General features: G+C 44.6%; 3 protein-coding genes across 4 annotated transcripts in view; 1 reads left to right on the top strand and 2 right to left on the bottom strand.

The window, feature by feature from the left end:
- The window catches only part of MRPL33 (mitochondrial ribosomal protein L33), a 39,302-nt gene extending 15,784 nt beyond the window's left edge, over positions 1–23,518 (bottom strand). The window contains exons 1-4 of one of the 2 annotated variants that reach the window (XM_085896530.1): positions 22,200–23,518; positions 10,568–10,732; positions 2,625–2,643; positions 1,360–1,466 (exon numbers count right to left, since the gene is read on the bottom strand). Coding sequence is in view for 1 of the 2 variants with exons in the window: in XM_085896531.1 (XP_085752657.1) it covers positions 1,360–1,466; positions 2,625–2,643; positions 10,568–10,589 (148 nt within the window). In the remaining variant the exon portion in view is untranslated. Of the gene's footprint in view, positions 1–1,359; positions 1,467–2,624; positions 2,644–10,567; positions 10,733–11,154; positions 11,300–22,199 lie in introns of those variants that run through there. The other variant, XM_085896531.1, reaches the window with a different exon arrangement.
- A 2,178-nt stretch (positions 23,519–25,696) lies between these two features.
- Positions 25,697–33,132, bottom strand: LOC147020849 (uncharacterized). The gene is made up of 3 exons (XM_085896532.1): positions 33,083–33,132; positions 32,806–32,891; positions 25,697–28,892 (listed from the first exon to the last, which is right to left on the bottom strand). Exon 3 carries the CDS (start codon positions 28,496–28,498, stop codon positions 26,645–26,647), a length of 1,854 nt encoding a protein of 617 aa, XP_085752658.1. The 5' UTR covers positions 28,499–28,892; positions 32,806–32,891; positions 33,083–33,132; the 3' UTR covers positions 25,697–26,644.
- Positions 33,133–47,484: 14,352 nt separating this feature from the next.
- Positions 47,485–60,497, top strand: LOC147020848 (antiviral innate immune response effector IFIT1-like). Its single transcript, XM_085896533.1, has 4 exons — positions 47,485–47,505; positions 47,700–47,785; positions 51,585–51,670; positions 57,736–60,497. Exon 4 carries the CDS (start codon positions 57,744–57,746, stop codon positions 59,034–59,036), a length of 1,293 nt encoding a protein of 430 aa, XP_085752659.1. The 5' UTR covers positions 47,485–47,505; positions 47,700–47,785; positions 51,585–51,670; positions 57,736–57,743; the 3' UTR covers positions 59,037–60,497.
- The last annotated feature ends 1,007 nt before the right edge of the window (positions 60,498–61,504 follow it).

Here is a 61,504-nt window from a genome sequence, read left to right as displayed (position 1 = left end):
CAATGGATGGGGCTCTCAATGTCAGACATGAGATCAGGGCAGTCTCTCTGGACATATCTTGAGCTTTTGATACAGTCTGACATCCTGCCTTGCTCTCTGAACTGTCTGCCTATGGAATCCAAAGAGAACTCCACTCTTGGATTGCTGACTTCCTCCACTCTCAGAGACATGTGGCTCTCAACGGAGCCCTTTCATCTCCTCTCCCTGTCAAGGTTGGAGTACCCCATGGGAGTGTTCTCAGCACCATATTATTCCTCATCTTAATCAATGATCTCATCATCTGGAAAATCCTCTTTATCTCTTTGCTGATGACTACTCTCTACTGCGACATCTCTCATCCTTCTGACAGACAGGCAGCAGCCTTTTCCCTCTCCTCAGACCTTGACGAACATCACAAACTGGTCAAACACAAATTTGCTAATGTATCTATATTGTCCACCCTTTACATTCTCTCTTGCCCCTCATCATTGCCTGCATCCCTTGTTTGTACATCTGCATCTACTTTCTTCCTCTGCCCTGCAGTTGGTTTTTCCACTTTCTCCTGCTGTTCCCTAACAGCTCGACTGAGTCCATGGTGGAGGTGGAACTGAGTCCATGGTACAGCCGGCTCCCATTCTGGGGCTTTGCTGCAGATCTACGAGCTTTTCACAGCTTCCCCTTGGGCTGGACTCTGCGTGAAGCAGGTGCTCATTCTCGTTTTGCTGACTTGCGATGCTGCAGTTGCCGTTGTGTGCATTTTTGAAGCCTTCTTGTGACCACTGTTGTGGGTGGCTTTGTGCGGCATTTTCTTGCACTCCTTTGGGTGTGCCCTTGTCGTGCTGGTGCACACCTAGATCTCGGGCATGCAGGCGTCAGGCGCGCTACCGGTCCCTGCGGCTGTGGACCTGCCCTTCACTTGCCTCAACCTCGATATGGAGCGCTCTGGCTCTTATGGTGGTTGAGTGGGGATGGGCATGCAGTTGCTGTTTTCGGTGCTCTGTGGGCTGCCTGTCATCTATACTTGTGATCCCGCTCATTCCTCTACTGGTGTGGAACACCGTGTGCAATTGCCTTGAGGTGGTGGTATTGTTGTGGCAATCACGGACACAGCTCATATTGTTGTGGCAATCAACAAATAGGAAAGGAGGCGGGGAGGAAACAGTAACTTGCAAGTAAGAGGTTTGGGTTGAGTAGGGTGAATCAGGGTAGATAAGAACATGAGTAGCCGACTGAGTAATGAGGTACATGCTGGTGAGGTGAGAAGAAAATTGTGCTGTGGAAGTGTAAAGAGTGCAAAGAATCAGCTGCTGTGGAAGCAAGAGGATTTGGGCAGTTGGGAAGGCAGGGGCAAGGGGGAAGGATTGAGAGAAAGGATCTCACCAAAGGGATCATGTTTACGCATCACCAACTTGTCACGTAAGCGGGGGCGTCTCACATTGAAGGAGTAACCAGTTCCTGCCCCACTTACCATCTGCACCAAAATTGCCCTGAGGAAAATCGATAGCATTACAAACAAAAGGGTGCCTGCTGTACTTGGCAGGAGACATTTCTAATACAGTCCATAAACTTCTAATAGAAGGGAAATAAAGATTTTTTAAAAGCCTTATCCCATCTTGCCTTGAGAGAAACATACTCTGGCATTGAAAATAAAACACAAGATTTGATGGAATAGTTTTGAGAATGAAATACATCAAAGTCTGAACCTTTGGAACTTGGAATATCTTTGGATCTAAAATCCTTAACAGATCCACTTTTAGTAAAAGGCCTCATGAGATCGCACCAGTAATACAGCTGCAAACGAGCAACATGACAAATATGTACTCTAAATCTAATCTAAAGGCTGAAAAATACTGGATGCGATCCAGGGGTGTGACGGGGGGGGGGGAAGGAGGAGAGAGGGGGAGTGGGGTTGGCTCCCACATCACACATCAAGCAGAAGAAAGCATGACATTAAAAGGGGTATGGGGAAAAAGGTTTATGTGCAGACATATAGTGAATCTGTGTTGTAGTGAGGGAGGTTAGCCTGGGCCGAGGCCCCTGGCCACCCCTCCGACCTCCTCCCCCTTCATCTCTCCATCAGTGAGATCTAAACAATGAGTTATTTATCTTCCCTTCGGGTGCCTGGCCTGAAGCTGTGCTTGATTTTTATACCGGACAATCTCCTGAACCCGGACAGTTTAAAAAATATATATATTATATACAGGGGGCTGCAAAAGTAGGTATACAGTAAGGATTATACCAGTATTACCAGTATTATAACTAGTCGAGTGTGTGAATGCCAGGGGCAAACAGTTTGAACATTTGAGGAATTAATATGTTTATTCTTGGTATGTTATTAATGATTTGCTTGTATAATCAATAAAATAAGTTTTGTGCGCACGTTTTGTTTTTCTTTATTGTATACCTACTTTGGCAGCCCCCTGTATATAAATAAAATTCTCCTTGACGATATTTTATGACCTAGGTTGCAATGTTCGAAGTTGCAACAAGCAATGACCATCAAGTATAGCAACTTTGTTGAACCTTATCAAAGCATGGTGAAGGGAGTGGTTGCACGCTGAGTAGGCCGATTCCTTCCCAAGTTACAATCGCAGCACTTAAAAGATGTCAAACAGATAAATAAATATAAATAAAATCATACTTACTTGGATTTACTCTTTGCCACTGGAAAAAGAAAGAGAGAATGACATTTTAGAACACAAACAGAGCTGTCAAAACCTAAAGCACACATGGTGACATAGAAGACAATTCTCACAAATGCAAAGTCACATGTCAACGTCGAGATCATATCGTGCGTTGGATTGAAAACCCGACTTGTAAGATCATTTCCAACGTTTGTAAACTGGTTAATATCTGTGGGTGTGATGAAGCAATTGATGCAATCGGACACCGCCTCCCCTTTCAGGGCTTTGGAAATAATTTTCATTGAAAAAATAGGACCACTGGACCTGTAGCTTATCTGGGCCCTGACCTAATGCTGTAACCCAAATTTAGTAGAATTTTGACAGGTGGGTCTCGAGAAGAAGAATTTGGAAGGAATTTGCGGGACCGCCATTTTGACACACTTCAGGTCATGTGATCGGCATGGCCTCCGCAAATTAACATCTCTTCCCTGGCCTAATGTTGTAACCCAAACTTGGTAGCATTCTCACTGGTGGGTCTGGAGAAGATTTTTGAAGAAATTTACTAAGCCAGTTATTTTGACATACTTAAAGTCATGTGACCGGAACGAACTTTGCAATTCCTGTTAGCAGTCAGGAGAGGAACGTTGCTGCAAATTTTCAGCCAGATCGGCCCAGCGGTTTGGCCGGAGAAGTCGAAGAAGGAGATGGCCGGACTGACGGTGCTCGATGACGGTACCTTATCTGGAATGTAAGTTCCATAAAAGGTGAAAAAAAAAACTACACAATTGATGATTATGGGGTAATAAAACTACTACTACTTCTTCTTCTTTTTTCATGTGCAGAACAAGGCTGCGGGGCAGCATCATTGGTTGAGGACTTGGCTGTGCCACAAATGCAGTGCCCCCTGGAGGTTAATAAAGGAATTCGAAATTTGTTTAGTGCCGGTGATAGCTCACCGACTCTTTGCAAAGGACACCGTGGGATCTGTAACATCCACCAACTCAGCCGGTAGACGGGACACCTGTTTAACGTCCATACGAGGGACGGCATACACATTGATGAATCGCCCTGCCTGTGAAACACCAGGACGACAGTTTATAGCCGAGTCAGGATTTGAACCCAGGCTAGACAGCTTTGAGGTGATTTTGCATAACTCAAGGCCATGCTGCCAGTTCTATAATAAAACTAACATTAGACGTTTAAAAATAGCATATACCAGAAGCACCTTCATCAATTAATCACAAAGGGTGATGTACCAGCCGTATGAGCCCCTTAGCAAACAATGACCAAACAAAAAAACTGTTACCATGAAACAATCAAAAGACACCCAATTATTTTTGCTTTTTTAAATACAGTAATTAAATTGCACTCTTTTTCAGAACCAATTAGCACGTTCTCAGTAATATGCCCACAACAACCTTTTATTTTGTATACAAAGTCAACGCTCATCAAAGAGCTAGAACACCGAATGAATAAGGATGCAACAGAACAAAAGGAACAGTAATGAGGGGGGAGGAGATGAAACACCAACAGCAGGGTTGAAGGACAAAATATAGGGAGACGAGGAGTGGGGAGGAACGAGGGGTGTGGGGAGGAACGAGGGGTGTGGGGAGGAACGAGGGGTGTGGGGAGGAACGAGGGGTGTGGGGAGGAACGAGGGGTGTGGGGAGGCTCTCCTTCACCAGACCCGGCTCTCTCTTGTCACCAACAGTCAATCGTCCAGGTTGACATTCCTGCAGTTGTCCTCAAACGCTGCACTCCCAAACTTTCTCGCACTATTTGAGCTTTTCAACTTCTCCTACTGTACTGGTATTTATCCAATCTCTTGGAAGCATGCCTATGTCTGCCATGCCGAAGAAGGGCAACATCCAATTACCGTCCAATTGCCTTGTCCTCCAACATCTCCAAAGTCATGGAGTCTCTCATCAATAAATAACTTTTATCCCACCTCAAATCCTGCTCTTTCCTCAATGAAAACTAATATGGCTTCCACAAAGCCAGGTCCACTGGTGACATCCTGGTCTACGTTGCCAACAAATTTTCTTTAGCTTTCATGCACTTCAGAGAAAATAGAGCTGTTGCGCTGGACATGAGAAAAACCGTTGATAGAGTATGGCATGAGGGCTCCAAGTTAAGCCCCAACATATGATATTCAGCCTCTGCTCATCTTCTGATTTCCCAGCTTCCTCGATGGGAGATCTATATCTACCTGTATTGATGCGACCATCTCTGACCCCACCACATTCATTCTGGTGTCCCTCAAGGTGCTGTCACCTCACCTTCCCTCTTTCTTCTTTTCATCAATAATCTAACAGCAAGTAACAACACTGCCCATCCCTTTGCTGAAGACTCCACCTTCCACCAATTATAAATCCCAGTACACCTCCTCCAGTCCCTTGAAGTCAATCACCTCTCAACTGTTGCCTCCATCAACCGTGAGCTCAATGTCATCTTCCAATGGGGCTCGGGCAACCTGGTCTTCAAACCCTCCTTATATCCCTCAAGGTCAATACAACTACCCTTCCTCTCTCCTACTTTTCCGATGTCCAGCTCTCAACTTCAGCAGTCCTGCTTCATAAATATGCTTGGCGTCACCATCTTCAGAAATCTTTCTCCTGGCAACCTCACATCCTCAATACAGGTGAGCCTTGTATAAATAACATTGGGGATGCATTCCCGTGAAATGCTGTTATCGGGGCAATATTTAACATGTAAAAATAGGTGTTATGTTCCAAATTGGGAAGATTTCAACCTTTTATGTTGAAGACCTACATAAAAACTTCAAAAAAAAGCAAACAATGCATAAATAAAACATATAACAAATAAAAACATTAAAATGCATTACTTTTTCATAAGTGTTGACATGATTGGGGTTGGATACAGTACATATTGCTTGCGGCAGGATTATTCAGGTGTGGCAAGCTTATTCAGGTATGGCAGGCTGTCCAGTTGATGTGGAAGGCTCAGAAGATGAAATGGAGGCTGATTCGCTTGGGATTTTTTTGAAGAACTTCATAATGGAGACACAAGTGGCTGTCTTCATTTCCTGTTTGTAGACCTTGTAACATTTCAGGACATTCTCAATCTCCCTCGGCACCTTGGAACTTCTCTTAGAAATTCTAAGGTGCAGAGGGAGATGCAGTCGGGTTTATTGGAACTTCTCATGCAGTCGGGATCGTGTTCATCAAGGACGGCCATGGCTTCATCGACAAATTTGAAACCTTTAGCCATGACCTTTGTTGTGAGAATTTTAACAGGCACAACCTCCTCAGGACTTGATTCTGATTCCTCTCTGATGCGCTCCTCCTTCAGAGTCAGAAGATCTTCATTGCTCAGCTCCTCCCTATGCAAGAGAAGCAAATCCTCAACATAATCTTCGTCGACCTCCTCAAATCCCACTTACAGGGCCATGTCCACAATCTGTTGCCTTGCTTCGTTGACTTCAATCTCCGTAAAACATCTGAACTGAATCACTGCCTCAGTTAGAATTGATGGAGATGAAGATGATGGACATGAAAGTGCAGCTGGGCATGAGTTTCCAACAAAGTCCAGTTTCATTGAGGTTAAGCACCTGGCTTGGTGTGTAACCTCCATCCGCAATCACATATGAAGACAGCTGGAAACTGCTTGACAGCAGCATGATCTGCAGCAGCAGCTTCCCCAGTCAACTTGAGATTGTGCATGGCGTGTGCATGGCGACTCATGAAGAGCTCAAACCATCCATGACTAGCAGCAAAAGGCATTGGATGACTGGTATCTTTGGTTACATCGCCATACAAACTCCTCGCCTCCTCTTAAACGACCATTCCAGACAAGGGCATGTTCTGTTGGTTCTGATGCAATGTCCACGTAGTCAGCAACTTCTCCATTTTCTCAATCGCATTAGGCCGAGATCATGCAGTTGTGGTAACATGAAGATTCGTTGTCCGAGTGCTCTTACAAATTTTAGCATGATTGTCACGAATGGTTCTCACCATAGAATCAAGAAGTTCCTTCTCTTTGAATATCATTGCTGCGCCGAACGCTATCAAACTGATCAAAAGCTTATAACTTCACCTGCAATGAATGAGACTTTCTTGACTTATTCTTTACATGATCATTATCTGCAATGCCACATGTTGCACGCTTTTAAGCTATATAGTTTCAGACGCTGTGAGTGAACAACCCGGGACGACAGAGCGCGCATCGCTCGCCCGGGACGACGGGGCGCGAACCGCTCGCCCGGGACGGCGGGGCGCGAACCGCTCGCCCAGGACGACGGAGCACGAACGATGGAAGGAGGTTATGTTTTCACCCCTGTGTGTCTGTTTGGCTGTCTGTCTGTCTGTGTGCAGGATATCTCAAAAAGGGGTGGACGGATCCGGATGAAATTTTGTGGACTGGTTCGGTGTGTGACAATGACAAACCGATTCGATTTTGTTGAAGATACAGATCCGGATCCGGCTACGGGAATTTTAAAGTGATTCTTCACCATTGAGAGATAGGGCTACAACGATATATATAGCACGATATCTCAAAAAGTTATGGACGGATTCTGCAGAAACTTGATGGACAGGTTGGGTAAGTTACAAGGACTAAGTTATTCCGTTTTGGTGAAGATCCAAATCCACATCCAGATAACAGAATTTTTCAAGTTTTCAAAGTGATTCTTCACCATTGAGAGATGGGGCCAAAAACTAAATGTGTGTGTGTGTATATATATATATGGACAGTATGCTGTTGTTTTCATTTTCAAGGACTTTAAACTCTCCTCATTCAATTGGTTTCTCAATGTGCTTTTTATGAAATTCAGAGTTTAAAACACTTGCTCACAAAGGGAAGTCAATCCGAAGAGGGAGAGAATGCCAAATTCATATCTCTTCATGTTACTGTAGGTTTCCGGTAAAGAATTCCAAAGATCAAACACAATTTGGTCTTGTTTTTTTAAGATCATGCATTTCAGTCCATCTGTGTTGAAGTTCCAGGGTAGATCTGTGCCTTTCTAGATTTTCGAGTTTGGTCACCAAGCCTATGAATGTACAACTCCACATGTCCTTGTCCTGCAAATCGGCCAGTTCAAGTTCGAGTTCTGCTCGGTCTGCTCCTGTAAATGCTGAAAAGTTGAGGCAGAAGTGTCTGCTTCAAGGGGTTTCAACACAAATGATAAAGTTGCATTTTCCTTTCTGAATTCCTGAAATCGCCCTGTGAAGGCTTCTTGCATTGCCAGTATCACATTTTTTAGGTTCTCGGTGTCAAGTTCATAGTTTGTCTCCTGTTTGAATTGTTTCAGTGATGGGAAATGAGCCGGCAAACCTCTCTCCATGTCTCTCACAAACAATGCTAGTTTTCACTGAAATGATAGCACCTCTTCTAAAAGCAAGCGAGCTGTGTTTCCTCTCCTTGCAGCTTTCTGTTAAGGCCATTTAAAAGTGAGGTGATGTCCACCATGAAGTGAAATCTCTGTGTGTGTACACACACACACACACACACACACACACACACACACACACACACACACACACACACACACACACACACACACACACACACACACACACACACACCGTTTCTTGGACATGACAATCTCATTCCGAACCCCTCTTGAACATCCCTCATAACTCGCAAGTCAAGCCTCCAAGTTAAAATCAAAATAATGAGCAAAAATTTAGCATTTTAACTCCTGTTTTAACAAATGTAAATACAATGATGCAGTGCATGTGTCGTTATGTTTTGTTTGTTGGTACTCTAAGATGGCGGACAGCAAACGTGGTGACGTCAGATGCAGGTGCACCCTCTATTGAAGAGGGAGTTATCAAAACAACATCTCATTTGTTATCGACATACAAGTCGTTAATCACAGGATTTTCGTTTACCTGCTCAGTGAGGATCAGGGAGTCGCTAACTTTTCATAAGGGGGGTTCGAATGGTAAACTGAGGCTGTGAAATAGGTTAAAGCAATAATATTGCCGACAAGATGGCGAAAATAACCGCACAATGGAGAGCAGGCTGTGTGCGGAGCACAACGTGCAAGTCTTGCTCGCAGAATCCGCCGGTAATCGGATGTATTTTCCTGTTTATCACTGTCAACGTTCTCAAGTATTATTTTATACTTTCACGACACCCTGAAAACTTTCATGACACAAAGATTTTTCTGAAAATAAATTTATAATGAGAAAAAGAGGGATTTTGTCGATGGGGCTTCGGAGCCACACCCAAGTCCTTAAAGAGCCGCAGGTTGCTGACCCCTGGTCTAGGGCATCTTGAAGACAGTCTTGATATCAGCTCAGAAACTGAGGCCATGGTAGCACTAGTGTCTTTACTGCACTGTGGAAATAAAGTATCACTTGATTTAGTTCGGCACGAATTGTTTGTGAAAAAGTGCACAAAAAAAATGAGAAATTGACATCAAAACTGGTGCGGCTTGGCGACATCAAAACCGGTGTGGCTCGGTGACATCAAAACCGGCGCGGCTTGGCGACATCAAAACCGGCGTGGCTCGGCGACATCAAACCCGGCGTGGCTCAGCGACATCAAAATTGTTGTGGCTCGGCGACATCACACCTGGCGTGGCTCGGCGACATCAAAACCGGTGTGGCTCGGAGACATCAAAATTGGCGTGGCTCGGCGACATCAAACCAGGCGAGGCTCGGCGAGGCCCAGAGACATCAAAACCGGTGTGTCTCAGCGAGGCCCAGAGACATCAAAAACGGTGTGGCTCGGTGAGGCCCAGAGACATCAAAACCGGTGTGGCTCGGCGAGGCCCAGAGACATCAAAACTGGTGCGGCTCGGCGAGGCCCACAGACATCAAAACCGGTGCGGCTCGGCGAGGCCCACAGACATCAAAACCGGTGTGGCTCGGCGAGGCCCAGAGACATCAAAACCGGTGTGGCTCGGCGAGGCCCAGAGACATCAAAACTGGTGTGGCTCGGCGAGGCCCAGAGACATCAAAACCGGTGTGGCTCGGCGAGGCCCAGAGACATCAAAACTGGTGTGGCTCGGCGAGGCCCAGAGACATCAAAACTGGTGTGACTTGGCGAGGCCCAGAGACATCAAAATCGGCGCGGCTCGGCGACATCAAAATCGGCGAGGCTCGGCGACATCAAAATCGGCGAGGATCGGTAAGGCCCAGAGACATCAAAACTGGTGTGGCTTGGCGAGGCCCAGAGACATCAAAATCGGCGAGGCTCGGCGAGGCCCAGAGACATCAAAACTGGTGTGGCTTGGCGAGGCCCAGAGACATCAAAATCGGCGAGGCTCGGCGAGGCCCAGAGACATCAAAATCGGCGAGGCTCGGCGAGGCCCAGAGACATCAAAACTGGTGTGGCTTGGCGAGGCCCAGAGACATCAAAACCGGTGTGGCTTGGCGATGCCCAGAGACATCAAAACTGGTGCGGCTCGGCGACATCAAAATCGCTGTAAACATTACCATGAAAACGAAGGCTCAACAATATTTTCCAGACCCTACACCCCATATCACGTACATTTTTGATAATCTCGATATATTTACTCGTAAATGGAACGACAATGAGCTGCAAAGATGCACCAGAAATTGCACAGCAAATATATAAAATAAAAAAACAGAAAGATTATTTTTCCATGTTTGTGACGTCATTATATGCAAATTAGCTTCACAATCGTCATAACGACACAGTTGTGTGGAAGACGGCCAGACCTTTCATTCATCACCAGAATTGTGTTTTTAGCTTATACAATAGGAAAGTTATAAGAGTTAGAACGAATTTAGTAAATTTCAGTGGTTACCGTGGAAACGGTTCTGTAAAAAATAATTGCACCACTTTCAGACCCTCCATCCACCCTGGTGATGACCCCCATAGACTCCCCCTTCTGCCCCCCAAACAGCAGTTATTACCATTATCATTTGTCTCTCCCACCACTTGTGCTACAATTCCTACATCGGCCTTTTTTAACCGAGATTCGGTGTGTGGATTAAAGGTTCCGATAAGGAAAACAAAACTGGACTCACGATTGATTGCCGTGAGCAGCATGCTCCGCTGAGCGACGACTTCAACACAAAGAGATGGAAACAGCGAGTGCGGGTCACTTGGGAATCCGATATTCAAAGTAACCCTTCAGTCTCGGCCCAAACAACAGTAAATACAGTGTGTACTGTACAGTAAATGTACTCTCACTGTAAAGGCAAAACAACAAGCACCTTCCAGCATCAATTTAAATAAACCGTGTTTCTCGTCCCTCTCAAACAAATACATGGGCCAAGAGGTCTTTCGTGTGGAAATAAAAAAAATTTGTATTCGCCACAGATATAGTCAGAGCGGGACGAAATCACCATCCCAGCTGACATGGACATTTATATACACCGCCAACAACATCGCCGTTGCATTTCCCGCTTGAACATCCCCTGAACGGAATTTTTTTTCTTCTTCTCCCTGCTCACTCAATTATAGTGATGGCGGAATGATCATTAAATAGAAAAATCCACATGATCTTGCCTTTCCTATTTTTATGAGCTAAACCGCAAAACGATGAAGCTTTCAAATCTGTACCATGACGTGCACCTCATAGGTGAACGTGAAAGAAGGAAAACCATCTCACATGAACAAAAGGCTCTTTGTCAGGGTGAGGAGCACGTGACACGACGTCGGGAGCCGGATGGCAGCTTCGGTTGGAAAGCACGTGCACCGACAGCTGACGTCATCCGCTGTTTACGCACCGACAGATGACGTCATCCGCTGTTTGTGTCCCGAACATCGTTGGAGGTTCTTCACGTTCCCTTTTAAACTGTTCGAACAAACGTGTACCTACGGGTCGTGACAGGTGGTTTGCCATTGCCTTCCCAGTGGTAGTTAGAGTAGGACTTTGTCATTTGTTCAGAAGGCCGGCGATAGCTTGCCGACTCTTCGCAAAGAACACCGTGGGGTCTTTAAAGTCCACCAACTAATTCTTGCGGAGGCGACGGCAGTTTAACATCCATCAGAGAAACGGCACACATCGATGAATCACCCTGGCCGAGAAACACCGCGATGATCGGTGGATCGGGATTCGAACCCAGGCGAGACAGCCTCGCGGGGAGTGTGCATCGCTCGAGCCCATGCCACCAGAGCCATGTTAATATTGTCATCATTATTCCGTTATCATTGGACGGAATGAACTGATTAATTTGTGGTTGTGATAATTTTGATGAAAAAATCAAACGTGGGCATGACGTCGATGCTGGAGTCGGGACGTGGCACAAAGGTGCACCCCAGTTGTAAACAATGCAGAAGTGAGAGACAAAACCATGCAGCAGGCCCGATCCCAGAGGGAGTCTCCAGAAACTTTCAAGAATTGGCCTGATCCCATTTGTGAGATGGTAAATCAGAGTAGCACAGATTTCGAGGCTTACACAAATTAACTGACTCATTTGGACATCTTCTCTTTGTCTTCCAAGGACATTGGGCATACAGGCCTGGTGAAACATCACATTCATCCCAATGAGGCCCGACCTATTGGTCAACCCGACGGCTCCCCTGGAGCAAGATGGAGAAAGCTGATGTGCAGCTGGAAAAGATGCTTGAGGCAGGTGTCGTTCAGTCCTCAGGAAGTCCTTGGATGTCACTGATTGTGTTGGTTCAAAAAAAAAGGATGGGACCACGTGTTTGTGCGTGGCCTGTCACCAGCTGAACAACGCGACACTCAAAGACTTCTATCCCCTGCCCAGAATTTACGATACCCTCGATGCCATTCCAGGCTGAAATTGATTCTCAACTTTAGACCTCAAGAGTGGTTATTGGCAGGTGGAGATAGATAAGGCAGGGAAGGAGAAAACGGCATTTTCCACAGGTAAGGGACGACATCAGTTCACTGTGATGCCGTTTGGTTGGTGTAACATCCCACCACCTTGGAAAGATTGATGGAGTGTGTACAAGGCGGCAAGCCATGGCTGTCATGCCTGGTGTACCGGGATGACGTCCTGGTGCACGCAAAAACATTCGACCAAGCCACAACCAATTTGGACCAGGTGTTTGGATGCCTCAGACAAGCGGGTATGACAACTGTTTTCAGTTGCTATGACGATGACATTCCTCATTACTTTAGGGGGGGCAGGGACTTAATTTTATTCCTGGGCATATCTTTCTGGTTTATGCGTGATTCTATCCGATCTGGTGGACACACTATGTTGCTCGGGCTCCACATTGTTCTGAGTTTGCACGAGTCTGTCACGAGCTGCGTATTGGTCACAGTCGCGAATTTTACATTTTTGAGACAATTTCGACTTTCTCTTTCGTGTGGTCTGGTCATCGCCTCCTGAAGTTGATTTATTGGCAAATCGAACGAGCTTCAGGGGATCTTTGGATTGGATATATCGAGGCTTGCAGTGCCAGCCTGTGTATCAGGCACAGTGTGCACGCCACTCTGGCCAGAAATTTCACACAAGTCTGAACTCTTGTGCCGTAGTGTGGTCCCGTGAAGTGTCAGGACTTCATACGACCTTGCTTCTTATCGTACCTTGTTGACTTAACCTGGAAATCAGGTTTTATTCGAGTGATCAAAAATTCTGACTTTCTTTTCAGCATATGAAGGTGGAAGATTTGGAGCAGCATGTTCATCAAGGGCATGCTTCATGTTGTCTCCCCTTTACTGCAGTCATCTGAAAGTATCTGCAGGTCTCTTCTGTGTGTCTATGAGTTGTTCCTGGGGAGGGTGGTGTGGACTGGTCCAGCAATCGTAATTTAGTTTGGTGCAGGTAGGTTTATGCCGATGGGTGTAGTTTATAAATTCAGCATTACTCTGTTGATATTTTGAACTGACTGGCAGCATTTCTTCAACCACGACTTGACCGTCTGGGCTGCTTGTTTCTCTAATCCATTGGAGTAAAGAATATCTGAGTGACAAATATATCAAGAATCCCTACTCACCTTCACTCTTTCATTCTTCTTTTTTTCCCACCTCTGGAAAACTCCCACACTTCAATCCCACTCCTCCCTCCAGGTCTTCAAAACAGCTGTCCACCACCATCTCCTATCTTCCACCATCAAAAATCTTGATCTTTACTACCCCGTTAATCCACCCCAAACCCACCTCCTTCAAATTCCGTTTTCCTTCCTGAAAGTCCCTGTCGTACGACCTCGTTTACCCCGTGTACCCCGCCCCATCCATCTCCCTTCCACACATCTCTTTGTCTCCGTTCCCCACTATTTTGTGCTTCCCTGTGCTGCTCCTCTTATCTCCTGCCTCAGCCTGGTGTTGGCTTAGTGGTGAGGGTGGCTGACTTGGGATCCTAGGGTCCTGAGTTTGAGCCCCGTTGGCCGCTGAATCAATACCAGGTGGGGTTGACTTAGCCTGTCATCCTTCCAAGGTCGACAAAATGAGTACCAGTGTACTGGTAGTCGGGACACTGCATCAGTGGGACAGCTGCGTCCCGAACCAATGATGCACCCAGCAGCCATAAGGCTGCACTTCAAAGGAAGAAACATCTCCTGCTTCGTTATATTTCTTTTTTCGTTCTTAAACGAGCCTTGACATTGTATATATATATATTAATATTTCGGCACACCCCTTTCTTTGTTCCACCATCAGATTTTTGTTACTGCATGAAATGAAACAATATTTAGCACATATACTAATGATATTATTGTCTTCCCTAAGAGGCCCCTCAAAATTCGTTTTGATGCATTTTCACAAACTCCAACGGATTCCATTCAAATCCGGTACGATTATGGCTTTTGGTCCAACTTAGGTCATTGGCTATAAATTTTTTCCATAACACTTCCGATATTCGAAAAAATCGATAAATCGATATCCCTTATGGGATTTTCCATTCAAATCCACTCAAGTTTAAGGCCTACGGGGGACGCAAATTTTCACTTTGCCCCGGGCGCTGTTTACCTCCGCTACGCCAAGTTGTTAGGGTTAGGGTTAGGGTTTGGGTTAGTGTTAGGGTTACGGTTAGGGTTAGCTACCCTAACACTAACCCTAACCCTAACCCTAACAGCTAACCCTAACCACTAACCCTAACCGCTAACAGCTATTCAGGAAATTTGCAAGAAAGCCCGAGCAACGCCAGGCTTTATTGTTAGCCCGAGCAACGCCGGGCATTACTACTAGTATATATATATATATATATATATATTTCGAATACGAGATTTATTTAATTTATAAAGTGATTTTTCATCATTGGGAGTTTGGACCAAAAACGATCGAGCGCATGATATTTCCATGTATAATGTATAACATGATATTTACATGTATAACATGGTATTCCATGCATAATGTATAACATGATACTTACATGTATAATGTATAACATGATATTTACACGTATAATGTATAACATGATATTTACATGTACAACATATTTACATGTATAACATGATATTTACATGTATAACATGATATTTCCATGTATAATGTATAACATGATATTTACATGTATAATGTATAACATGATATTTACATGAATAATGTATAATGTGATATTTACATGTATAATGTGCTATTTACATGTATAATGTATAACGTGATATTTACATGTATAATGTATAACATGATATTTACATGTGTAATGTATAATATGATATTTACATGTATAATGTATAACATGATATTTACATGTATAATGTATAACATGATATTTACATGTATAATGTATAACATGATATTTACATGTATAATGTATAACGTGATATTTACATGTATAACGTGATATTTACATGTATAATGTATAACGTGATATTTACATGTATAACATGATATTTCAAACATGGACGGGGCGTGATATGTTCTCATGTATCAGGGAATACGTGGCTGTGGGATGCGCTTCACTGAGTGCCCTTCTAGTTTTAAGTTGAGTTATTAAGATGGTGAAACTTACTTTTAATCTTCTGTCTATAATTCCAGCAATCTGTGTGTGTGTGTGTGTCTGTCTGTGTGTCTGTGACCGCTGTTTCTCGACAACCACTGGTCCGATCTAATTGAAAATTGCCAGGTATATTGCTGGGGTCCTGAGTATGTGCCTTTTCAAGGTTTGATATTAATCGGACAAGTGGTTCCCAAGTTATGGCCATTTATTTACCAAACCAATGACAGGACACGTTCATAGGGTGCTATGACGTCAATCGTGACGTCACAATTCTACTTCTTTTTTTTCTTTTTTGCACCTACGGGCACGCACGTACGGGCACGCGAGAGCGAAAGAACGGCCTGTGTGGTTGTTGTTTCTGACACGCGGTTTGAAATGTTTTTTTATCTTGCCAAAACGAAGTTTTGCAAGATATGTTAGTCAGCTTGTATGTTTTTGTTTTGTTTTTTTTTGTTTGTAATCACGTATAAAAAATTCTGCAGAGCACAGTTATCATTGGAAATTTTTGTAACTTCGCATATCAGAGGCCTATAGAGGTCCCTTTCAGCGCACAAAATTTTGAAGGTCAAAGGTCAAGGTCACTTTGTCGCAAATCAGGGGAGTCGACGAAACCCTTATTTTTTGAGTAATTTTGATCAGATCGTCTTCAAACTTCATGGGAATATAGTTCATGGTCTGGCGCTCAGCTGATTAATTTTTGGTGGCGATTGGCCTTGACCTTCATGGTTCGCGCCGAAGGTCAAACATATTTGACCCCAGGGTCAAATTTTCAAGTTTTAGGAACCATATCGTGTAGTACCTCAAATTGAACACCTCGATGAGTGCTTTCTAGATATGTCAAGCTTGAGACATTATGACGTCATTTGGTGACGTTATGAGGCAAACGCATATTTTTCATGGTTACTCTGTAGAACGATTCTCATCGGAGTCTCTCGTAGGCAGATATTCCTCAAGGAGTCACTCCTGGTGGATAGCAGCTCTGTACACCTCAGTGTGACCTTAAAGAAGTCACACGTGGTCACCTTTTGGCAAGATACGGGTTTATTTTTTTTTTGCACGTACGGCCACGCACGTACGGGCACGCATGTATGGGCCTGCACTAGTAATAATGATGATGATAATAATAAACTTGATCGATAAAATAATGGGACAGTGATTTTGTGTTGGTGACGATGAGGATGATGACAATAATGGAGCATTTAAGAGACTTGTAACAGGTTGCAATAAAAAAAAACAAAAAAAACTTTCAAACCGCGTGCCAGAAACAACCACACAGGCTGTTCCTTCGCTCTCACGTGCCCGTACGTGCAAAAATAATAATAAACTTTCAAACAACCACACAGGCCATTCCTTCGCTCTCGTAAACGACGACTGGATTGGGGCATTGTGTTTATCTATAAATGCGCATAAGAAATCGAGAAATTATTAGAAGACAGTGTCATCACTTTCCAGAAGTCCGTACGTTGTAACTCGTAATGGGGAATACTTCACAGTGTTGACACCAACTTCAGCACGGCAGTTGCTATGTGGATAAACTACTGAGGAGAGTCGATGATGTACACCCCAGTCCTTGAGGAATTGATGTGTAGCGACGGTTGTGAATTCAGGACCACCATCGGAAGCTAATTCATCAGGAATACCAAATGTGACAAAGGTACGTCTTAGGCAAGCGATGAGTCCACCTGCACCATGTGAGGCTCTCTCAACTATCGGCCAGTTAGAATACCGGTTGACCACCACCAAGTAGTTGCATCCTTTGTAGTGGAAGTAGTTGGCACACATACATTGGATTGGATAATCTGGAGGTGTCGGGGGAGTGGGTGGCGCACTTGGATTGGAGGGTGCAATCCGATTACAACGGTAGCACCCAGCACGAAGGGCCGCAATGACAGGGGCGATGCCAGGCCAGAAGATGGAGGACTCTGCTCTCACAGTCATAGAGGTGACCCCTTGATGGGCAGTGTGCAGAGCGGCTAACATCTAGTCCCTGAGATACGGTGGTATAAGGACACGATCCTTGTAGAGTATGACACCGTCAACTGTATGTAGACTATATCGAAACTGGAAGTACTCGCGTGGGGATCCAGGGAGCTCATGACGGAATTCAGGGATACCTGACTCGATAAGGTCAACAAGGCTCTGCATGTTATTGTCACTGGCTGTTGCGGTTCGAACCCTGTCCCATGTTACAGATTTGAGGCGAGGGAGGACATAGCAGATGTGGGAACACACCTGTTGGGGGTTTCTGGTGCTGATCTACGTAAGTCACCCAGGAGGTTTTTGGAATGCGTCAGGATGATGGGCATGGAATCAATAGCTGCCATATCATCAGTGAGGGTCAGTTTCACAGGCTCTCCAGTACGTTGGCGTGAGATGCAGTCTGTGGCGCGATGTCTAATCCCCGGCACATGGACCATCCGAAACCTGTATCGCAGGGTCTTCTCCTTTAAGTTCCTAAGGCGAGCGTTCGAGATATCCTCTAGACTTTGATCATTAAAGATTTTGAGCAGAGGTTTGTGGTCGACAGCGATTATGAGGTCTTCACATCCCAGAACAAAGTATCTGGCCTTATCTAGGGCATCAGCAACTGCAAGGGCCTCACCCTCAACTGGTGCATAACATGATTCAGCAGGGTGGGTGAATCTGCAGCCCAGGAGCGTGATTTTCCATCCTGTGTGACAACAGAAGGGCTTTATGTTGGTGCAGGTACAGTGTTTCTGCAGTATCCAGAAGCCAATGCCAACGGTGTACTGGGTTTAAGTAGTTGCCGGAATGGCAACATCTTCTCAGCCATACTGAAAGCGTATGACACTTGATTGACAAGTCCAAACCAAGAGCGTACATCTGTGATGTCCTTGGGTGTTGGGAAATCGAGGATTGCGCGGAGGTATTTCCTGCAAGGACGGACACTATTGGGAGTTATTTCGAACCCAGCAAATTCCACTATATCTTCACCAAACACAAACTTGTCAGGGTTCAGGGTGATTCCATTCTGTCCACAGGTGTCAAGCCACTGAACAGCCTGGAAGAAACTGCCATCGAGTCAGACCATAGCAAGATGTCATCAACGCATTTAGTTTTATTGGGGATGTCAGACACGATCTCGTCATAACACCTTGTATATCCATCGCCAGATGCAATATACCCTTGAGGGGCTATTTTGTAGCGGTATCTACCCCAGGGTGTGATGAAGGCGGTCAGGTGTTGGTCTTTTCTGCAGATGGACATGCTATGGTATCAATTCCATGCATCAAAAACCGTCTTCTTCTTACCGTTCGGAACCGATCTAGCCTGATGAAAGGGTGATGGCGTGTGATGTGTTTCCCGTGTAGCATGGGCGTTGAGGGCCTGGAAATCAACAGTGCGGCGTGGCTGGCCATTCTTCTTTGGACAGACCATTCTATGGCACCAGGTGACGGGTTCACCAATGGGGACTGGCTCAAGTACACCCAACTGTACATCGTGGTCAAGCCCAGCTTTGACCGCATCCCGCCAGTGTAGTGGGACTGGTACTGGTGTGTGGTGTGCCACTGGTTCAGCATTAGGATCCACCATCAGTTTCATGGGCGGGCCATCCATTAGAGGCAATGTTTGATGCTCACAGGTGTTAAATGTGCTTGACTTGTAGTATTCAAGGAGATACTGTTGTAGATGCAGGTGATTAGCATCAGTTGCGGGGAACGGCAGCTTTGTCGGGGGTGGTGGGGGACGACGACGCTGAGGGCAATGGCACGCTATGGTGGGGTCTTCCTGTAAGACTGCTGTTGCGTCTGACTGCTGTACTGTCGGGTCTATACCAATCTTGGGGAAGCTATCCAGGATGATGTCATGGGCGGCACAGGCTTCTCTGCTGAGGAAGAGCTTGTCAGAGCTATCTGTGACATCGGTCAAATAAGACTGTCGTTCTCTTTGTTAATCCAGTTGGCGATTTATTGCAACATCAACAATGAACACTGTTTGAAAGACGTAAGAATGAACATGATCATTAATAATGACTAAGAATCCTCTACCATCTCCTCCTATTATTCTATGCAGAATCATTTTGATGAAACAGTATGAAACATAATTAACGCTCTACCGCACGTCTGCCTTCCCTTCTTCTCACCTCATCCTGTCTTCTCTTCCCCCAACCCTCCTTGCCCCCCTACCCCTCTCACCCGCTTTCTCCTCCACCCCCCCCCCTTTAGTATTCCGTTTGCGAAGTGACAGGTGGTATTTGCCAGTGAAGAACATAAATAGTTCTTTTAAGACTCTTTTACTCTTTTTGGTTTTTTTACTCTACAACAGTGTTTCTCAACCTATTACAGTATACGGACCACCTTGGTGTCTATTTTTCTGACAAACAACTTACCCCCATTTTTCGCAATAACATTTAAAAATCAGAAAATAATAAAATTACCCCCGTGTGGGGGTGACGGTCATCTCTATAATACCACAAGTTCTCATTGTTCAGTTATGACCGAAGATTACTGCGCAGCTCGGTTAAAGATGACTCGGCATTTTGGCGTGTGCGCACGAAATTATATTTTGAAATTAAATGCCGACGTTTACATTTCGGGTTTTGAAACTTTCGCACCTTCGGCGGAAAATGTATAAATACAAAAGGCTAAAAATGTGTTTCATATTGTTGCGGCTGTGGAAATTCGCAAAACACCATGAAGGGCCCGTAGGTGAGATAACTCTAAGTACATGTGTAGTTAGCCCCAAACCCGTTGTTTAGAGGGAATTTATGTGATTCATTCGGGCTGCGACGCTTTGAGATAGCCGTTTTTCTGTTCTATCTTTATTTTGAACCAACCACGTCTCAACCGCCATAACCATCAAACCACCACCGATAAACCCTCCACCACCCTCACCTCTCTCCTTCTTCGGCCATTCCCGCACCACCTGTGAACACTGAGCGTCGGGCTGTCTTGGGCTCGTTCAAGATACGCACCGAGCCGCGAGTGCAAATAGCGGCCTTTCCGAGGGAGAATTCGGATCAAGAATGCTTACACGCCCACTTCTGATCCGTCCAATTAGCAAGCGCGGAGCGGCTTGGTCCCGCCTCCAGGCGCGTCCGTGTGAAATCGAAATATGCAAATTCTAGGATCAGGGGAGGTACACGCCCACTTTTCCTCCGTCCAATTGGCAAGCGTGGCTCCGCCCCCGAGGTCGTCCTGATCCGGAAATTTGCATATTGTTTTCTCCTGCCGGCCGATACAATGGCGAGCGCAAGGCGAATCGTGGAAGAGTCCGTTTTTGGGGGGAGGGCAGAGTGTGGCAGCAGCAGAGTGTGGCGGAGAGTGGAGTTGGGTGGCGAAGGCATCGAGTTGGGTTCTGCAGTCGGCTGAGGAGAGTTGTGGGAAGAGGCCAGGGAGCTCGGGTCCGAGGCGAGAAGGACGGCGGTCGGCGATGAGGTCGCGGTGGGAGATCGCTCGTCGCGGGACCTAAGCCAGCCAGCCATTCTCCCTCCCCCAGGGCATCAACAATTCCCCCTTTTCCCCCGTGCTGAGATAGTGCAACAAAGGGGGCCCGTTCCCACCCCACTCCAAACGTCGTGTCAACGAAACCCGCCAAGGAACGCGGAGTCGGGGCACAGCCACGCGACTACATCTGCGACTCGTCCGCCAACGCGTCACGAGGACGCGGGTAGGACCCACCCGGTCTCGCGGACCTGGCCGTTAATTCAGGTCACGCGCGCATATTGGCCTACAGTCCTGTCTGCCCCCTTGTCTATGAGGGTGGCTTCTGTCTATGAGGTCGACCATCCGTGCAGGGACTTAGGTAGATCGAATTTGGCGAGCAACCCTATCCTGCGCGAGTGGGCAATTGGCACGGTCGTGGTGGGGTTAAACCCCCACCCGTGACTAGCTCCTGGCGTTGTTCCGAGAGGGTCACGACAGAATTGTCCGTTCCGGTGGGCGAGGCGGCTGCCATTCGAGTCGAGCGGCCGATCGCACGCCGGCGGGTGCGAATTCGCAACAATATTTATATTTCATTTCTCCTTCCTTCCTTCTTTGCGAATCGCATCGGCGTTTTTGGCCATCTTCCAGATCACATGACGATCAAACGGGAAGGAAATTCAAAAATCTGTCAGGTTAGATACAAGATAATATTTTTTACTATTATATCATAATCAATAAACAGTTGCCGAATATCTTGTAGAATGGCAGACTAGATAGTTTTTGAAAATGGTGATTTTTATAACTTACGTGACCTCGTGACCTTGAACCCGGACAAAAGTTATATCGTTGTGCAACACTCATCGACCTCTACTCACATACTAAGTTTCATCAAGATCGGAAAGAAAAATTGTTGACGGACGGATGTACGGATGAACATTTGGTCCGGCTTTATTAGCGAGATGACCTAAAAGGTAAGTAAGCTAAACCAGCAACATCTGTGGATTCAGAGTTGAATGGCGAATCTCTTACCTTGAAGACGTTGAACATGTTGCTCTTCTATAATCGAGTGTCATGTCTTGAATGTGACGAGAAACTGTTTCATTTGAAATAATTGGAGTGGAGGAAAGCTGTTAGAGGCCTGTTCCTGTGGGTCCTAATAGAACTAATGCTATTGTTTTACTTTCTCTTCCTGGTGCATTCATAGCAAGCATGTGTTGTAGTGACCTGTGATGCCTCATGTACAATATAGGATGATTAACCATCGTCTTTTATTGCTGTGAAGCCTTTATGTTTATTCATATCATCAACACATTCTTCCAAAGGCGACATTAGAGGTGAGCCTTTTGCATAGCATTTATCGATTCGAGTTATCTGTTTCGAGCAGTACTTGCGAGAAGCCTTAACATTCTTACAATGCTCAAGATGGGCCCCATCCAACAGAGGCAAGCTCGATGTAAGTTGGATGCGAGATAGCTGGTGGCAGAAGCGTACAAGTCCCTGGAAGTGAGGCGTTCCGGTCTCTCCTTGTTCCTTTTGAAAGACATATTCGGTTAATGGCGGAAATGCTTCTAATTGGGCCTTAAGTTCTGCTTCGCTGAAGGAGGGATTGTTACCTGTAAACACCCACGCCTTGTAAGGGGAGTGGTTGTTAGGCCCAGAGGCGGAGACGACTGGCGTCATGTTAGATCAGGAAGATTATTTGGGGGTCCAAGTGGCCTAAAGTCTATAGTACTAAGGCTCCACCTTGTGCTGGCGCAATAGACTTTGGTTGTTATCTCACCTATGGGATCGCTCTCGACCAATTGACAAGATCAAGTGTACTGTATCTGTTCTGTGATGGTGCTGCGCAAGCGTTTTGGATGGAGGTAAAGAACTGTTGCTATCCCATAACCCTAACCACTATTCTAGGGGTTTAGATTTGATCGATGTACCAGTCGATGTACCAGTTTTTTTTTAAATTTTTTTTATTGCTTTGGAGCCAAATAAACATTTACACATCCGTCACACAGGGCATCACAACTTCTTCCCCAACTGTGTGGGGTTTTTTTGACTTTGCAATCCTCAGTGAAATCAGGAAAGATGCTTTCACACCACAATAAGTCAAATTGTCATTCTCCACATTGAAAACTCCTGATGGCAAAGTTCCCGTTTCTTTTGTTGAAAAAAATCTCAACGTGGCTTCTTTTCACAATCAGGATGCTTTGCAGATAAATGGCGGTGAAATTCCACGGGTTTAAGCGCTTCGTTTGACAATACCTCCTCACAAATAACACACTCACTTTGATTCATCCTTTGATTCAGTAAATGTAAATCCGAATGCTAAATATTCTGGATGACATTTCTGACAGGGAGACTTTCTTTTCTTTGAAGGTGGCTGAGATTCCTCTTCCAGTCATAGGCCCAGGCTGGTACCCACTACCACTCGCTCGTATAAGAAATCTCTCCATTTTGCAATGCACTGTGTGTTCACTGATCACCGAGTCGAACCAGTCGTGATATTTTTTTTTTAAGTACACTCCAGAAATACGAAGACGAGTTAGGTGGGATGCAATACAAAAGTAGAAAATGATTGTACAGTGTTCAGCATGTGACAACACTGTGGGGGCTGCGATGTACATCGTTGTTGAACATGAACGGAAAGTTCATATTTGTATCTATTTTTGTTAAAATGGCTGCTTTGAATGGTTTGGCTTAGAATTGCATCAAAAGCCAACAAAATGCAGAAGAGTATTGTATAAAGACCACGATGTGTATATATATATATATATATATATATATATATATATATATATATATATATATATATATATATATATATATATATATATAATGAAAGTCAAGGAGAAAACTTGAACGACCTGCTGTTATTAAGTAAACATGTACAACCTGAAAGAATCTTTTTTTCTTGGAGTAAGTCATGAACTACAAGTGGTCTGCAGACTATAAGTTGGGAACCAATGCTCTACAATAATGGAAATGATAATGGTTGGCAGAGGAGATAACAGGAAATTATGGATTGCTGTGAACTCAGTTTTTAAAATCAGGATCATGAATGAGATAACTCCTCCAGTCTCACTTTGCAGATGTTTGCAGCAGATGGATTCTCATTAATATATAAGCCCAACGTAAAATGCTTTTTTGCTTCTTCAACATCATTTTGCGACTGAAGGAACAATCCAAACTGAGAATGCAAAATCTGAACATTTTCCAAACTCTTCGTACATTCTTGGTCAGTGAAAAGATCATTGTAGAGATGACGTGCCTGATCTATCATTCCAATGTCAGCATAAATTTTTGCAACATTGCACATTGGCATGACAAATTTCTTTTCAGACACAGCAAATGATTTCTGGCAAAAGTAAATGGATTTGCCCAAGAAACATTTAATTTGATCTTGTTTAGTCTTTGATGCCATTCTCTCGTTTTTCAAAAGTCTGGCTTTCTTGTAGTAAACTTTCCCCAAAGTGTACAAAATTGTTGGGTTATTGGAGCTGATATTCAAACCATGTTGAAGGATTCTGATTGCTTCATCCAAGCCTTCTGAAGAGCCTTCACGTTCTAAAAATAGGCCACAGTACTTCTGAATGGTAGGATGGTTTGAGGCCTTGTGCAAGGCTTTCTCCAAGTGCAAATATGCCTCTTCATGTTGCCGTTTCATTTGGCAACGCAAAGCCAGATGTACAGAAGCCATACTGTTTTCTGGGTCAAGTTCAAGGGTACGTCTGAGAAGTTTCTCTCCTTCCAAAATATATATTCTGAAGCAATCCTTTCGATTGTATTTCCACTCCAAACGACACAATGCAATGGCACATGCTAAAGTCCACTGAACATGATCCGGTTGACTTTTCAATGCTTCTTTGAAACATGTTACAGCATTGTTGTAATGATCAAACCCACAGTGAAACAAGGTCCAGCCTTTCTCAGCCAGCACTTGTGGATTCTCCTGTGAGGTACAATCTCTGCCCTTGGTTTCACAGCTTATCTTCTGTACTTTGTTGAGATAAGAATTGGCTTCCTGCTGGTTGTTCATTTTGTAATAGACCCAGGCATAATTGCTGTACAAGACCAGATTGTGTTCACTCATTTCCTGATGGGATGTCTTGTGAAAAGCTTCTTCAGCTGCAGCGAGGTGCTGCAGAGCACAAGACCAACTATTCTTCATTGCAGCAATGAAAGCAAGGAAGTTGTGTGCTGCAGGTTTCCAAACTTCAGAGTTGTATTTCATCTGAAATTCAATTCCTTCTTCAAGCCATGAGATTCCTCGAACAGATGCTTCCAGGTTCCAGGTGAAGTGGCATTCCAGTTGTTTCAGCTCTGCTTCTAAACCTTGATCGACCATATCAGTTTCTGAAAAACATTGAGAACGAAAAAGAGCAACCAGATTACAGACCCTCGCTAAGAGTTGTTTTGTGTGGAAAATAAATGGAAGGATGCGTTAACTAAATTAAAGGTAAAAACGAGTTGATAGTCCGGTGGTTGGGCCAGGGAACCTTGCAATGTTTGGTAACATTCATGTTTTCAATTTTTTTGATCGATCTTAGGGTCGAGATGAAATTTTGGCTGAGTGGCCACTTGTCACTGTCTTGGCTTTTTCAGAATCTAAGATGGCCACCATATACAATCAAACTATAACTTCGGCTGCAACTCCTGTTGTAAGTACAGTAACATGATGAAATTGGTGTCTAACTATATGTTTTAGTTACCAAGGAAGTGGATTATGATGTTATTGGATAATTTGGTAGCCATCTTGATGGCATAAATCCAATATGGCCACCAAAATTACCTGTAAAAATGCCAAAATCACACTAAATCTAATGTAATCGGTTGTAAATGCAGTTGAGTTAAGTTTCTGTACATACGTGTGCTTTGTGAAGCATAGACATGTATATTATGATTCTGAAGTCATTCGCCAATTTATAAGCAATATTTATTTTGATAGCAATGTCGATTTCAAGCAAAATATAAGAACAAAATGTAATTATAATCGGACAATATTTATTGTATAATTCTCTCAGACATGACATTGACATGACTCAAAAGTAGACATACATTTAACGTATATGATACTCCCATTAATAATGATAATAATAATACAATAATTTGGCAGCTTCACATTGCTCAATGTTTCAACGCTATGTCAATACAAGTTATACAAAAAAAAAATGAAGCTAAATTAACACCCCACTGGACAAAATATCTTATATCTCGAACTATTCATCGTCCTCATCCTCGACATCCATTGCTCGGTCATTTGTCTCATCGCTGTCATCAGAGATGTCGGCGTGATCTGTTGCACTCTCATTGATGTTGAATGGATTGGAACAGGCAGTACCACCACCGCAGGTGCAGAACATTGTGCACGGAAGTTGGCACCTCATACATCCACATCTCCCACCTCTACATGCTTGCTCAGATGTGCAGCCACATCTGACCAGCTTCAGAATGTGCTCCGGGGCATAGGGTACCCCGTCCTCCATATTCCGAGGGAAGAGACACTTGTTAGTGTCATCAGCTTCCCATCCGTGTTCCACTGCAGCGAGAGTTGGTGGATCCCCACTCAGGGCACTGTACCAGTGAGCGACTTGATGGTGTGCTCTACGGACGTTCTGCTCAAACGCTTCTGTAGTTGGGGCAAACTACACAGCTTAGGTGCTGCTGTTGATTTTCCAGTCTTCTGTGTCCATAGTTTCTGGCGGATCTTGGTCATCGAAGAGGTGGGAGTTGTAATGCCATAGCACGCACCCATGAAAGCTGTTGCTTGTTCGGTGACTTCAATGATATTTGCCAAGGGTTTACCAAGTTGATCCAGAGAGTAGCCTTTTCGAGCGGCCGCGATTGCTTTTGTTTTTCAAATTCATTAAATCGCAGCAACTGAATCACAACCAGTCAAAGCATGAAGCGCTAAGAGCTCGGGCACGATTGCTGAATGTTTAAGAGCGGTTTCCTTCACGTCGATGCAAGACCGACCCATGATTGGAGACTGCATAGTTATTGAAGACTGGAGCTTCTCGCTCAAGTAGTAGTACACAAGTAACGCGAACACATCCGTGTCATCACACACCACCCGCACCCGTGATTCTGGATGGTATTTTGCCAAATGGATGGCCTGTTGTGTCAGGAGGATGTCAGCTTCTTCATGTGTTGATGCTAGGTCTAGACGAGGCGACTTAGGACCCTTCGATACCTGCGTAGGTGTGTCCTTTTCCCCAGTAACCACCAACTGGTGGTCCTGTGTCGCATGCTGCAGGAAGTTGTGATCACTCAGGATTGATTTGCAAATCAGTGTGTTGAGTTGTTTTTTATTGGCTGAGTTCTTGAGTACTGCATCCCGAGCCGGCAGTGGAGTTTTCCGTTCGAGCTGATGGACCCGGGTAGCGCTGGCTCGAGCTGATCTGGTGCTGCTTTTTGTAGAGTAGTCATAATAACGATCAAAACACAGGTGGACATCAGCTTCAAGCAGCCGCGTGTTGACCCAGACCTTGAACACCGAAATGAACGTGTCAACGGTTCCTTGGGATGGCCATTCTAATGTCCACAAAAGAGCGGAAACATCAATCACCATAGATGTTGGCCTTGTGATAAGGCGTTGTGAAACTTCGACTTGGAGGTTCTTTTTCAGTGTGGATTTTCCCGTTGCCACTCGCATCTGGCCATCAGCTTGAAACATCGAGGGCGGATATGCAGTTAGCCCTGTGGAGAGGACTTGTTCCAGATCGAGATCGCGCTCGCTCACGAGAAGGCCAATCACCCGAGCGTATATAGCCTCTTGATCCATGACGGGATTATCATCGATTGTTCGACGTTTCTTCTTTGCGGCGAAGGTTGTCACCTGTTTTGCGAGTGAGCTGTAAAAGCCCTCTGGCCATAATGCTTCGAACTGGATTATGTTGGTGAGCAGATCTGGTTGATGAAATGTGATGTCAACGGCGATCTTATATATGGCCTGATCGCAGGTGAGAACGACAATATCCTGGTTGGATGCTCGGGTGACTTCGAATCCTCGGGTGATGGAAGTTAGGACAGTAGTTGGGTCCCCTGGCTTCATGTTTATGAGTGGAAGATATACCACAGCTGTCTTGGGTACTCGGGTCATTCCTGACTCACGGCAGTGACGTGTATTGTACCCGTTGTACTCAGGAGTGTTTGCTTCAAAGAGCACATCTTTGATGAAGTTAAAGTCTAAATCTTTGGCTCTGCCAATTGAGATTGTTGTGGCTTGTACAAAGTCGTCTGACATGGCAAATCGGTTTGTAGCAGTAAATGGCATAGGAGGTTTCTTCGGTCCCGTATACTCAACGACTCGTGTCTCCCATGGGATAGGGTGCTTCATTTCTTCTTTCGTTAGGCGAGGGATCGATGTATCCAAACCTTCAAGGTGGTCAAGTTCGGTCTTCCACTGAGCTGCCAGCATTGCCATGTAATGACATTCGAGGCGGCAGTTTTGGGAACTGATCACAGCATCAAAGTTATCAATGATGATTTGCACAAGTCCGCCCAGTCTGGCATCTCTGAGTCCAGCTAACTGCTGTGCTTTTGATGATTGAACACCCGCTGACCTTCTGAATCGTCGAACCTCATCGGAGGAACAAGAAACATTATACTTGTACAGTTCTGTGATGATCATCTTATGGTCACCAAGAAGTACACCTATGGCTATTTGTAATGGTGTCGGTTGAGACGTTACCACTGAGCTCACGATATTACCCACCATGATGGATTGTAGTGAATTGTATCATGGCAGAACAAACAGTGCTTCTGAAAGTCAAAAACATCACCACCGGTACTCGAACGCAATCGCTTGTAACCAGCGTTGGAGTCATCATCTGTCTCTTCCTCTGGCATACGCTTGGCCAATTTATTGAGAGTGGAAGGAGATACATATTTGGATACACAATTTTTGTGACATCTAACAGTTGATGATCCATCAGATAGTTCTTTTCGTAGTCTGATATCATCTTGGCGAAGATTACTAGCTTCCAATATTGTGCCGATTCGTGAAGACTGCGTCAACTTCCCAACCCCACAGTTGTAAACTGTCTTGAAGAAGCATTCCTCGGCATCCTTGCTGTCTCCTGCTTCAGCCATATCATCACTCATTTCAGAACCTACAACAAAAACAAAGATCGTTAAAAGTTATCGATATATTGGTGCATTTCACATTGGAAGCACCATGATATTTACGTCTTGAGTAGGTGGCACCAGGTGGCTTCTAAACGGCATCATTACTTCACAATCAGATTATATAACATGTCAAGCACATGTGTAACCAGCAGGATCATTGTTCAACTGCATTCACAATCGATTATGTTAGTTTTTAGTGTGATATTTTTGTGATTTTGGCATTTTTCAGTTATTTTTGGCGGCCATATTGGATTTGTGCTACCAAGATGGCCGCCAAATGACCCAATAACATCATAATCCACTTCCTTGGTCTCTAAAACATAGATTTAGACACCAATATCATCCTTTTGCTGTACTTAGAACAGGATTTACAACCTAATTTATATTTTGATTGTATTTGGTGGCCATCTTGGATTCTGCAAAAGCCAAGGCAGTGACAAGTGGCCACTCACCCTAAAATTGATCTCGACACCAATATCTATCAAAATAAGCCAAAAAACGATTGTTACCAAACATTGCAAGGTTCACTAGAAATATGCTGCTCTGCCACCGGACTATGAAGGGTCTTAAGTGTCTAAAGTTTAGACTCTAAACGGTCTTAAAACATCAGTCGACGACCTGTGAACTCGTTGGGTTCCCGTTATGACAGTGGTTGATGAAAAAAAAAATCATTTCAAGAAAAAAAGATAGCTCCAGCGAATTATACCGCTGAGGTTGTTTGCATTGATCAAATTCTCCCGAAGAGGACTTGAATGAATCGGGAATAGATTTTTTAATAATTTTTTCGTTGCCCGATTTGAACGAAACTTGATACTGCACACCACAGGGGAATGGTGAGTAAGGCAGCTCTAAAATGTTTGCGCTATCATGTACCGTATTGGCTGTATTTCGGGAACATACATATATATATATATATATATATATATATATATATATATATATATATATATATATATATATATATATATATATATATATATATATATATACATACATATATACAAACACACACACACACACACACAAGATGAGACTTTTAGTAATATATAGATTATAAGGTGTGAATGTCTAATGGTATAATGGGGTAGAAAGGAGTCTTAGGAGTTGTAAAGGGTGAAATCAGGTCGAAATGGTCTTCGCGTTCTTGTGGTCTTAAAGGGTCAAAAAAGATTTGGGGATTCTTAAGGTTCGAAATGGTCTGAAGGTCTAAACGAACCTGAGGGATCTTAGGGTTCTAAAGAGTCTAACAGGATGTGAAGGGTGTAATGGGGTCTATAGGGTCTTACATTTTTAAAGGGTCGTCGGGTTATAAAAGATCTAAACAGTCTTATGGCTCTCAAGTTTCTGAAAGGGTTGCTGGGTTCTCAAGGGCCTTGGAGGTGTAATGGTTCTGAAGGGTCTTCGGGGGTCTAGAGGGTCTTGCAAGCAAGGATAACTTTATACAAAAATGCTGAAACTTTTGTGGATGTGGTTGATGGTTTTAGTTGATTGGGGAGAGAGATGACTTGGAAATGCAACTGCTTTTTCAATGACAAATTATATATTTTGTTGAAAGAAACCTCGACTCAGATTCTGCAACCGGTCGATATGGCATCAGCCCCCGTGTCCTAAAAACCTGCTCCTCTGCTCTTGCTCACCCTCTCTCTGTTCTATTAACCCTCTCATTTGCCCAAGGTCATCTGACATCTGCTGGGAAATCAGCAAATATTACTGCCCTGCATAAAAAGGTACAAAAACAGATCCCTGCAACCACAGACGAATCAGCCTTCTCCCAATCATAAGCAAGGTTATGGAATCCATCATTGCTTCAGACATTAAATCCTTCCTCTTCTCCAATGGCCTGATTTCCGATCATCAATTTGGATTCAGACCCTGTCTTCTTCCCTGGATCTACTGCTTCTGCTCTCCCAACAATGGATGGAGATCCCCAATGCCGGACATTAAATCAGAGCCATATCACAAGACATATCGTGTGCTTTTGACACGGTCTGGCACCCTGCCCTGCTCACCAAACTCGCTTCCAATGGTATCCAAGGACATCTCCACACATGGCTCACAGACTTTTTCTCCTGTCGCAGTTAACATGTGGCTCAAAATGGAGTTCTCTTATCCCCTCTTCCTGTCCAGGCTGGAGTTCCTCAAAGCAACATTCTGGGGCCTGTTCTTTTTCTGGTTTTCATCAATGATCTCTCCAACTCTCTGGAAAATTCTCTTGATCTCTTTGCTTATGACTCCACCCTCTGCCGTACCATCTGTCATCCCTCAGATCGGCATGCAGCAGCTTCTTCGCTCACTCCAGATCTGGGTTAAATCACAAACTGTTCCAACACATGGAACATGTCTCGCAATCCTGAAAAATCTCACACTCTCACTCTATCTCCCCGAAAGGACCGTTTAGAACCCCCCCCCCCTCATCTACTTTCTCAACAATCCTCTGGAAGAAGTTCTTTCTTTCAAGCTTCTGGGTCTCACTGTCTGCCATGATCTTTCCTGGGAAAGCCACATTTCCAACCTGGCCTCCAAAGCCAGTCGCTGACTAGGAATCCTCAGTCATGCAAAGTCCATCCTCAGCACACCTGAGCTCCTGACCACATACAAAGCTTTCGTCCGCAGCCTGATGGAGTACTGCTCTCCCCTCTGAGCTGGTGCTCCTGCCTCTCACCTTTCTCAGCTTCACGCTGTAGAAACAAAGGCATTTAGGATCAATGGTATCTCCTGCGATGAAGCTGAGTCTTTGGGTCTCACTCTCTCACCGCAGGTGGGTCGGTGGTCTTTCTGTCTTCTACCGTCTCCTCACCGGTCTCGCCTCCCCTGCTCTGTCTGGGATTTGTCCCCACCATATTTCTGCAGGGTGCTCAAGGTCCATCAACAACCCCCTTCTTGTAAAACTACCAAAATCACGAATCACTGCTCAACTTCTCTCTTTCATTCTTCTTTTTCCCACCTTTGGAATAAACTCCCACACTCTCTTCAATCTTATTCTTCCCTCCAGGCCTTCAAAACAGCTGTTCGCCAACTGCTCTTATCTTTCCCCATCAAAATTCTCGATCTTTTCTACCCCCGTTAATCCACCCCAAACCCACCTCCTTCAAATTCCCTGCTTTCCTTCCTGACAGTCCCTGTGGTGTCCATCTTGTATACCCCATGCTCCCCACTCCATCCCTCTCCCTTCCACAGATTTCCTAATGTCTCTGTTCCCTACTGTTTTGTCCTTCCCACGCCCGCCCCTCTTGTCTCATGCCCCCCCCCCTACTGTGCGTTGTGTGTTCGCTCTCATACGAGCCTCGATAAGGTATACAAAAAAAAAGAAGTTGCATGACCATTGCTTATCTGTGAATTGTATAAGGAATGTATAATGCCAAGTCATGTAAAGTTATTAAAGGAAGAGGATTATTACATGTAAGCTCAGTAAATTGACCCCTTCAGTCAAAATGGTGTGGATCAGGTACAGTAGGGCTGTCATTATTTTATTAAAATAAGGACAACCCTAAGGTACAGACATGATGGGCTTTCACTAAAACCATTCACGAATGAACTGGCCAGGCATGCGGTTCTGACGAGCATGAATTTGTAATTTGTTCAGGATGCCGGCGATAACTCGCTGACTCGTCACCAAACAGAGCTTGGGATCTTTAACAGTGATGAACTAATGCTAGTATACAGGACACCCAGCTTATCAATGACCAATGGATCCTTCACTTTGTGAGGCAACGCAGTGCCACTACTCACAGTTTATAGTCGAGTCGGGATTCCAACCCATTCGGGATTCCAACAATTTATGTCAACATTCATACCTGAGAGCTAAGACAATCGTTTAACCCACCATGCTGCCATTGTACACACCATGTCCGTGCAGACCCAAACCCTGGCGTATGTGTGTAAATAGATGACCCTTACTTGAGGATGCTTGCTAATCTTTATGAACAGCTACACAACTCAGCACTTCCCTCGTTGGCACCAAAAGGTAATTTTCGCCGAATGTCCTGAAAAAAAACAAAAACAATTGAGATTCGATGACATTGTTATCAGACCGAAGGAGCAATCATTGATTTTAGTAAAGTTGTTTCGCTTGGGGATCAGATTATCTGGAAATAGATTACAGGCACAAAATATACTTTTTATTCCATCCTGAACATGCTAACAATGACAGATTACACATAACAATGCAGCTCACTCATCTGGATGAGAACAGCACTGAAACCTGTGCTGTCATGCAGGAGTTAGGGTGTTTATATTCGAATTACCGCGTGACGTGTTCCATTTCCCAGCAATGACTCGTCACCGAAACACACTTCCCTGCACAGTACTAACCAAACTTGCCAGTAGTCCCTGAGCCCAGACCTCAAATTTGGCTCACGACTGCCATCAGGAGGAACCAGAATTTATATTGTATTTTAGATAGCTATACATCTGAGTAGTCCAAAAAGTCCATGTCGACTTTTCTATGTGGTAGCTTTATAATGCCAGAGCACACCAATCTTTATCACTAGATTCACTACCCCCAGAATGACAAAAATGAAGGAAAATAACTGATTTTTTCCTTGTCCTGGAATTGTTTTCTTAAAATCATTACAATATAGCTAAACTATGTTTTATAAGATACTCTTTCGTGATTATTAGATTCATATATTACTCTACTAAATGTATAAACACGAGTATCATGCATACTTTGGGGATTATCTTTGTAATCCATTCATCATTTCAAAAGTGCTTCAAACATTTTTAATGAGTTAATACTGTAACATATACACCACTTTAAACAGCATTGGGTCATGGTCATGGGTTTTGGGGGTCATGGTCATCGGTCAAAATTACAAATTTTCCATTAAAAGTAATACATGGTTACGAAAATACAACTTTACGGGAAAACGGCTGGCTCAAACACTGTCAAATTGTATCCACAGGTGGGTAATGAACCTCGGACGACCCCATTAACTTTTTGTTCCAATTAGGTCAAAGGTCAAGGTCAGGTCACAAAAAGGTCAAAATCGTTTTTCGCTCATAACTTCGTCAAAAATGGTTTTATTGACTTCAAACTAAGACTAAAATATTCCTTATTCTATTCCATATAATCAATATTCAGGTTAAGGATGTATCAAATTTAAATTTGATCCCCAAAATAACTTTATGCCTTAAATGGGTGGGATTTGTTGTGCCTGGCAACACTTGTTTAGTTATGTTTTTATAACAACTACATACTCCACATCACCAACTACCACAACAACTACATCCTCTACATCACCAACTACAACAACGCCATCGCCCATGTGCATCGTGTCACGTGCAGGGGTGAGTTTCCCTCCGCCCAACGTGAGCTCGTCCAATCAACGGCGGCCACGAGTCGCCCGACAACCCTCCAGCCAATGAGAGGAGGGTGAGCACCACACGCGAGCCCCAGCCAATCGGGAGGTCGCCACGAGTCGACTGACACCCACCGTCCAATCAGGAGGTGAGTGGCAAGGAGAAGAGGCCCCTCCCACCTGAAGAGGAGTGGAGTGGTTGACTGGACCAGCGTGCGGAAAGACTGGGTGATCGTGGCGACTGCAGGGTGGTTGTCGACGAGCGTTCTGCAGACGGTCATGGTCGTGGCTGGAGCTGTCTGAGACAGTGGTGGTCATGGTTGAGCGGTCTTGTTCGGGGCTGTGGACCTCGGGTCATGGGTTCGGATCCCACCGTGGTGGTTTTGAAGTCGGTGTGGCCGCACGAAGCGGACAGATACCCTGACCCGGCTTGACCGAGATAGACCCATGGGGTCCAGTTTCGTGTGTGTGTGTGTGTGTGTGTGTGCGTGTGTGTCCGTGGGCTCCGTCTTTAAGTAGAAGTGTATAAGTGTTTTTCTTTTCTTGTACATTACATTTCTTTTGTCGGTTTTACTCTGCTCTTTGTGTGCTGCCCTACCCCATTATAAATAAATCACCCAATTGTTCAATGTATCAGTTCTTTTTCTGTGTTTCCTTCATTGGCCGAGCGGGGTGCGTGTTGAGAACTAGTAAGGCCGTTCGGGCCGTAAATTGTTAATTTGGGTCCGACGGACTCTGGTAATTCTGCTCGGTTATACTGGACCGAGGTCGCGAGTGTGGGAGAAAATAATTATATTAATGTACTCTCAATTGTAATTGTTGTTGGTGCTATATAAATTTAATTTTTATGCTATAAGTCAAATTGGCTGTCAGTTATGCTTCCCTTTACCCCAGAGTCTTTTGACCTTAATGTTGATAAAAGGAATGTCTTGCTATGGAACAAAGTGACCTGGTTGATAAAACTGCAACTTTTGCCATGATTCTTTCACCTAGTGGACACGTATTGCAGTTGGAGTTATTTTGCCTCATGCTTATCAGCCCCCTCAACTCCCCATGAAAGCATATAAATACCAGGAAATGTAATCTTAGTTTAGTGTAAATCATTGTATATGTTTACCATCTCAGTGGCTTGGACTCCATAGTATGAGGTTAATAAAATTATCTGATGTAATGTACTTTCCGTTGTGGACAGTGAATTAATTGTGGCCTTCATTTGAGTAACAGGATTTACATCGAGTCGGTTAAAACGTTAACTACAAAATTCTACAATACTAGAGCGACCCGGTTCTACAGAGCCCATCGAGGGTGTGGTTTCCTCGGTAGCTGGACTGCGTGGGTACTTAGGTATTTTGAAATTCGGCAATTAACCCTACCCCACGCGGTCGAGATATAGGCGTCCACGGTCCACTCAGGCACCCATGACCTTTGGAATAATCCAAGGGTCACGACCTAAATTCCGGGTGTTCGGTGGGAGACGACTCCACTGCTCCACCTAGTGGTCGTTTATCGTCACCGACCCCCGGCCCACAACAATATGACAGGTAAACTCCTGTAATGTGTCATACAGGTCTGCTGACAGCATCCATCGCTGTCCAAGATCCCCTAATGCCTTCTGATACTTGGGCTCTCAAAGATTCAGGGCACCTAATTTACCACATCCTCCAAAGGCACTTACTGAGTCACAGCCTGTGTAGAGTGCAAACCCACTTAGGCTTGTCTCTGTCTCTCTCTCTGTCTGTCTCTCTCTCTCTCTCTCTCTCTCTCTCTCTCTCTCTCTCTCTCTTTCTCTCTTTCTCTCTTTCTCTCTTTCTCTCTTTCTCTCTTTCTCTCTTTCTCTCTCTCTCTCTCTCTCTCTATCTCTCTATCTCTCTATCTCTCTATCTCTCTATCTCTCTATCTCTCTATCTCTCTATCTCTCTATCTCTCTATCTCTCTCTCTCTATCTCTCTCTCCGTCCCTCTCCTGGGATAGTACTTAGATTCTTGATATCGTTTTGTTTTGATATCCTTGATAAAAGGAGGTCGTTTTGTTGTTGGTGTTGAGAGAAGGCACGTAACCTTTTTGAAGGGTGCAGGAGTCCATTGACCGGCTGGGAGCGTGGCTGTGGAAAGGTGAGTATTGAGTAGAGGGCACCCCGTGCACCGGACTAGTCAGTCAGAGTAGGCCATGGGTCCAAGGGACCGGAATAGTGTACTGGGCATGGGTGGCCTGTCGGAAGCGGGACCCGTAGCGCCAAAATGACACGTGGGCATAAACGGGGGAGTAGACAGGAAGGGCACTCCCCGCATTCATAAGGAGCAGGTATGCTCGGAGACAGCCTCAGGGCCTGGGGGTGCCATAGTTTGAGTTCGGCAGTCCCTGCCAGTTGAGCCACGCTACCCAGCCACAAAATTGTGCAAGGGCACGAGAGAAAATTTGTGTGCAGGGCCCAAAGTAATAATGGACACCAACACAGGCGACGGGAATCATGGTTGTTAGAACCGATAGTTTAAAGTGACAGGCGTGTTGATAAGCCCCGGGGATAGTTTAAAGTGTAATAAATGTTAGGGTAGTTAGAAAAAAATGTAAACCTTCGCACCATCCACCCTTTCGCTCTCTGTAGGCCGCTGGACTCACTTTGAGAAGATTGCTGAAGTCTGTGGAGGTTGTTCTGAGGCTTTGTTGGGCCTTGAAGCAGGACACAAGTCTCTCCCTTATTCCCCTCAAAAAAAGGATCTTAGGGGTTGGGAGTGGACGGACAGGATAGGTTAGCCGGACAAAGACAGTAGGAGGGTTGGGGACTAGCAATTATAAAGAAAAGAAAAATAATATTAATAAAATAAAAAGGGGGAAGTCTAAATTTTCTTGTTGCAAACTAAGGGAGTGGGTATGGACAAAGACAGGCAAAGGCGATAGGTTTGGGGGAGACAGTAGGGTAGGTCCGAGCCCGTTTTCAGAGCGGCCGGCACCACCGCACTCCCTCCACAGAACCTCACGGACCAGACCAGAGGCCGGCCAGCTTCATGAGCCGACTTGAGAGTGTGCTGTATTTCTGGTCCGCATTTGCCTTACCTCACTTGCTTGCCTTTGCCTTGACCCCATGCCTGCTTGTTCTTATTGTATTTCCCCTGTGTCACCATCTCAACCATGTGAGCCAGGACCATCTTCAGGTGTTTGCAAGGACTGCCCTGCAGGCAGCCACTCCACAAAAACTTTGCCAGCGCATGCATCCATTCTTTTTTTGTGTTCTGCTCCAATGACTTTTCCTTCCACAGATCACAGGTCATGGGCCATGGTTAGTGTAAATATTAGAAATTGTAAATAAGTTCTTAACCGACCTGTTGTTTGAGTTAGCGCCGGCAATTTATTCAAGTTGTCCGTGTGAGTCTGATAGTTTAGTTACGCAGCGCACTAGGTTATTTATTTTTGGGACATGTATACAAATGTCGCACTCAGGGATCCATAGGTAAAACGTACTAGGGGAAAAACCTACACCTGCATGGCACACGAAAATTGACGACTCGGGATGAGTCTGTAAAAAGGGGAGGGAGTAGTGTTACGAATCTGGAAGCCATTTGCACACAGTCAGTCAGCAGTCCCCGTAGCTCAGTTATCTCGAAAAGTATGTGTTTATAGTCAGGGTCCCGTCCTTCTGTCTAATGGGTTAACTAACATGTGTGCGCTACGAGTTACTTTTATAGTCACATTTTTTTTTATATCTTGAATTGGCACAACGCCAACACAACCCTCGCTTCACTCCTCTTCCCACGCTGCGGCCGAACGGGCGCTTCGCCCACCTGGCTTTCACCTCTCCGCACCATCGACGCCATTACGCACGTGTTTGGGACCACGGACGTGAGCGGAGGTTTCATCACCTCAGGGCTGGCTCTGCCTTTGCTATATGGAGTGTTCGGCCTGACCAACGAGGGGCGGCCACTAGTCGCCTGACAACCCCTCGTCCAATCCCGAGGCAAGTTCCTCAGAGCGGTTCCCTCGACGCACGGGGGAGGGGAAGGATAAGAGAAGGTGGCGAGCCGTCGTGAGATAGAGAAGAAGCAGGTGCAGATTTGTCGTTACATGAAGATTGCCCGGAGCACCACCAGTGGAATGATTAATAAGTGTGTTGCTCTCATTCGGCTTGCCTTGGCTGGAAGGAGAAGAAGCCTCGTCGCCCGCTCACGTTCTCGTCTTGCCCGCTGGCGTTCTCGTCTACCCGCGGGTGCTCGTCTGGTCTGGTCCGTTCTCGTACTGGCTGGCATCCGTTGCGTCGTTCCTGGTCCCTGGTGCTTGGTGCGGCGACGGAGGTGTGGGTTCGAGTCTTCGAACCAGCTCGTCTCGACCAGACCGCACGAGGCAGACAGGTGCTAGCGTAGGCTCCAGCCCTCAGCTCACCTTCCCTCCCGACTGTAGGGCCAAATAAAGGTTGCGGCCACTGTGTGTGTGTGTGTGTGTGTGTGTGTGTGTGTGTGTGTGTGTGTGTGTGTGTGTGTGTGTGTGTGTGTGTGTGTGTGTGTGTGTGTGTGTACGTACTGTTGTGTTTTTGTTCATTGTACATTTTCCTGCATATTCGGATAACTCTGCTCTTTGTGCCTCCCTGCCTCCCTGATAAATAAACCCCCAATTGTTCAATGTACCAGCTCGTTGTCTGTCACTTTCTTTCTTTGGACCAGCACGGTGCGTGTTGAGAATGAGTGAGGCTGTTCAGGCCGGTAAGTTGTCAATGGGTCCGGCGCGGATTTGGTAACTTCCGCTCGGTTACGCTGGATCCGAGTCGGTAACAGCGACTCGGTTCGGACAAAGTCGGCCGAGGGTGTGGCTTCCCCGGTAGCTAGATGGCGTGGGTACTTAGGTAAATTGGAATAGAAAAGTGGACCCTATCTCACGCCGTCGAAATATTGGCGACCACAGTCCTTTAAGTGACCCGTTGACTCAGGTGTTATCCGGGGTGACGACCTATAAATTCCGGGTGTTCGGTGGGAAACCGCTCTACTGCTCCACCTGGTGGTCGTTTATCGCCACCGAACCCCGGCCCACAACAAATTGGTGATCAGGAGTGCAATTCGGTCCTTCCGCCTCCAGAGAGAAATTCACGGGATTCGGATCAGGGGTGTATGGAGCAACCCCCCCCCCCCCCGTTCCCTTCAAATTACGAGAATTTTAAATTGTTCTCAGATGCACCATGGCGGGCCAAGATGGGCTGGCTCAGGTGGGTTCTAATTTAAATTTAGAAAGACCCATGGTCCAGGATGACACCCCCATGCAGGAAGACATTTCCCCGCAGCCAAACCCAGAATGGGTATTGGGAGTGGAAGGGTGGCGTATAACCACCCCCACTCCGTCAAAGTTCCCCCCCCCCCCGATTCCTGCCGGTTCTGCACACCATCATGGCGGATCGGCTCCGTCATTTGACATGAGACAAATGTTGGAGGTGTTGATGCAGAAAATGGATGCGAGTGCGCAAAATATGAAGGAAATGGAAAACAGAATGGAAAACTAGAGGGGGAGCACTCGGGAGAGTGCAAAACCTCCGCCGCCAATACTGCTGGGTCACTCAAGTGAACCTTATATATAATTCATTAAATATGACGTCAACAGTGCTGACAGAGTTGTAGTTCTTTTCTCCATTTTTTTTTTGGGGGGGGGGGGTGTTGTTAATCACTTAAAACATGTAGGAATGCAAAAAAAAGAAATTGAAATTTTGTTGAAAAAAAAGTTGCAAAAATTTTTTTTCTCTAAATTTTTTTTTGGGGGGGGGGGCGTTGGAAATCACTTAAAACATGTAGAAATGTAAAAAAAAAATTCAAATATATTTTTCAAAATGGCCGCCATAGCGGCCATATTGGATTTTGGACCAAGTCCAAAATTTAATGGCATGATCCTTGGACCATACCTAACACCCCCACCCCACGTCAAGGAGTTTTTTCCGGAATACTGTTCACAAACAAACAAACAAACAAACAAACACACCAACAAACAAACAAACAAACAGAAAGGGGTGAAAACAGTAACCTCCATCCATCTTCGATGGCGGAGGTTAATAAAATGGATGCGAACATGCAAGCGATGGGAAACCGAATGGATGCAAATATGCAAACACTGAGGGGTGAGATGCAGTGCATGGGGTTGAACCTCCAGGTGGGCCAAGAGGTGATGAAGGGGGAATTGAAGGAGGTGGAAGGCATAATGGCGGCACCACGTGGTGGAACGACCGAACTGAGGGTGAGTGCAAAATGTGTTCGGTCCCTGATGGAGACGGGTGAGGTCGAGGGGACGAGCAACCCCACGATAATTTATGGGCAGACGTGTAAAACAAGACATGGGGAGATGACAGAAAAATTAAAGAAGGTGACAGAGAGGTTTGAGATGATGATGGGAGATCCGAAAAATTAAAGAAGGTGACAGAGAGGTTTGAGATGATGATGGGAGATCCAAAAAGAGAGTTCGGGTGCATCTTCTGAGTCACGGGATCCAAGGCTCCCGAGTTTGAGCCCTGTCAGCCGCTGAATTATTACACCAGGAGGTTGACTCAGCCTGTCATCCTTCCGAGGTCGGCAAAATGAGTACCAGTGCACTGGTAAGGGGGACACTGCATCAGCGGTATAGCCACGTCCCAACCAATGATGCAACCAGCAGCCACAGGCTGCACTCGATAGAGAGAGTGAGATGCACCACCTGAATACTACTGCTAAAGTAATGGAAAAGTTACACTCAGACCTATCACAAGTGCAATTTGAAGAGGTGCTGCAAGATGCTTCTTGTTGCAAGATCTTCAAGCTGTTCAGTTTGTACTTGCATCATCTGCGGTGTATAAATGGCAACCTGTCTGCTTTCTGGATGAGCTTTGTGAATACGAGTGAGATCTTGCTTGGCACTATCCGTGCATCAAGGGAAGGTAACTGGCCTCTGCATCTCATATCAGTGAGGAAGATGATACCCTGGAGTTTTGCTTATGACTGGACCAATTACGCAAGATAACTCCCAGTGTACTTTGCCCAGATGAGCATGTTGTAAAATGATTTTCCTGATGTGTACAATCATTTCCAGGCAGGTGGATTTTCAGTGCAGTTGGGTGATCGTAATCCATTTCGTCAGATTCCCCTGGACCAAACCATCGAGGAAACGGCAAACAAGGATACTGAAACTGCTGGGGGAACACGAGGATTCAGTCTAAGACCTGGAGCTGTCAGCAGATACTATCTGACTGCTGAACACAGAAGTATCAGCTTGAGACAGCTTCGGAAAATGACTCGGATGCAACGCCCAGGACTAATTCATGCAGACTTGGAACCTTCTAGGATCTGCAGGGATGAGGCTGATGTTGATGCAATAGTCACTGTCATTCAAGGGTGGACTAATCCCTTTGGATCTAGTTCAGAAATTGTGAGCCTTTCCACAAGGGCTGAGGCTCCAATCGATGTTGCACAAGACCTATTGAATGCTCAAGAGAGGGGTGAAGATTCATACACAGCTTTTACAAAGGAGAGACTTGAAACACCCAAATCACAATCCTTCCATAATAGGCTGCCAAAACAGAACCTTAAGACATTCACAAGTCTCAAGAAAAAGAGTAAAACACAGGTCTCCAACAAAGAATTAATAATGAAAGCTGATCACAGGCTCTTTGGTCATATGGTTTTGATTGCTACTAGTAGGAACCTCCACATGAAGGATGTCTTGAAGCATCCACTGGGCCCATTACCTTGGGCACTGGCCAATTGTGATGGCACACTCAAGAAGACAAACAAGGCAAGTCTTGCAAGGCAACTTGAGAAAATGAGTGCTCCAGCAGACTCCATTCCAGCACCATCTACGACAGTTATCGATGGAATGAGTCTGATGCATAAGATCTTCTTCTTCCTCTTTCGGCTTGCTCCCATTAGGGGTCGCCACAGCGGACCAACCGTCTCCATTTCGCTCTATCCTCCACATCTTCCATTGACACTCCAACCACCCGCATGTCCGCCCTCACCGCATCCATGAACCTCTTCTTTGGCCTTCCTCTTCTCCTCCTGCCTGGCGACTCCATCTTCAACATCCTTCTCCGATATACTCCGCTTCCCTCCTGTGCACATGTCCAAACCATCTCAATCTCACCTCTCTCACTTTGTCTCCAAACCGTCCTACCTGCGCTGTCCCTCTAATATACTCATTTCTTATCCTATCCATCCTTGTCACTCCCAACGAGAATCGCAGCATCTTTATCTCTGCCACCTCCAGCTCCGCTTCCTGTCTTTTTGTTAGTGCCACCACTTCCAAACCATACAACATAGCTGATCTCACTACCATCTTATATACTTTCCCTTTCACTCTTGCAGCTACCCTTCTGTCACAAATCACTCCTGCAACTCTTCTCCACCCACTCCATCCTGCCTGCACTCTCTTTTTCACTTCTCTCCCACACTCTCCGTTACTTTGGACAGTTGATCCCAAGTATTTAAACCAATCCACCTTCCTCACCTCAACTCCTTGCAACTGCACCATACCACCACCCTCCCTCTCATTGAAGCACATGTACTCCATCTTACTCCTACTGACTAACATTCCCCTTCTCTCCAGTGCGTACCTCCATCTCTCAAGGCTCGATTCAGCCTGCTCCCTACTCTCCCTACAGATCATAATGTCATCCGCGAACATCATAGTCCATGGGGACTCCAGTCTGATCTCGTCCGTCAACCTGTCCATCACCATTGCAAACAGGAAAGGGCTCAGAGTCGATCCTTGGTGCAATCCCACTTTAACCTTAAACCGGTCCGTCATTCCTACCGCACACCTCACCGCTGTCACACTGTCCTCATACATATCCTGCACCACCCTCACATATTCTCTACCACTCCCAACTTCCTCATACAATGCCACAACTCCTCTCTTGGCACCCTATCATAAGCTTTCTCTAAATCCACAAACACACAATGTAACTCCTTCTGGCCTTCCCTATACTTCTCCATCAACATTCTCAAAGCAAACATCGCATCAGTGGTGCTCTTTCCTGGCATAAACCCATATTACTGCTCACAGATCGTCACCTCTCCTCTCAACCGAGCTTCCACTACTCTTTCCCACAACTTCATGGTGTGGCTTAACAACTTTATCCCTCTGTAATTTCCACAGCTCTGCACATCACCCTTATTCTTGAAAATCGGAACCAGTACACTTAATCTCCACTCCTCCAGCATCCTCTCACTTTCCAAGACTTTATTAAACAATCTGGTAAACAACCCCACTGCCATCTCTCCTAAGCACTTCCATGCCTCCACTGGTATACCATCTGGGCCAACCGCCTTTCCACTTTTCATCTTCTTCATAGCAGTCCTCACTTCATCCTTACTGATCCACCCCACTTCCAGATTCACTATCTCCACCTCATCCAACCTTCTCTCTCTCTCATTTTCTTCATTCATCAGCTCCTCAAAGTACTCCATCCACCTTCTCAACACACTCTCCTCGCTCGTCAGCACATTCCCATTTGCGTCCTTTATCACCCTAACCTGCAGCACATCCTTCCCAGTTCGGTCCCTCTGTCTTGCCAATCGGTATAAATCCTTTTCCCCTTCTTTTGTATCCAACTTCTCATACAGCTCGTCATATGCCTTTTCCTTGGCCTTTGCCACCTCTCTTTTTGCTTTTCGACGCCACTCCTTGTACTCCTGCCTACTTTCTTCATCTCTCTGACCATCCCACTTCTTTTTCGCCAACCCCTTCTTCCTTATACTTTCCTGTACTTCCTCATTCCACCACCAAGTCTCCTTATCTTCCTTCCTCTGTCCAGATGTCACACCAAGTACCTTCCTAGCTATCTCCCTCACAACTTCTGCTGTCATTGCCCAATCATCCCACCCATCTTTACCACCATCCAACGCCTGTCTCACCTCCTCCCTAAATTTCACGCAACAGTCTTCCTCCTTCAGCTTCCACCATCTGGTCCTTGGTTCAGCCCTCACTCTCTTCCTCAACCTCACCTCCAAAGTCATCCTACAGACCACCAATCGATGCTGTCGAGCTACACTCTCCCCTGCCACAACCTTAGAGTCACTCATCTCTTTCAGGTTGCATCTCCTACTTAAGATGTAATCCACCTGTGTGCACTTTCCTCCACTCTTGTATGTCACCCTGTGTTCCTCCTTCTTCTTGAAATACGTGTTTACCACTGCCATTTCCATTCTTTTTGCAAACTCTACCACCATTTGCCCTTCCACATTTCTCTTGTTGAGACCGTACCTCCCCATCACCTCCTCATCCTCTTTATTCCCTTCCCCAACATGTCCATTGAAATCTGCTCCAATCATCCTTGGATACTCTTTCATCCTTGGATACACTCTTTCATCCTTGGATACACTTGGATACACAATCAACTCTTTCATCCTTGGATACACTCTCCACCACTTCATCTAACTCACTCCAGAAATCTTCTTTATATTCCATCTCACACCCCATATGTGGGGCATATGCACTGATGACATTCATCATCACCCCTTCAATTTCCAACTTCACACTCATCACTCGGTCAGACACCCTCCTCACCTCCAATACCCTGTTGACATAATCTTCCTTCAGGATTACCCCGACACCATTTCTCCTCCCATCCACACCATGGTAGAACAGTTTGAAACCACCTCCAATGCTCCTCGCCTTACTCCCCATCCACTTGGTCTCTTGTACACACAGTATGTCCACCTTTCTTCTCTCCATCATATCAGCCAACTCTCGCCCTTTGCCAGTCATCGTCCCAACATTCAGAGTTCCAACTCTCACCTCCACACTTCTACCCTTCCCCCTCTCCCACTGCCTCCGGACTCGCCTTCCCCGTCTCCTTCTCCTCCTTCGCCCAGCAGTAGCACAATTTCCACTGGTACCCTGCTGACCACCGGTATCGGTGGCGGTCGTTGGTAACCCGGGCCTCGACCGATCCGGTATGGAAATTCGTTTTGTTGTCCGCATAATGTTTTGGCATAGGTTTTTACGCCGGATGCCCTTCCTGACGCAACCCTGGTCGCCTCTTACGACACATAGGGATATGGTACACCTATTCTAACCGGGGCATACACCGGGCCCAGTACAACTGGTACTCATTTCGCCGACCTCAGAAGGATAGCAGGCTGAGTCAACCCCCTGGTGTTTTCGACTTGGTTTATATATACATACATATATTAATTCAGTGTCCCAACGGGGCTTGAACTCAGGACCTCTTGGGTCCCAAGCCACTGCCCTAACCACTGCGCCAACACCAGGCATAGTCTGATGCATAAGATCAATGGTGAAAATAGAACATTTTCAGAACTTTCACAACACATCCTGACCTCAGCTCTTCAGGAAGGTGCAGACAGTGTGAGAATCGACATAGTGTTTGACACATACACAGACCATCACTCAATCAAAACTCTTCAAAGAGAACAGAGAGGATCTGGCTCAGGAATAATATTCAACATTTCTCAAAATCACAGAATCCAACAATGGAAATGCCTTCTCACAAACTCTTATAGCAAGACTGCATTGGTAAAATTTCTGACAAGTGACTGGAACAAACCAGAGATGCTTGAAAAATTAGGTGACAAGAAGCTGTATGTGACTTAACTTGTGCAGAAAATTGCTTCCGACTGACAAAAGATGGATATGATGAGGTCCAACTGCTACAAACATCACAGGAGGAAGCAGACACAAGAATGCTACTCCATGCCAAACATCCATCAACATTGTCTGTTGTCATTATTGCAGATGATACTGATGTATTGATTATCAGTTTAGAATTCAGCAGAGACATAACTGCAAAGCTTTACATGCGATGTGGTACTAAGAACCGCATACGATACATCGATATCAAGAATCTAAGTACTATCCTCAGAGAGAGAGACTGTGGAAAACCTGAGTGGGTTTACACTCTTACACAGGCTGTGACTCAGTAAGTGCTTTTGGAGGACGTGGTAAATTAGGTGCCCTGAAGCTTTGCATAAAAGAGCCCAAGTATCAGAAGGCATTAGGGGATCTTGGACAGCGATGGATGCTCTCCGCAGACCTGTATGACACAATACAGTTCACCTGTCATATGTGTGCCACTAGATTACCAGTTACTGAGGTCAATGACATGCGCTATCAGCTTTTCAAAGGAAAAAGAGGTGACATCGAATCAGGACAGCTTCCTCCTTGTAATGATTGTCTTTACTTTCATGCATTAAGGGCAAACTACCAATCCTGCATATGGCGTCGTAGCCTCCATAATTATCCATCCATCCCAAGTCCTGAAGGTCATGGTTGGGTCCTGAATGAAGAAGGGCAACTTATCATTCAATGGATGAAGGGCCCACCTGCCCCAGATGTTGTGCTTGAGTTTATGTCATGCAAATGCTCACGAGTATGCAGTCATCCTGATTGTCAGTGCATGGCAAATGGGCTTAAATGCACAGAGATGTGCAAGCTACAAACATGTGACAATATGAAGAGTGACTCAGAGTTTACCATGGAACAGGACAGTTCAGATGAGGATGATGCCAGTAATGAAGAATAGTGTACTGGTACTTGCAGTTAGGAAATTAAAGGTTTACTATTATCACAACTAACTTATCAATATTCTGCAGGGCGAGAATGGTTACTAATGGTGTTAATGGAAATTCGATAGAAGTAGATAATGTGACATGGTGGTGGTTGCCTTTTGTAGTGCATCTCAAGGAAATCAGGACCTTTGTCTTTATTGTGTCAAACTGTGTGGTATATAATGGTACATTTTTCACCAAGGCTTATATAACAATACAATGCTGTTTTAAAGTGGTATATATGTTACAGAATTAACTCATTTAAAATGTTTGAAGCACTTTTGAAATGATGAATCGATAACAAAGATAATCCCGAAAGTATGCATGATACTCGTGTTTATACATTTAGTATAGTAATATATCAATCTAATAATCACTAAAGAGTATCTTATGAAACATAGTTTTGCGATATTGTAAAGATTTTAAGAAAATAATTCCAGGAGGAGGAAAAAAATCAGTTATTTTCCTACATTTTTGTCATTCTGGGGGTAGTGATAAAGATTGGTGCGCTCTGGCACGAAGCTACCACATAGAAAAGTCTTCATGGACTTTTTGGACTACTCAGATGTTTAGCTATCTAAAATACATGATAAAGTCTGGTGCTTCCTGATGGCAGTCATGAGCCAAATTTGAGGTCTGGGCTCAAGGTCTACTGGCAAGTTCGGTTAGTACTGTGCAGGGAAGTGAGTTTCGGTGACGAGTCATTGCTGGGAAATGGAACACGTCACGCGGTAATTCGAATATAAACACCCTAACTCCTGCATGACAGCACAGGTTTCAGTGCTGTTCTCATCCAGGTGAGTGAGCTGCATTGTTATGTGTAATCTGTCTTTGGTAGCATGTTCAGGATGGAATACAAAGTATATTTTGTGCCTGTAATCTATTTCCAGATAATCTGATCCCTGAGCGAAACACCTTCACTAAAATCAATGATTGCTCCTTCGGTCTGATAACAATGTCATCGAATCTCAATTGTTTTTTTTTTTTTCAGGACATTCGGCGAAAACTACCTTTTGCTGCCAACGAGGGAAGTTCTGAGTTGTGTTGCTGTTCATAAACATAAGCAAGCATCCTCAAGTACGGGCCATCTATTTACCACATACACCAGGGTTTGGGTCTGCATGGACATGGTGTGTACAATGGCAGCATGGTGGGTTAAACGATTGTCTTAGCTCTCAGGTATGAATGTTGATATAAATTGTTGGAATCCCGACTGGGTTGGAATCCCGACTCGACTATAAACTGTGAGTAGTGGCAGCACGTTGCATCACAAAGTGCACGATCATTGGTGATTGATAAGCTGGGTGTCCTGTATACTAGCATTAGTTAATCGATGTTAAAGATCCCAAGCTATGTTTGGTGACGAGTCAGCGAGTTATCGCCGGCATCCTGAACAAATTACAAATAAATGCTCGTCAGAACCGAAAGCCTGGCCAGTTCATTCGTGAATGGTTTTAGTGAAAGGCAATCATGTCTGTACCTCATGGCTGTCCTTATTTTATTTTAAACGGAAATTTCAAGGGGCAGACCCGAATTTAGGTTGATATTTATGAGAAAAAAAATATATAAAAAAGTATGAACCCGAAAAAAAACATTTTAGGGGTTGCGACCATCCATAGAAATTTGAAAAAAAAGAAATTCATTTTATATTTTTCTTTTTTTAATTTTATGCCAAAATGACATTAACAGGTAATGTATGATGTTTTCTGGTGCATTAGAATCTGAAATACTGCAGAAAAATATTGTTGAACTTGGCAAAAATATTGTTGACGGACTCTGGTAATTCCGCTCGGTTATAATGGACCGAGGTCGCCAGAGCGACCCGGTTCGACAGAGCCCGTCGAGAGTGTGGTTTGCCCGGTAGCGAGACTGCGTGGGTACTTAGGGTACTTAGGTATATTGAAATTCGGCAATTAACCCTACCCCACGTGGTCGAGGTATTGGCGTCCACGGTCTGCTAAGGGACCCGTGACCTTTGGAATTATCCAAGGTTCACGACCTAAATTCCGGGTGTTCGGTGGGAGACGACTCCACTGCTCCACCTAGTGGTCGTTTATCGCCACCAACCCCTGGCCCACAACAATATCACAGGTAAACTCCTGTAATGTGTCATACAGGTCTGCTGACAGCATCCATCGCTGTCCAAGATCCCCTAATGCCTTCTGATACGCTATTTTATGCAAAGATTCAGGGCACCTAATTTACCACGTCCTCCAAAGGCACTTACTGAGTCACAGCCTGTGTAAGAGTGCAAACCCAATGAGGCTTTACACCCTCTCCCTCCTCGGATAGTACTTAGATTCTTGATATCATTTTGTTTTGATATCTTTGATAAAAGGAGGTCGTTTTGTTGTTGGTGTTTAGAGAAGGCACGTAACCTTTTTGAAGGGTGCAGGAGTCCATTGACCGGCTGGGAGCGTGGCTGTGGAACGGTGAGTATTGAGTAGAGGGCACCCAGGGCACTGGACTAGTCGGCCAGAGTAGGCCATGGGTCCAAGGAACCGGGATAGTGTACTGGGCACAGGTGACCCATCGGAAACTGGACCCGTAGCGCCGAGATGCCACATGGGCATATGCGGGGGAGTAGCCGGGAAGGGCAGTCCCCGTGTTAATAGGGAGCAGGTATGCTCGGAGACAGCCTCAGGGCCCGGGGATGCCGTAGTTAGAGTTCGGCAGACGGAAGTCCCTGCCAGTTAAGCCACACTGCCCAGCCACAACATTGTGCAAGGGCACGAGAGAAAATTTGTGGGCAGGGCCCAAAGTAATAATGGACACCAACACACGTGACGGGAATCGTGGTTGTTTGAACCGATAGTTTAAAGTGACAGGCGTGTTGAAAAGCCCCGGGCATAGTTTAAAGTGTAAAAAATGCTAGGGTAGTTAAAAAAAAATGTACCCCTTCGCTGGACTCATACTGAGAAGATTGCTGAACTCTGTGGAGGTTGTTCTAAGGCTTTGTTGGGCCTCGAGGCAGGACACTAGTCTCTCTCTTATTCCCCTCCAAAAAAAGATCTTCGGGGTTCGGAGTCGACGGACAGGATAGGTGAGCCAGACACAGTAGGAGGGTTGGGGACAAGCATTATAAAGAAAAATATATCTATTAAGAAAATAATGATAATAAAATAAAAATGAATAAAAAGGGGGAAGTCTAAATTTTCTTGTTGCAAACTAAAGGAGTGGGTATGGGCAAAGACAGGCAAAGGTGATAGGTTTGGGGGAGACAGTAGGGAAGGTCAGAGCCCGTTTTCAGAGCGGCCGGTAAATAAGGTGCCCTGAAGCTTTGCATAAAAGAGCCCAAGTATCAGAAGGCATTAGGGGATCTTGGACAGCGATGGATGCTCTCCGCAGACCTGTATGACACAATACAGTTCACCTGTCATATGTGTGCCACTAGATTACCAGTTACTGAGGTCAATGACATGCGCTATCAGCTTTTCAAAGCAAAAAAGAGGTGACATCGAATCAGGACAGCTTCCTCCTTGTAATGATTGTCTTTACTTTCATGCATTAAGGGCAAACTACCAATCCTGCATATGGCGTCGTAGCCTCCATAATTATCCATCCATCCCAAGTCCTGAAGGTCATGGTTGGGTCCTGAATGAAGAAGGGCAACTTATCATTCAATGGATGAAGGGCCCACCTGCCCCAGATGTTGTGCTTGAGTTTATGTCATGCAAATGCTCACGAGTATGCAGTCATCCTGATTGTCAGTGCATGGCAAATGGGCTTAAATGCACAGAGATGTGCAAGCTACAAACATGTGACAATATGAAGAGTGACTCAGAGGTTACCATGGAACAGGACAGTTCAGATGAGGATGATGCCAGTAATGAAGAATAGTGTACTGGTACTTGCAGTAAGGAAATTAAAGGTTTACTATTATCACAACTATCTTATAAATATTCTACAGAACTAGAATGGTTACTAATGGTGTTATTGGAAATTAGATAGAAGTAGGTAATGTGACATGGTGGTGGTGGTTGCCTTTTGTAGTGCATCTCAAGGAAATCAGGACCTTTGTCTTTATTGTGTCAAACTGTGTGGTATATAATGGTACATTTTCACCAAGGCCTATATAACAATACAATGCTGTTTAAAGTGGTATATATATGTTACAGCATTAACTCATTTAAAATGTTTGAAGCACTTTTGAAATGATGAATGGATTACAAAGATAATCCCCAAAGTATGCACGACACTAGTGTTTATACATTTAGTATAGTAATATATGAATCTAATAATCACAAAAGAGTATCTTAAAAAACATAGTTTAGCTATATTGTAAAGATTTAAAGATAAGAATTCCAGGACTCGGGAAAAAATCAGTTACTTTCCTTCATTTTTGTCATTCTGGGGGTAGTGAATCTAGTGATAAAGATTGGTGTGCTCTGGCATTATAAAGCGACCACATAGAAAAGTCGACATCGACTTTTTGGACTACTCAGATGTTTAGCTATCTAAAATGCATTATAAAATCTGGTGCCTCCTGATGGCAGTCATGAGCCAAATTTGAGGTCTGGACTCAAGGACTACTTACAAGTTCGGTTAGTACTGTGCAGGGAAGTGAGGTTTAGTGACGAGTCATTGCTGGGAAATGGAACACATGTCACACGGTAATTCCTATATAAACACCATCACTCCTGGATGAGAGCACAGGTTCCAGTGCTGTGTTCTCATCCAGGTGAGTGAGCTGCATTGTTATGTGTAATCTGTCATTGTTAGCATGTTCAGAATGGAATAAAAAGTATATTTTATGCCTGTAATATATTTCTCGATAATCTGATCCCCGAGCGAAACACCTTCACTAAAATCAATGATTGCTCCTTCGGTCTGATAACAATGTCATCGAATCTCAATTGTTTTTGTTTTTTTTCAGGACATTCGGTGAAAATTACCTTTTGGTGCCAACGAGGGAAGTGCTGAGTTGTGTAGCTGTTCATAAACATTAGCAAGCATCCTCAAGTAAGGATAATCTATTTACACACATACGCCAGGGTTTGGGTCTGCACGGACATGGTGTGCACGATGGCAGCATGTTGGGTTAAACGATTGTCTTAGCTCTCAGGTATGAATGTTGATATAAAGTGTTGGAATCCCGACTGGGTTGGAATCCCGACTCGACTATAAACTGTGAGTAGTGGCACTGCGTTGCATCACAAAGTGCACGATCCATTGGTGATTGATAAGCTGGGTTTCTGTATACTAGCATTAGTTAATCGCTGTTAAAGTTTGAGATATTTTTCCTTTTGTCTCAATTGACACGTTTCGCTCAAATAGACAATGTCTTTTTTCAATGTCTATCTCACATTGTCTATTTGAAATAGAGAATGTCTATTTGACCGAAACGTGTCAATTGAGACAAAAAGAAAAATATCTCAAACTCTAAAAGAACAAGACGATGACGATGATGAAGCACCGAAAACTGGAAGATTTCGCATTTCCGAGAAGCAGAAGTTTTTTTGATGTATTGCATTTGAACTCTGATTTTCTGCACAAAGACCCAGATCAATGGGAAACTGAAGATAGTTTCGTACTATCGTCAGCAAGCTGAAAGTTGTGAATGACTGTGCAGAGCGTGGTGTAGCCCTGGCGACTGAGTACAACAGTCTTATTACGTACGATGAGGAGCAAAAGCAGTACCTATTACAAGTGGTAACTGATCACCAAAAACGATTCCTGGACTGTAAGAAATCAACTTTGAACAAGTGAACTATAGCTCTTGTCCCGTCTGTTCAAAGACTCTGTCTGCAAACTGCGGAGTTAGAAAAACGCGAAAAATACATAAAAATCTTGATTTTTTTTTGACTTTTCAAGTTTCACTGAGATGGACTGGAAAAACCTTGCCAAGTTCAACAATATTTTTCTGCAGTATTGCAGATTCTAATGCACCAGAAAACATCATACATTACATGTTAATGTCATTTTGGCACAAAATTTAAAAAAAGAAAAATATAAAATGAATTTCTGTTTTTTCAAATTTCGATGGACGGCAGCAACCCCTAAAATATTTTTTTTCGGGTTCATATATTTTTTTTAAGATATTTTTCTCTCATAAATATCAACCTAAATTCGGGATAGCCCCTTGAAATTTCCGAAAAAAATAAAATAAGGACAGCCCTACTGTACCTGATCCACACCATTTTGACTGAAGAGGTCAATTTACTGAGCTTACATGTCATAATCCTCTTCCTTTAATAACTTTGCATGACTTGGCATTATACATTCCTTATACAATTCACAGATAAGCAATGGTCATGCAATTTTTTTTTTTGTACACCTTGTTGAGGCTCGTATGAGAGCTAACACATAACGCACAGCTAGGGGGGCATGAGACAAGAGGGGCGGGAGTGGGAAGGACAAAACAGTGGGGAACAGCAACATGAGGACAGTGGTTCCCAATCGTCTTCTATGCCCCACACCCCTAGGAAATGTTAGATTAATGTTCGCACCCCCTTCAAAAGTAATATCACATTTGAAGATGAAGAAGTCTAATTTATAATTTTTGAACCACAAATTGAACCACATACAATACTGCGGGTGAACAAATTGAACTTAAAAAAAAATAAGCTTTTAACTCAGTGCATAAAATGCAAGTATAAATTTAGAAAGTGGATTCTAATTTATTCAGAAAAAATTGTAAACAGTAAAATCAATCCCAATTGTGTACATAAAATTCAATGACTTCTTTGCTCCTGCTTCTCATTCACGATTTTGTCAAAACGTGGAACTTTCTTGCTGACTGCCATCCGTTGGTCTGCCTGTGGATTCAGGCGATTCCTAGATTTTGTCTTGATTGACAAAAGAGAACTGAATCCACATTCACACAAGTATGTTGTTGCAAATGGAATGAGGACACAGAGTGCTTTTCCACCAAGTCTTGGGAACATATCCAGTGCTGCACACCAAAACTCCTCCAAAGTCTTGCTGTCAAATTGCATTTCAAGAGTTAGATTTGTCCGCAAATCAATAAGATCTTCCTTCAGCTCCTCATCATCTGACATTTTCTCCAAATTATAGGAATACGGATTCATGATCCATTCTTCTGAAATCTTCAGGTCTCCAGCAGCAAAATATCCATCAAACGATTCTGACAGCATTTCCAAATGAGCCACAATTTCTTCACGCACAGTAGGAGTTATGGATCCAGCATCATCAACAATCTCTTCTAGTGAAGGAAAATTTAAGAGACTGCCTCTTTCCATCCTTCGACGCCAAAGATATAACTTTTCTTTTAAGGAATTCAACTTTTCACAAGCCTTCAATATGTTTATCCCTTTTCCTTGAAGAGAACTACTCAGGTCATTCATACGAGTGAAAATGTCAGCTAAGTAAGCCAGCATTTGGGCGAATTCCTGTGATTCCAATGCCCTAACCAGATCACATTCACGCTCCTCCAGACAAACTTTGATTTCTTCCCGCAGTTCAAAGAAGCGGGTTAAAACTTGTCCTCGTGACAACCAACGGACTTCTGTGTGGAAAAGCAAAACTGAATGCTCACACAACCCAGATCCTCACAAAATGATTTGAAGATGCGATGGTTCAAAGCTCTCCCCCTGATCCAGTTGATGATCTTCACACAAGTATCAAGGACTTTCTTCAAATTTGGAGGAAATGTTTTTGATGACAAAGCATGCCGATGAAGAAAACAATGGGTAACTTGCAAGTCTGGAATCTCCTTTTTAATCAATGCAGAAATTTAAATAGTACTCAAAACACACGTTTCGACACCGTTTTACAATTAATTAATGTCAAATATAAAATACTAACTTCAAGACTATTAAACAAGCAATTGTTAAATCACCATTATTCCGCAAAAGTGCCTAAATACTAGTTTTCCGAAAGTTTATAATGTTCACGATTAAATTCTATTAATAAAGTGTTCACTAGTGGTAGTACGCAATAATACGTATGGCGGTCAATGTGCTAAGATAAATCACACTTAGTATGGAGAGACAATGCAAATTTGTAACACGCTGCAACAGTTTCCCAGCCCATCACCGCGTGTACTATAACCAGTCACTCGCCCGTAAAAATGATCAAAGACAAATATCTTGTGCCTACAGTGTAGGCGTAATGATGTACAATGATTATGTCAGATGTTGCGTTATAATGATTTTAAAAGCAATACTCTGACAATCAGTTACTTTACTTGTATGTTAATTCTGTTATTCTCTCCTTTTGATTAAATAGTCGTAAACGAGATTACTATCTACGCAACACAACCACCTACTATCACTTCTCAAGGCACACTGGCAGCTGGCTGAGTGATGACTCGTGACTCGTCACTCAAGGACACAAGCCACTCTTTGTCGCACCCCCTGAAATTCCATCTCGCACCCCCAGGGGGTGCGGCCACCCCAGGTTGGGAACCCCTGCATGAGTAGATCTGTGCAAGGTAGAGGGATAAGGCAGGGAACATGGGGAATACAAGATGGATATCACAGGGACTTTCAGGAAGGAAAGCAGGGAATTTGAAGGAGGTGGCTTTTGGGGTGGATTAACTGGGGTAGAAAAGATCGAGGATTTGGATGGGGAAAGATAAGAGCGTGTGTGGGAGTTTATTCCAACGGTGGGAAAAACAGGAATTAAAGAGAGAAGTTGAGCAGCGATTCGTGATTTTGGTAGTTTTACTGGAAGGGGGTTGTTGATGGACCTTGAGCACCCTGCGGAAATATGGTGGGGACAAATCCCAGACAGAGCAGGGGGAGGGGCGAGACCGGTGAGGATAAGGTAGAAGACAGAAAGACCACTGACCTGCCTGCGGTGAGAGGGTGAGACTCAAAGACTCAGCTTCATCGCGGGAGATACCATTGATCCTAAATGCCTTGGTTTCCACAGCATGAAGCCGAGAAAGGTGAGAGGCAGGAGCACCAGCTCAGAGGGGAGAGCAGTACTCCATCAGGCTGTGGATGAAAGCTTTGTATGTGGTCAGTAGCTCAGGTGGGCCAAGGAAAGACTTTGCATGACGGAGGATTCCAAGTCGGCGACTGGCTTTAGAGACCAGGTTGGAAATGTGGCTTTCCCAGGAAAGATCATGGCAGACAGTGAGACCCAGAAGCTTGAAAGAAAGGACTTATTCCAGAGGATTGTTGAGAAAGTAGATGAGGGGGGGGGGGCGGGTTCTAAACGGTTCTTTCGGAGAGATATAGAGAGAGTGTGAGATTTGTCACGATTGAAAGACATGTTCCACGTGTTGGACCAGTTTGTGATTTTACCCAGATCTGCAGTGAGCGAAGAAGCTGCTGCTTGCCGGTCTGAGGGATGACAGATGGTACAGCAGAGGGTGGAGTCATCAGCAAAGAGAAATAGAGGATTTTGCAGAGAGTCGGAGAGATCATTGATGAAAACCAGAAAAAGAACAGGGCCCAGAACACTGCCTTGAGGAACTCCAGCCTGGACTGGAAGAGGGGATAAGAGAACTCCATTTCGGGCCAAATGTTAACTGCAACAGGAGAAGAAGTCTGTGAGCCACGAGTGGAGATGTCCTTGGATACCATTGGAAGAGAGTTTGGTGAGCAGGGCAGGGTGCCAGACCGTGTCAAAAGCACATGATATGTCTTGTGATGTGGCTCTGATTTCATGTCCGGCATGGGGGATCTCCATCCATTGTTGGGAGAGCAGAAGCAGCATATCCAGGGTAGAGGACATGGTCTGAATCCAAATTGATGATCGGAAATCAGGCCATTGGAGAAGAGGAAGGATTTAATGTCTGAAGCGATGATGGATTCCTTAACCTTGCTAATGATTGGGAGAATGCTGATTGGTCTGTAGTTGCAGGGATCTGCTTTTGCACCTTTCTATGCAGGGCAGTAATGTTTGCTGATTTCCAAGCAGATGTCAGATGACCTTGAGCAAATGAGAGGGTGAATAGAACTGAGAGAGGGTGAGCAAGAGCAGAGGAGCAGGTTTTTAGGACACGTGGGCTGATGCCGTCTGGACCGGTTGCAGAATCTGAGTCGAGGTTTCTTTCAACAAAATATATAATTTGTCATTGTAAAAAGTAGTTGCATTTACAAGTCATCTCTCTCCCCAATCAACGAAAACCATCAACCACATCCACAAAGGTTTCAGCATTTTTGTGTAAGGTTATCCTTGCTTGCAAGACCCTCTAGACCCCCCGAAGACCCTTCAGAACCATTACACCTCCAAGGCCCTTGAGAACCCAGCAACCCTTTAAGAACCTTTAGAGCCATAAGACTGCTTAGATCTTTTATAACACTAAGACCCTTTAAAAAGGTAAGTCCCGATCGACCCCATTACACCCTTTACATCCTGTTGGACTCTTTGGAACCCTAAGATCCCTCAGATTAATTTCGACCTTCAGACCATTTCGAACCTTAAGAATCCCTAAAACCTTCTTTGACCCTTTAAGACCACAAGAACCCTAAGAGCATTTAGAGCTTATTTCACCCTTTACAACTCCTAAGACTCCTTTCTACCCCTTTAGACCATTAGACATTCACACCATATAATCTATATATTACTAAAACTCTCATCTTGTGTGTGTATATATATATATATATATATATATATATATATATATATATATATATATATATATATATATATATATATGTATGTATGTTCCCGAAATAAAGCCAATACGGTTCAAAATAGCGCAAAAATTTTAGGGCCACCTTACTGACCATTCTCCTGCAGTGTGCAGTATCAAGTTTCGTTCAAATCAGTCAACGAAAAAAATTATTAAAAAATTAATTGACCATTCAGTCAAGTACTCTTCTGGAGAATTTAATCAATGTAAACAACCTCAGTGATATAGTTTGCTGGAGCTATCTTTTTTTTTCTTCAAATGATTTTTTTTTTTCATCAACCGCTGTCACAATGGGAACTCAATGAGTTCACGGGTCGTCTACTGATGTTTTAAGACCGTTTAGACACTTAAGACCCTTCGGCTCGTTTTTACCTTTCATTTAGTTAATGCATCCTTCCATTTATTTTCTACACAAAACAACTCTTGGCGAGGGTCTGTAATCTGATTGCTCTTTTTCGTTCTCAATGTTTTTCAGAAACTGATATGGTCGATCAAGGTTTAGAAGCAGAGCTGAAACAACTGGAATGCCACTTCACCTGGAACCTGGAAGCGTCTGTTCGAGGAATCTCATGGCTCGAAGAAGGAATTGAATTCCAGATGACATACAACTCTGAAGTTTGGAAACCTGCAGCACACAACTTCCTTGCTTTCATTGCTGCAATGAAGAATAGTTGGTCTTGTGCTCTGCAGCACCTCGCTGCAGCTGAAGAAGCTTTTCACAAGACATCCCATCAGGAAATGAGTGAACACAATCTGGTCTTGTACAGCAATTATGCCTGGGTCTATTACAAAATGAACAACCAGCAGGAAGCCAATTCTTATCTCAACAAAGTACAGAAGATAAGCTGTGAAACCAAGGGCAGAGATTGTACCTCACAGGAGAATCCACAAGTGCTGGCTGAGAAAGGCTGGACCTTGTTTCACTGCGGGTTTGATCATTACAGCAACGCTGCAACCTGTTTCAAAGAAGCATTGAAAAGTCAACCGGATCATGTTCAGTGGACTTTAGCATGTGCCATTGCATTGTGGCGTTTGGAGTGGAAATACAATCGATGGGATTGTTTCAGCAAAAAAATTTTGGAAGGAGAGAAACTTCTCAGACGTACCCTTGAACTTGACCCAGAAAACAGTATGGCTTCTGTACATCTGGCTTTGCGTTGTCAAATGAAACAGCAACGTGAAGAGGCATATTTGCACTTGGAGAAAGCCTTGCACGAGGCCTCAAACCATCCTACCATTCAGAAGTACTGTGGCCTATTTTTCGAACGTGAAGGCTCTTCAGAAGACTTGGATGAAGCAATCAAAATCGTTCAAGCTAGTTTGAATATCAACTCCAATAACCCTACAATTTGGTACACTTTGGGGAAAGTTTACTACAAGAAAGCCAAACTTTTGAAAAACGAGAGAATGGCATCAAAGACCAAACAAGATCAAATTAAATGTTTCTTGGGCAATTCCATTTACTTTTGCCAGAAATCATTTGCTGTGTCTGAAAAGAAATTTGTCATGCCAATGTGCGATGTTGCAAAAATTTATGCTGAGGATGGAAAGATAGATCAGGCACGTCATCTCTACAATGATCTTTTCACTGACCAAGAATGTACGAAGAGCTTGGAAAATGTTCAGATTTTGCATTCTCAGTTTGGATTGTTCCTTCAGTCGCAAAATTATGTTGAAGAAGCAAAAAAGCATTTTACGTTGGGCTTTCATATTAATGAGAGTCCATTTGCAAAATACATCTGCAAAGTGGGACTGGAGAAGTTATCTCAATTATGATCCTGATTTTAAAAACTCAGTTCATAGCAATCCATCATTTCCTGTTATCTCCTCTGCCACCCATTATCATTTACATTATTGTAGAGCATTGGTTCCCAACTTGTAGTCTGCAGACCACTTGTGGTTCATGAGTCACTCCAAAAAAAAAAGAATATTTCAAGTTGTACATGCTTACTTAATAACAGCAGGTCGTTCAAGTTTTCTCCTTGACTTCCATCATCTTCATATATATATTGTGTTCTTTATACAATACTCTTCTGCATTTGTTGGCTTTTGATGCAATTCTAAGCCAAACCATTCAAAGCAGCCATTTTAACCAAAATAGATACAAATATGAACTTTCCGTTCATGTTCAACAACGATGTACATCGCAGTCCCCACAGTGTTGTCACATGCTGAACACTGTACAATCATTTTCTACTTTTGTATTGCATCCCACCTAACTCGTCTTCGTATTTCCGGAGTGTACTTAAAAAAAAAATATCACGACTGGTTCGACTCGGTGATCAGTGAACACACAGTGCATTGCAAAATGGAGAGATTTCTTATACGAGCGAGTGGTAGTGGGTACCAGCCTGGGCCTATGACTGGAAGAGGAATCTCAGCCACCTTCAAAGAAACGAAAGCCTCCCTGTCAGAAATGTCATCCAGAATATTTAGCATTGGGATGTATATTTACTGAATCCAAGGATGAATCAAATCGAGTGTGTTATTTGTGAGGAGGTATTGTCAAACGAAGCGCTTAAACCCGTGGAATTTCACCGCCATTTATCTACAAAGCATCCTGATTGTGAAAAGAAGCCACGTTGAGGTATTTTTAAACAAAAGAAACAGGAACTTTGCCATCAGGAGTTTTCAATGTGGAGAATGACAACTTCACTTAATTGTGGTGTGAAAGCATCTTTTCTGATTTCATTGAGGATTGCAAAGTCCAAAAAACCCCACACCGTTGGGGAACCTGTTGTGATGCCCGGAGTGACGGATGTTTAAATGTTTATTTGGCTCCGAAGCAATAAAATATTAAAAAAAAATACCTCTAACAGCTTGCCTCCACTCCAATTATTCCAAATGATTCAAGAAATGACACACGACTGTAGCCTGACTGCAGCCCAAACAACAGCGCCACCACTTTCAAGAAATGACACACGATTATAGAAGAGCAACATGTTCAACGTCTTCAAGGTAAGAGATTCGCCATTCAACTCTGAATCCTCAGATGTTTCTGATTTAGCTTACTTACTTTTTATTTTCTGATTTTTAAATGTTAGTGAAAAAGGGGGTAAGTGGTTTGAAGGAAAAATAGAGACACCAAGCTGTTAACAGCTTGGTCTGTATACTGTAAGGGGTTGAGAAACACTGTTGTGGAGTAAAAAAAACAAAAAGGATAAAAGAGTCTTGAAAGAGCTATTTATATTCTTGACTGGCCAATACCACCGGTCACTTCGCGAACGGAATACTAAACGGGAGGGGGGGGGTGGAGGAGAAAGAGGGAGAGAGGGGTGGGGGGGGGAGGAGGGGTGGGGGAAGAGAAGACAGGATGAGGTGAGAGGAAGGGAACGTAGACGTGCGGTGGAGCGTTAATTATGATTCATACTGTTTCATCAAAATGATTCTGCAAAGATTAATAGGAAGAGATGGAAACAAAATAATGTCTGAAATCCATTTTCTACCTGTCATACTATCAACATGGTCCAGAGACAAACACCGCCCGGAGACGTCTGGACACAAACACTGCTCGGACACATCCAAAGAAAAACTCGCGTCCGGAGTCAAACTCCCATCCAGAGACAAAAATTCCGTCCGGGGATGAACTTCCATCCGGACATAAATACTGCCCAGACGCGTCCGCACACCATCACCGCCGGACGCGTCCGCACACCATCACCACCGGATGCGTCCGCACACCATCACCACCGGACGCGTCCGCACACCATCACCACCGGACGCGTCCGCACACCATCACCACCGGACGCGTCCGCACACCATCACTGCCCGGACGCGTCCGCACACCAACACCGCCCGGACGCGTCCGCACACAATCACCGCCCGAACGCGTCCGCACACCATCACCACCCAGACGCGTCCGCACACCATCACCAGCCGGACGTGTCCGCACACCATCACCACCCAGACACGTCCGCACAGCATCACCACCCGGGCGCATCCGCACACCATCACCGCCCAGACACGTCCGCACGTGATGACCGCCCGGACACGTCCGAACACGATCACCATCACCACCCGGACGCCTCCGGCCACCATCACCACCCAGACGCGTCCGGGTATCATCACAGCCCAGACGCCTCCAGAGACAGACACCGCCCGGACTTAAACACCGCCTGGACTCATCCGGAGCCAAGTTGTCCAGAGACAAACTCCCATCTGGATATCCATTGGGACCATACTCTGTACAGAGCATTGTTACTGCCGAAGCAGTCTCCTGGGCTATTGGTATAATCCTGGACAGG

Source organism: Eptatretus burgeri, chromosome 9 (assembly GCF_056783735.1).
Source record: "Eptatretus burgeri isolate ZD-2024b chromosome 9, Ebu_testis_v1, whole genome shotgun sequence".
Lineage (NCBI taxonomy): Eukaryota > Metazoa > Chordata > Myxini > Myxiniformes > Myxinidae > Eptatretus > Eptatretus burgeri.
The sequence above is the reverse complement of the archived record's forward strand: the minus strand, read 5'-3'. Positions and strand labels throughout refer to the sequence as shown.

Bases quoted from the DNA above. Each gene is read 5' to 3' on its own strand.
- LOC147020848 (XM_085896533.1), top strand. From the start codon at position 57,744: ATGGTCGATCAAGGTTTAGAAGCAGAGCTGAAACAACTGGAATGCCAC.
- LOC147020849 (XM_085896532.1), bottom strand. From the start codon at position 28,498: ATGGTGGGTAATATCGTGAGCTCAGTGGTAACGTCTCAACCGACACCA.